Below are 72,089 nucleotides of genomic sequence, written 5' to 3'. Positions count from 1 at the left end.
CGTTTTCGATAAACTACCCTGAAATTGCAAAATAAGAGTACAGTATCGGACACGCTATGGCGGATTTAAGTCAGTTTCCCTCTTTCTTCATGGCAACTTAAGATACTATGGTATGAAGTAGATCCGTTGTTTATAGATGCTTGATTTTGATCTTACACAGGGAAGAAGTTTTGATAATTGTTGAATTAATAAAATATGCCTGTTCGTTTCTTCAATAAGTGATTTCAGTCTTGAATCAGCCTCATGAAAATATCCAGAAGCGCCCAGAAAGAGGCAACCTTTCAGGCAATGTTGCATTTCCATACGTGTATACTGATTTATATCAGAGGTGATTTCCTATGCAAAATCAACTGAATATAACTTTATTTCATTGACATTAAGTGCTACAGTTTACAATATAAAATCGGCAGTAATGAAAATGAACATCAAAAGAGAGAGAGAGAGAGAGAGAGAGAGAGAGAGAGAGAGAGAGAGAGAGAGAGAGAGAGAAATAAAGAGAGAGAGAGAGAGAGAGAGAGAGAGAGAGAGAGAGAGAGAGAGAGAGAGAGAGAGAGAGAGAGAGATGTGGTCAACAACAAGTAATCGATCATAAGATTTTCTGTTTTAATTTATTTTGTCCACTTTCTTTAAATATTTGTTTTAAAAAATCTACTGTTGAAGTTTCTCGTCACACATGTTTAGTCTTTGATCGATGACTGCACAAGCCAATTATCATCATGTCATTTTGCCTTGTGACGCAGTGATCCAAAAATGTACATTAGGTCCCATAGATTATGCTGCATGCTCGTATTAATACAAACTTTTTGATCCTGATTTTAAATGACAATAGATGTATCATAACTTTCAACAATGTAAGACTAATGATCAATATTTATGCAAGACATTTGAAAAAGAAATGTGAGTGATTTTCTTTAAATTTTCATATCATATCATTTGCAAGTGTTGAAGTTTACACGGATAAATCTTTAAATGATATATTTCATAAGTAACATGATACATAAACTACATCCACTTATATAATTATGCAAGCCACTATATATTATTGTGTAACGGTACTGCTTCCACTCAATTGACATGTGCAATCTAGATTGTTCTAGATCTCGATATTAACTTCTTTAATAGAAAGTTGACGTAATAATTGCATCATTATCTTTCAAGATTGTATTAGAAAATTCATTCTTTGTATAAATGCGCTGTGAATTTTTATGATGAAAAACTCTGGTTAGACAAGTACTTTGGGCATTTTTGGATTATTTCGATAAGTGGGAACTAACTATTTTGTGAGTGTAAATTGAATTCGACACGGATTTTGATGTATATTGTTCAACTTCCGCAAGTATTTCACAATTTTCTTTCAATCATTAATTGTAAATAAATATAATTAATTGTTTGATAGCCTTTGTTTATAAATTCTGCTGCTTTAAGAGCTAGTTCTGACCCATAACAGAATTTGGAGTCGTCGGTGATAAGAAACAAACTATATTGCATTTTTCAAGATTTGTATTTCATTTTTTCTGAATTATTGAATTTCACAGACAGCAGCAATGACCATGTTTTCCGTCACATATCTTCTTGACTCGCCGAATGTTCATGTACTCGATACCTTAAAAAATGCGTTGAATTAGTTTAGCTGTGCACTTCGGGTTAGAGATTAAATCTGCAATGCATAAACAAGATGTTAAAATAACGGTCGCTAAAATACTTGTAGAAAATATTTTTGAATGATATGATTTTCCAAAACAAACAGTTAAGATTAAACAAGCGAAAATGACGGAATTCAAATTTCAATTACAACTAGAAAAATTCATATTACAAAGAGAAAATGAGATAATGCAGATTGATAAAACGCAACTAAAAATGAAAGACAGGAAAATGAACAAGTTAATGCTGAGCGAGTAAATGAAAAGGAAGAAAATGGAAAGAGAGAAAGAAATGAAAAAACCCAATGAAACCGGAGAAAGAAAAAGAAAGTGAAATAGCTGAAAGAGAAATAGAAAGGAAATTTGAATTAGAGAAATTAAAATTACAGCACAGATCGACAATCTTACCTGTCAGAAATGAATTCGATGCTGCTAAAATATCAGGTTAGTTCCGTAATTAGAAATAATCTGTGTACATATATTTCTGGAATTTTGAGAAAGCTGCGGAGAACTTGAAATGATCGTGATATGCTTGGTCCACTTCGTCACTAAGTGTTTTGACTGGCAAAGCAGCCGATGTTTACTGGACGCTGGCCATAACTGAGAGTTCAGATTATTACAAGGCAGTGATCTTAAAAGCTTATGAATTATTACCTGAAGCGTACAGACAAAAAATTCAGAAAATAGAGAAAATTTGACAATCAAACATATGTTGAATTAGCTAGAGAAAAAGAAGATTTATTTGATCAACGTAGGTCATGAATTAAACAAATTTGTGGGAATGCTTGCACAGTAATTTAAGAAATTTCAGTCTTGTGTTACCCTGCATGAAGATGTTTCCTATATAAATTCAAACCATGACTCCACTTTGGACCAGGAAGTAAAGCTTTCAATTCACTTGAAAAAGAGTTTTATAAGTGTAAACAACTGCAGGTATTGATCGAGAAATTAGCAGTACAGTACAGTGTTATAATAACGCAGATGCATTGTTTAAAAATATATACATGTGTAACAACTCTATATTAAAATTTGACCATCTCATTTGACAAGTTATGATAAACGAAGATGATTTTAGGGGACAGTACTTTTGATTAACTTACAGACAAAATAACCATGCGTACAATCTATGGAAGGCAAAAACGATTCCCTTTCGTTGTTAGTTACACTATAGAACACGCACACATACTCACATATACACACATAAACACACAAACACATACTACAAGTCTTTTTCACAAACAGACACTGATGAATTTGAGCATGATAAGTCATTCCAGAGTCCGTTGAGTATTCCCATTATTTCCAAACAGTCTTCCTTTCCTTTTCTGTCATTGGGTTCGCCCTTGTTCCAGTTCTTAAAGCTCAGCGGTATTTCTGAAAAAAGTCCAGATCCATGTACCTTCCTCTGCCGTGTCTGCCCCACCTATCCAGGCCCGTGCTAAAAATGAAGCTTCGTTTATACATAAAACTTATAGATACTGTACACAGAATGTTAAATGCAATTTTTTAGATGCGAATAATCACCTGTTCCTGGGTTATTGTTAATGAGATTTTTTATAAAGTCGTTTTCATCCTTTGTGCCAATTTCAGCTAGTTTTCCTGACAAACGTCGGCACTATTGCTGAAACAAAATCATTTTTGAAAGAATCCATGAAATAACAAAACCCAATAACAATACATTATCCGTCTCCTATTACCATAAACAAATGCTTTCCTTGGAAAAAAATAAATGCTCTTGTACAGCAATAGCAAAACCAGCTACATAATTATGTCGTATGAATGTATCAAAGTTTGATTCAACCTAGTCGTTCCAAGTATGAATAGGTCTAGATAGTTTAATCCAAAGACTTATTTGACAATGCCTTCTTTTCATGTTGCGTATATCATGCTTTTTGTGTGTGAACATAATGCACATGTTTAGATCTATTGAAACACACGGTGCATGCATCAGACAATAATTTATGAGCGTTGAGACACCATTTCCTCTGCCTATTTTTCCGTCCGCATTTGATATCACTTTGTCAATATCCTTATTTTATTTGGGCGATACATAAGTGTATAAAATGCGAAACTTCACGCAGATTTACATTGTATTTCTGATCTCAACATTCTGCTTTTATATAATTGAATGGAAATAAATCGTTACAAAATTCAAAATCTTCCTGAACTACTCGTTTTGACGTCTGTTTTACTTACATCAGCAGTTTTCCATGTTGATTTTTGTGTGTTTAACTTATAACATGATCTGCCATGTTTGTTCCAGCCCCGAGGACAATCTGGGAAATTCAGTAAACATAATCATGAACATTGATATAGAATCCATGGCAATGCAATTACATTTATTTTCGAAAAATTATAAATCTGTCTTACTGTAAATTTACAAAATAAGAGAAAAAGATATGTTACTTCGATGTACTTACTTGTAAGTCGTTTTATCTGTGTTTCGAGATTTTGGATATTCTTTGAAAAATCTTCTTTCACGATTGTAAAGATAGTAAAATCAAAATATTTACAATTTCTTGAGAGCATACCTATGAATAGAATAATGATCTATCAAACAAGTTTTGAAAGACGGAACGGTACATATAGGAAAATATTTCAAAGACAATGCCATCTGTTAGATCGTTTGTTAGATACAGATTTACCTACGGGTTCATCCGTTTACCCGAGCAAGATATAGGGCTACATGTAACGGCGGATGTGACATGTCAATAGGATATACTTAATCTTCGCCCCGATCTCTGCTCTGGTCCATGAATTCGTGTTTGCCCTACTGTTAATTTTGAATTCTTCGTTGGATATCTGGGATTTATGACTTTTCGTTACCTTCACTTTTGTTTTGGTAAAGACTAGGCTTGTTCTACCCACAAGTACTTTGAAGCTGATATAAAAAAGATGACACATTTCCCAATTCATAATATTTATGTAGTCTTTGGTAATAAGGTCTTCTAACAGTATGTTTGAATTCTCATGGGCACAGATTGTTCTCCTATGTTTCATGACCTGTTTTTCTATTCATATGAAACAGAATTTGTTCAAATGCTTCTAAGAAAAAAAATCTTGATGTAGCATTTAATATATCGACGGCCTTTTATCTATTAACAATGTTCATTTTCATTCATGAAAAGTGACTATAGCGAACAGTGATCAATCGTGTAGCTCCCATAAGCAATACAAAATATATAGTTGGGCAAACACGGACCCCTGGACACATGAGAGGTGGGATCGGGTACCTAGCAGAAGTAAGCTTCTCCTGTCGACCGGTCACACCTGCCGTGAGCCCTATAAACGGAGTTACTGTAGTCACAATCAGTGTGTCAAGAACGGTCTAATAATCGGTGTGAAACACATCAGACAGTATTTGACCCAATGATAGGTAGGATCGATATGTCGACTCAAAATATCTCAAATAAATTCATTGCACAATTTCCCATGTCGTAACAATAATTTATATTAGAAATGCAAGTTATTACTGTGCTAAACGTTGCCTGGCCAAGATGTTACAGATTGTGCTGTCGTCGACTCAGTCTCTATCTTGAGATGTTTGGCACAAAGTCTCTTACAACAAAATTAGTAATTTTCTATCAAAAATCATAGGTGTCTCCAGATTTATATCCATCTAAACTAAAAAAAAAGGCATTACTATTCTCAGAATAATTGCAGAAAATTGCGTCTACGGCTATGCTTGAAATAACTAAAACGAGGGTCGTTGGGATGAATGTTTTATTGAATAGGAAGCTGGTAATGATAGCATGAAGGTCATGAAGAAAGAGACATTTACTTAGTGCATAGGGTGGCAGACATATTTGATGGGAAGATTAACATGTTTTGCATCAAATTGTGATGTCTATAAGAACTGTGAAATGTGAGAGTGTATGCCGGTCGCCTGCTCGGACATGTGGGTTTCCTCTGGGTACTCCGGTTTCTTCCCACATAAATAACCCCCTAGCGCAAACATCTGTGCATTAAAGGACCCCATTGGAAATAAGCTTTCGAGATTTCATGGGTTATCCTTGGTATGTATGTATGTATGTATATACCGAATAAACATTTACTTTTATTTATTTAACTGTTCCTGTAATTTCCAAGTGACATTTAGGGCCTGTATAAGTGTTTGTGATAATCAATTCACTTCACTGGGGACATTGTGTCAAGACACACGTAATACACGGTACACATTAATTCACTAACATAAATCCAAGTATGAATTACTAATCTAAACGTTAGTATGGGGTTTGCTGTCATTAAACGTGGGGACGGATAACTGTAATATGGTGACGTTGAAGACTGTTACTTAAGTCATACAAAAGGAATATGTTTTCTGATTAAATTTAGGGTTTATGGCGTTAATCTCAATTTTAATCAATTATTGAAATTTGTAATCAATGAACGACCCCTAGACATCCAATTAAAGTGTTGTTGGATGTTACGATCATACTGTTTATTTCCTTTGAAATACTTTAGCTGAATGAAGACATTTCGTGTAAACGATTACAGGGGATAGAAAGAACGAGGGAATACTGGGTATGTCAAAAGGAGATAAGAAGAAAGATGGAAGGGAAGGATGGGGAGAGAACTGGAAGGGAGGGATAATGGAGATAGGAGGGACAGGAAAACAGGAAGGTTGGCTGATCACGTCCATGCAAGGATATGGACTGGTACAAATACTACATTTCACAAGTATTCATTTTTCGTCAATATACTAATAAGGCATAGACAGCACACACAAATAAAATGGGTGTAGAGATTTAAGTATGAGTACCAGATGTTATGAGTTTTTTAATAGTATTCTGAGAGAAATATTTAAAGGCTAACGTACGTCTTTTTTTCCAAATCGCTTAATTGATCTTTCAAATACGATTTTAGATTGAGCGTGTAACCCTCCGCTATGCATCGCTCATCGTCACGATTGATACCAAGGGGTTGGGAACATCCAATCTGTGCTTGTAGACAGAAAACGAAAATTGCAAAGCCCAATATTTCAGTCGTCATCTGAAAAATAAATGAAGAATTAGTTGAGTTGCCTGCAAATTAACATGTATAGGAACAATACAGCACGGGGAATACAAATTGTGATAAAATGTTTGAATAAAATGTCCTTAAAAAATTGTCATTGCCTGTAAAAATCTATTAATAATGTTAATTTACGATTCGCCTACATTTAGGCTAATGTCGCAAACCTTAATTCAATTTCATTACGATTGTATAGATAGAAAACTGAGAATAGAATATGTTCATGAAAAGAATAAATCAATTACCAAAATTATATTGTCTAGATATTTTTGTTACTGATGTTTTATTTAAATATCACAAGATCATACCTGTAGTTCCTACAATGTGATTTGACGGATTTATAGCAGCGGTACAGATCAGTTTCCTATAATAAATCTACACACTGTCAACTATGAAACACTTGTGGACTTTAATGTGACAAACCAGGCAGGTAAATCAAAATATCATTACAAACCGGATGTATATATTTTCTTCTTGCTAGTTTTCAATATCCGAGTCACCTGGTTTATATCGAAAACGAATGGAAGTTTTTAATTTTACATTTACTAATCAAGAATATTGTATCTTACTTCGTTACTAGCTTAAAAATACGGATGTATGTTTAATGTTTGTGCTGTGATAAACTTTAGAAATTCATTTCAAAATTAAGGTTTATCTCCCTCATGCATAGCTCTGATCCTTAAACGAATTTGACCCCAGTCCTTGGCACAAGTTTATTGTTATTTCGGATTTCCAACTTTCAGCTTGATCATCACTGAAAATACATTATTTGTCGAAATGCACATCTGGTGCTTCAAAATTGGTACCGTATAAGTTTAACATTACGACCCCTGAGTCGAGGCCTCTGCTAGTGGACTGTTAGTCTCCGAGGGTCTCTACAGCCCAGTAGCTAAGTTCTTCATTACTAGCTTGAAAATACGGATGGATATTTAATTGCTGTGATAAAATTTAAAAATTCATTTCAAAATTAAAGATTATCACCCTCATGCATAGCTGTGATCCTTAGACGAATTTGACTCCAGTCTTTGACACTCTTGTTTTTTTTTTTCTTTCTTTCTAGTTCTTACAAGTTTATTGTTATTTCGGATTTCCAATATTTCAACTTAAGCATCTGGTGCATCAAAATTGGTACCATATAAGTCCTACCTTACGGACTTCACGTCAAATATGAAGCAATTTTAACTCTTTGCCTATCACGCCGCCTATGACGTAACAGTAGCATTTTGCTTTCGCCGCTGAATGATAACGTTGTCCTTTTCCCCACAGCGCTTTGGAGTTGATTTGTGAAAGTTCGAAATTTTTAACACATTTCTTCACAACGTTTTCCATTGTTATATATTCTGTTAGTTTATCGCGGATAATTCTGTTAAAAAGCTGATGCTTTAAGACTGTCGAATCGGGAGTGGAAGCAAGTGAAAAATTACGATAAATAAGAGGTAAAATATTTTCTTTTGAGAAGATTTATAATCCAAAATTCGCCTTTTTCTGATTTTTAAAAAAATTATTTTTTATGAATTCTTGTACATGTATATTTGTATACCCCCCCCCCCCCGAATGAATCCTTCCTTATCTTTTAATTCAAATAATCTTATCATAAAATTTGATTTTGATTTAAAAAAACGTAATCAATTTAATTTTAGACAAGGTTTAACATATTTATTGATACTAACGACTGATTCAAACTTTTTAAAATAAAAATAAATGAATATCTACATCATATTTTGTATATAAGAATTTTCCTATGCAGTTGAACAAAAAATTGACTCACGCATAAATTCTCTTCAATGTTCAAAACAAGATGTGAAAAAGCAAAACACTGCTTTCCACGTTAATGTACATTACACAGTCCACATCAAAACAAAACATGAATATTTCCTCTACAATACTGCGTTAGATTTTTCCCGTCGGTGAACAATGGATCTGCGTTGCAGTTGTGTATCCCCTAATCTACGTCTTCGCTACTGTTGGAACTATCAAAGAAATCTGGCAAATCGCTCCTTTTTATCACTATTTTGTCTTACAACCCAAAAATAACACTTTTCGCTGTGTCAACGATAAAACGTAGTAAAAAGAAATGCGCATTAAAAGTACGTTAAAGTGCGTGATTGTTGGGCAAAGATATAGGCGTTAAAGTGCGTGATTGTGAGGCAAAGGTATATGCGTTAAAGTGTTTGACTGTGGGGAAGGGGTAAAAGGTGCAAGCAGTAACTCTGTAGCGAGTGTTTCGGAGTTTATTGGCAAATTTTATATAAATTGATATTTATAAGTATGGATATTGTAGTACTGCCAAAACAGTAAGATGTATAACTGCGAAATAAGACCCGTTACATGTACACAATATCACAATGTAAAAGAAAAAGAATTAACGTTTTGCATTGTAGACTCATGCTAAGTATATTTCAAAGTTTACAACTTTATTCCTTTCTCTTCTTTACGTTCGCAACCTAAAATGAGAATAACGAATGACATGAAATCATAATTGGATGGTTTTACGGTTAAACGATTGCTGATTTTGTATGCTCAGTTGTTAAAACATTATCATTACCGAAGTCCTTTGATTTCACATGAAAGTCCCGAATATTCATATTGAGAGCCGACAGAACTTTTTCAATAACATCGTTTAAGTTACGTGGATCCTTCTGGCGAGTAATGATATGGTGGCCATCAGTAAGGTGCGTTTTCTGATGTTCAAGTAGGAATCCCTCAGTAGGGTGAGGATCATAGTACCGAATTTCACACCTTCCCAAGGTCTCTTGAAAAGTCCAAATTTATTAAAGGATCGTACTTTCAAAGAATATATTCTAAATCATATACATTGTTCAAGTGATTTTCTACAGTAGGTCCTCCTGGATGTTATTACAGTATAATTACTATGTTTTTACAAAGATAATCATATGAATTTGGTTGAAAGAAGTTAAATATATTATTCTGAATGTTATTGGGAGCACAAGCTCAATACTACGGCATTCTATTTTCTAGAGGATTTTACAAACATAAACAGATATAAACAGCTGAGAGAAGTTTTGATACGTGATACCTCAAAAGTAGATACAAACCATTTGTGGACATCCGGATGACTGCTGCTCCAGGTGAATGGGCCGTATCGGGTTGAAATCTTACCGCTGTGGTTCGACACTCTTCCAGAGACCTACATGTAAAATAATACAAAAGGTTTGCAGTCAGCTGAAATACGGAAGTTGCGCAAATTATATTGTCATTATAACAATCTAGTTTGCCAATACAACCTATCATTGGACCCAATGCTTTCTGATGTGTTTCATACCAATTGTTAGGCCGTTTTTAGGACACTGATTTTGCTTACGGATAACTTTGTTTACCTGACCAAGATATAGGGATTATAGCCGGTGTGACTGGTCGACATTGGATGCTTACTCCTCCTATGCATCTGATCACACCTCTGGTGTGTTCAGGGATCAGTGTTTGCTCAATTATCTATTTTGTATTGCTTATAGGAGTTGTGAGATGTATCACCGTTCGTTATTTTCACCTTTCATACTCTGAAGTTAATGAAAGGTGAAGATAACGAACAGTGGTCAATTGCATAACTCCTATAAGCAATACAAAATAGATAGTTGGGCAAACACGGACACCTGGACACACCACATGTGGGATCAGGTGCCTAGGAGGAGTAAGCATCCCTTGTCGATATCAGAAATGTATTGGACTTCTTCATTGATAATATGCACATAAAATTTGGAGCTCAAGTTTTTGAACATTATGTTAGAATTAGCAGGCTCTTCAATTATATAGTATTTCTTTCCATTCTTGAAGCTCAGAATTACTTAAAAATGTACATTTGAAACGAAAAAAAATATCTTACTTTGGCCCTTAAGTCGACAATTAGATACATCGACTTTTTTATTATAATTTCGGGTCCATGCATCACACGGAACTTGAAATAAGACACCACGAAATTTTCCACGGTTGCTTCATGGTTGGATATTTTACTGAGTATGAATGGTAATGAACGCAATTTAATGACAAAGTGGATTACTCTATTTTCAACGCCCTATGCCGATACAACAATATTCCATCATCACATACATATGATTTTTATGCGTCCCAACCAATTCAATTCCCGGGAGCTTGTTCCGCGTATGATCAATAATCTATAAGACAACAGAGGCTACTGAATAATTAATTCATGGTTTGAGGGGTTTCGATGTTCTTATTTAAGGTAGGCATTTTGGCAAATCCCTGACCGTTATAATGAACATTTCTATATACTACATGACATTTGATCGGATGCTGTTTAAAGAGTGTTATTCTAACTGGTTGATTCGGGTTTTGATCACAAATTTGCTTCGTTTACCTGATCAAGATTTAGTTCTGACGACAGATTTGACAGGTTAACAAGGAACAATTACTTGTTTTGAGCACCCTAACACTTCGATGTGTCCTTGGCCATTGTTTGTCCTGTTTTTGATTTTATTTTTGAGAGTATTATGAGATAGAATACTGTTTGGTATATTCACTTTTGTCATAAAGACAGTTCAGAAACATATGCTTTGAATCGCAAAAAGGTTTTCATTGAACGCAAGGAAATGATTCATTGAAATAAACAGAGCCTGATAATTTACAATCTATGTTCATTTCTAAATTATGAAGATGTCTATATCTTTATCTTTATCCTTTGCATTAGAAAAAAAGATCTTACGGAATCCAACGGTAAATGACCTCCACTAGACTTATTGTTTCATCACATAAAACCACCACGTCTCCAAAAGAATTGTCACTGATGGTGTTATTCACTGTGTTCAAATGTTCATACCACCGTCCAGATAGCTTCAATATACATATTTGTATAAGTTACTTACGTAAGACATAAATTGAAATATTATTTGATATAGTCTATACTTTTTGACATCATAGATAACTGCCTCTTCAAGAAAAATAGACAACGGAAATTTGTATATGTAGTGATCCAAAAATTACTTTGTTAAACACCACTCTTATTCCACGCACAAGTAATCTGAATTTGAAATTAAAAACTTGCTTGTAGGAGTTATGAGATTGATCGCTGTTCGTTGTCTTCGGCTTTCATATGTACTATATTACAGTTATTTTTGATGTTTTTCTTTGAAGAGATTTCTTTCTTTTTTGTATTTGCTCAGCGCTATTTAAAAAAAGTACTTTGCCTTTTAAAATATTTCTACATTAAAACGTGTTTAGCTTGAAACCTAGTTGTCCTTCCTCGTGATGGTTTCAATTTGATACTAATTTTTTCACACAATAACATTAGGAAAATGCCTTAGTTATTTCAGTCAGGAAGCTTACACGGTTTATACGTTTGCGATATACGATGGGTGATTAACAAATATATCTAAAACGATAATCTGTTACAAACCGTTTTGTGATCCACAGTCTTTGGATCCATATAGTCTTCATTGAAGATTCCGGGATTTGAAGATGATGAAGATTCGGAACATCCAATAAAAAATACGAATAGAAATACTACAGAAGTATACATCCCTAAGACTATTTGCAATATGATGTGAAAAGTTCAACTCTCCTTTTTGACAAAATGGATCAGCAGGTTTGAGCTATCTCTTATACACATGTATTATCGATCTTACAACGCATCAATACGCGCATGAAATCATTTCGTTAAGAAATATAGGGCATTGCACACATCAGTATCGCAGGAAATAAAGAAGTGGAGATTGTCCATCAGCATGTACATGATTAGAAATCATTTCGAGTTGATCATCATTCTAGACTTGTAAAAGGGTGATCAAACGAGTAGTATTCACCGTTCGTTATCTTCACCTGTCATACAAAACTTGAGTTTATGATACATGTGTTGAAAGGTATGTAACTATACAAGAATGGTATACAGCTGTACAAGAAAGGTATAGAACTGTTCCAGATGCAATTTGTAAATCTCGGTTGCCTTCTTTATATTTCATATGCAAAACTAACAATGCAAATATTGAACACAACCCAATATGTACCGAAAGTCATTGATCAATGATTGTACATGAAAAAATCCGTTTGAAATATACGTTGAATATCGAGATTTTTTTAAAACAAGAAATACCACAATTATAGCTGATTGGTAACGTATGCTGACGAATGCAAATAGATGTCGTTCAAAACTTTCGTTAGATATTGAAATAGTTCCTACAAGAAACAGTACACTTCTAGTGGAATGGTCATGTATAATGACGTAATTCCTTATGTCTGTATGCAAGGTGAGAATAACGAACAGTGATCAATCTCATAACTCCTATAAGCAATACAAAATAGATAGTTGGGCAAACACGGACCCCTGGACACACCAAAGATGGGATCAGGTGCCTAGGAGGAGTAAGCATCCCCTGTTGACCGGTCACACCCGCCGTGAGACCAATATCCTGATCAGGTAAACGGAGTTATCCGCAGTCAAATCAGTGTGCCAAGAACGGCTTAACAATCGATATGAAACACGTCAGACAGCATTTGACCCAATGATAGGTTGTATTGACGAACTAGATCGTTATAACGACCATAGAATTTGCGAAATGCTGACTTCAATCGAGACTGTTGAAATCCCTGCACCATCAACTTGTTTGTCAGTAGCTTACCTCGATTTAAAAACTGACTATACCCAGAACAAGCTCTTTCATATCGAATCAGTTGAGATATATAAACACCATATGCAGGTGATAATGGAATATTGCTACATAAATGTGGGAAGTTGACGATGGAGAAGATGAAATCATCCCGTTTGTCATACAGTTGAGTTGTCAGTTTGCCGTTAATGTCTACTTTCAATAAAATATCTAAGTATGAAGCAGAAGTGGACGACTCTGTGGTGTCCTTTATTTCGAGCTCACAGGGATATATCAAATCGACATATGAATGAAAGCTATCATTGGTAATAGACAAAACGTCATCGATATACCTAAAAGTCGAATTGAAGGTCACAGCGAGATATTTTTTTCTTCTCACGCAGAAGTGTTTGAATAAATTCTGCTTCATATGAATATAAAAACAGGTCAGCTAACAAAGGAGCACAATTCGTGCCCATGGGAATTCCAACAGACTATTGGAAGACCTGATCACCAAAGACCACGAAGATATTGTCAATGAGGAACTCTAGCATATTTTTTATTTCAACTTCAGAGTACTTGTGCTTGGAATCAGAGTGGTGTTTAACAAAGTAAGTTTTTGAATAACTGATCACTAGATATGAATATTTCTGTATTTCTGTCTGTATACATCTGCATCTAAACCCATAGTAGATTTAATGTTTAGATTGCTGTTGTAATTTATAGGTTTGTGATACGTAGTTACAAAACGTTTTACTGCAAATTCCTAATATGTCTTGTCAGTTGAATGTCCATGATCTCTTTATTTTACTGAAAATTAGATTAGATTGATGGAAATGCAGGCACTCTGATTAAAGTTGGGTTAAATATTTTTCTCGTGTTTAAATATAAGACTACGCTTGGTCATGTAAGTGATTTTGCAATGTCATGTTTAACGTAAAACTACGGATGCATATTTAGTCTTCTACACTTTCACAAAATCCTGAATTCTTTTTACATTACGATATCCATGCTGGAAAAGGTATTGAATCTGACATGCACTTAATTACTATGCAAATGCTGATGCATCTATGAAAAATCCGATAATGATATGAGATTGTAAACAACACACTCGGTCTTACATTATTAAGTTTTTGTCATCCCAAAGAGGAGATGTAAACATGTGGTGAGGCTAACATATTGCTATCTTTTAACGTATCTCAGCTTTAATGTATTTTGTGTGTATTAAACGTCTGAAAGTTGGCGCAGCAATTTCGTCTCCAGTGATAAAATGATCATTTCGTAAGGATTTATTGAGAGCTGAACACAATAGGTTGTACATATGATTCATATTTATGCGAGGTTTTAAAACTTGTGAATACATGTGAATAATTTTATGACTTCATCGTAATTATAAAACGCCTGAAGAAACGCATAAAACATATCCCTAGCTATGTCTAAGAATTCATGTGTGCCCCCTTTAATCATACAGGGACATTATGTATAACATTCTTCTATACAAAGTGTGTATTTCTAACACTTTTGTATATATATCCAATGTGATAAGTTGATCTCTTTGAGTTTCACCCATCATTGACATTAGGAACAATATTTCATTGCCAAAAGTGAACGTTACCATTCTTTTGGTTGCTTTAAGTTGATTTAACTATCGTTTTCTAGAATGTTCATTACTTAAATGATTTGGAACTTATATTTCATCAATTGAAACATTTATTCATTAAAGAGTTGACGCGCTACTAGGATTTGAAAACAAAAATATCTAGAAAATATGACAGGAAAACGCCATGCTATGTGCGAGCAACACTTTTTTGGTCTGAAAATGTAAAGACAACGAACACTAATGAACGTCAGCTTTTTAACACCTTACGAAAAATCAAAGAGTAAGGATAAAAATGGAGAAAACTTGTCATTTTTTCAAATCTATACGGTTTTGTTTGGTTGTTTTGATGTGGTAATCGAGAAATTATTATACTAACATCGAAATATTACCAGTTGAAGATAAAGACCCACTAACCTGGACCTACAGTATGAGGATCAGTGCTGGTCGTCTACAGTACCAGATAATTCTGTGATACAGAACCTCAGTTCTTGAAAGACCGCAACTGAAAAACCCACAATAGTCCACTTGATATAGTGATATTATCGTAAATATTATGTTTTATGCATTTATATGTAACAATGCACCGGTACATTACTTTTGCTGGCTTTGTGACGTAACAATGCATTAGTACATATTTGACGTTAGATTATCTCTTGACGTAATAAATTACTGTATGACGTTATCAGTATATTGTTATTATCGTTAGACGTTTCACTTATTTTAAGCGACTCATAAGAAAAGATCCCCACCGCCAACCCTACAACCATCCTGCTGTATATATTTTACACGTTGTCATTTGGCTATAGTTGTGGCCTATTGTTTGTTGCCACCTTATTTTTCATCATAGTTATTATAATTTTCATACTATATCTTAACATGTAACTTTGGGAGATTCAAAACCAGGTTTATGTACAATTTGATAAGAAAGTAGGATCTCCCTAATTGTTAAGTTTGGTATCTTCTTGTCATTAATAAATGGCAGTTTTACAACTACAAAAATTCCTTGTTTGTTGAGATGAAAAATAACTAGCTGCGTAAAACATGTTTTAACTTCTAGATTTATCATATAGAAGGCATTAACAAAATGACCTCAAAGTAATTGTTACAAAAGTTGTTATTGCAGTAAGTTATACTATGATAAAGTTTTAACAACATGTATGAAATATACAGGTATATAGTTTGCGAATAAAGAGTACCTTAGATAGTAAAATAAAACAATATATTATCGATACGATTCGTCCTCTATATGCATTAAAGATGATCGTAAAGACAAATGGAAGTAAATAAAAATAATTAAACAACGTAAAAGATCAGGGGAAAAGTAACGTTCGATAGATACTACATAGTAAATAGGCTAGGGTCTCTCAATGTTAAAACATTGAAGTACAATTTAATGCTGATTATTTTATCCTCGTATCAAAATAATTTATATTAATTTACGATATAGCATTTGTATTTTTTGTCATACCGGCCGTCATCAATTCATGATATTAAGTGGAATAAGCTAAGGTACAACTTAAGGCTAGCACAGCCAATCCCTTAATGAGTTGTCTAACCTCATTTGCCCTCCGCTTCCTTTTCCGGCATCATCGACAAACATCAGCAGCCAAACACCCACCCACCCTCTTACCATTTTAATGCTTTACATACTATTTTGCACGTGTATTGCAGTAATCTGCGCCTAGCATTTTTATCTTTACAGATTCATCGCCTCCGGTATTTCAGCAATATACACAAACCAGGGAAGAAAATGCCCTTGGCATTCCTTTACCGCCTTCTTGGTCGCCTTGTCGGTGTGCTGTGGACTAGGGGAGATAAAAAGGAATATTTGGACCTAATCTGGTCTGTTGTTCCTCCCTAATTTGTCTGTTACGACGGGGGGCTGTCAGTGAGCGAATCTGGTCGTCATTCTAAGTCAGTGAATTTGTCTACGGTACAAAGTAAAATATGGATTGGAGAATCACTAGCCTCAGCATGGCTTGGTTTCTCTCTCCACCTCTTTTAAACGGAGGGGAGACTGTGTCTGGAGTGCCTTGTGTGGTACGAGGAAGTACCGGCAATATTACCCAGCAGCAATCCCTCGGAGGAACAGGGACATCAAGTAGGTCCAAAACCATTCCAAGTCCATTATGTCATACACGCATTTGGACTTCCGGTGCATGTGTGTACCAAGGGGCCACCGGTTTGCCCGTTCTACATTGTTATGTCGGTATCCGGTTATCTCCCCTAGTTTGGATTTCCAATGCGGCCATACCATCCACTCTCCCAATTAGACACTCAGACTGCTGTGTGTGCTTGTTATGACATTGTGTGAAATGTGACGCGTCAGCTGACTTGTTACAACTGTATTATGTAAATATGGGAATTCTTTGCTAATGTTATCTATAGTTAAAACCTCAATACAATTCTGTCCACCATATACATCTTGTGTTTCTTGGGGCAGTTTCGGGAAACTAGTGGTCATTTGTTCCTATTATACATACGAGGAGCAAGCCAGTTTCTGTTAAATTAATGTACATGTATTTAAAAAAAAAAAAAATAAAATCCCTTGTCAACATGCATATACGATAATCTCAATATCAAACATTACCTAATCCCAGATTGATCAGCAGAACTATAGGTTATTTAATTAGCTCCATAGACCTAAAGAGGAATATCATCAGGATTGACAAGTTCAATGAGTATGTTAGATGTACCTTCGGCACTTATAAAAACTATGATGCACCGTATATGGCATTTCTGTGCAATATATACAATAGTTTGATTTAATTGAGTTACTAAATGTATGGTTCTGCATATTAATTTCGAAATTCGAATCTCGTATTTTAAATGTCAAATTTACCTTCTGGGCTATCGTAGACTCTATACATGTTGTGAGTCTGAGACTTGTTTACGAAGCCTTCTTTAAAAGTTGTTTATTATGTCTTGTTTGGTATCAAGCTAATCGTATGACAACATCGTGCATATTGAGATATTCTAATACCCACAGTGTAATATTTCAATCAGTAATTTACGGACACCTAAAATACTTCCTGTTTATCTTTCCGTTCCTATAGGATGACACTATGTCAACTTACATACCCGTATTTTAGAGGGATAGTTTATGATATCTTTGTAGTATAGATTTAACGTAAATAAAATTGTATTACTTATAAGTACTTCGTTCCTAGCTTGAAAATACGGATGTATATTTAATTGTTGTTATAACATTTAGAAATTCGTTTAAAAATTAAGGATTATCTCCCTCACCCATAGCTCTTATCCTTAAAGGAATTTGACTCCACTTTTTAGCACACTGTTTTCCCCTATAATAGCTCTAAAACTTCATTGTTATTTCGGATTTCAAACATTTCGGTTGAGCATCACTGAAGATACATTACTTGTCGAAATGCGCATCTGGTGCATCAAAATTGGTACCGTATAATAAGTTTTACATTATATCAGCAGTTGTTTATGTCAATTTCCGTGTGTTTAACTCATTACAAGATATGTGATGTTTGTTCCAGCCCTGAGGACAATCTGTGAAATTCAATATAGAAACACAATCGTGTTCATGAAAATTTGATGTAGTATAGATTATGTTTTGAAATTAACGGAATTAATTTTCGTACAGTATATGTCTCGAGGTTTTGGATCATCTGTGAAAACTGTTCATGCATTAATGTAATGATACAGAATTAAATTATTTGCCATTTCGCAGAAAATGCACAGAAATGGAACAGTGATTTATCAAGCAAGGTTTGCAAGAGCAATGTCACATATTGCAACATATTAAATATATATATGCGAGTTAATGCATGTCCATTTATTTTCGTTCCATTTTATGATACCAATGGGATTAACACTTTCTTATAAAAGACTGCAATCAAATGAAATTTAGATTCTTTATATATGATATGAATGTCCATTGAATAATTTATATAAAAAATACGCAATCAATTCCATGTGTACAAGAACATACGTGCAGTATATCATTGAAAATCTAAAGTGAAATAATTGTCTATAACAATTTCATTATTCGATGAAAAGCGTTGCAAATTAGGTGGTATAGATCTATCTAGGATTCTTTACCGGTCTGTCTGGTCAAAATCAATCATTAACAACTACAAGTAGGTGCTTTAAATTTTTGTTAGATAATAAATGATCTACTTAAATGCGAATAACTGAATTGTTTTATAATGAAATGGACTGAACTTGAAATTATACATCTAAGTACATATTGAGACGCTTAGTTTATTGGTATGGTAAAAACACGTTATATCAATGCACATGCACGCCCCTCAATTTTGATTGGATAATGCTTAAACGTCTACTAGTTTGAAAATTATACTGTAAATATCTATTGAGGTGCTTAACAGATTGCCATGAATACAACGAGTGACCAGCAAGTGCATGCACGTTCAGCTGATTTTTTTTTTGCTTTAACTTATCTCTCTCGCTCTCTCGCTCTCTCTCTCTCTCTCTCTCTCTCTCTCTCTCTCTCTCTCTCTCTCCATCTGTCATAAATGAAACAGGTGAAAGGTAAAATGTTTATTAAAGGGTAAATTGATCAATTGAATAGAACTTAATCAAACAAAATAACACCACCTTGGAGATTATTCGCAAGGGTCCCCGTGATAATTATAACTGGTATTGCCTATTATAAAGCTTAATCTCTATGTCCAGTGATGAAAAGTGAAGATAACGAACAGTGATCTGCTAATGTCCTACGGGTTCAGAATATAGAATGTTCCATCGTGAAAGTGATAATGGATTACGGACTCGATTTAAATACAAAATGCGTCCCATCTACCAGCATTGTATTAAAATAAAATTGGACTCAGTGCATTCGATGTATCCTTATGAACTAGACATAACAGACACTTCAAAGTCGTCCACTTCTGCTTCATACTTAGAAAGTAGTCTAGATATTAACGGCAAACTGACAACTTAACTTTATGACAAACGGGATTAGTTCAGCATCTCATTCGCCAACTTCCCATAATTATGTAGCAATATCCAATGATCACCTGCACATGGTGTTTATATCACTCTACTGATTCGATACGCAAAATCTTATTCTGTCTATGGTCAGTTTTTTTTTAAATCGAGGCAGGTTACTGACAAACAAGTTGATGGTGCAGGGGTTTCAACAATCTCGTTTAAAGTCTGCATCTCGCAATTCTATGGTTGTCATAACGATCTAGATTGCCAATACACCCTATCGTTGGTTTCAACGGTTTCGATTGAAGTCAGCATTTCGCAAATTGTATGGTCGTTATGACGATCTAGTTCGTCAATATAACCTATCATTGGGTCAAATGCTGTCTGACGTGTTTCATACCGATTGTTAGGAGTTCTTGGCACACTGATTTTGACTATGGGTACCTCTGTTTACCTGCTCAAGATGTAGGGTTCATAGCGGGTGTGACCGGTCGACAGGGGATGCTTACTCCTCCTAGTCACCTGATCCCACATCTGGTTTATCCAGGGGTCCGTGTTTGCCCAACTCTATTTTGTATTGTTTCTAGGAGTTATGGGAATAATCATTGTTTGCTATCTTCACCTTTCACTAAAACTACATGTTCCCCTTCTGGGAAAGAGAGACATAACTATACTGGAAACTTTTGAAAGAGGCATTTCATATAAAAACATCAACTGAAATTCCACCTATTCAAAGTGGATCGTTATCTTCACCTTTCATATCCGAGGACAATGATAGCAAATTTATATTTAGCGATTTAGAAAAAATTAATGTATTTAACGAGTATATCTGTTCTATTTCAAATATGAATGTCACATGTGTGAAATTACCTGATAAGTACTTGTGCAATGATACGCATGGTCATATTATTGTCAATGAACAAGATATCTTAGACGTTCTCTGTAATATTTCAATAAATAAAACAATGAGTACTGGTTGTATATAAATGCTGAAGCATACAGCGAAATATGTAACTAAAACACTAGGTATATCATTCAACATATCTCATTCCGAAATTATTTTCCAAAATCGTTGGAAAGTGGCTCATGTATTACCAGTCTTTAAAAAAATCCATCTATAGCGTCCAACTACAGATCAGCCCCACTTTTAAACTGCGTTAGAAAATTTATTGAACGAGTTATCTTTAAGCATACCTATAATTATTTTCATAAAATTAATTAGTTCTATAAGTACCAAGCAGGTTTTTTTACCTGCCCATTCCACTGAATACCAATTAACAGATACTTACCATAGTATCGTTAAAAGTATTTATATAAAATAAGAGTTGGGCAAACACAGACTTCTGGATATATAAGAGCTGGGATCGGGTGCCTAGGAGGAGTAAGCATCCACTGTCGACCGGTCACATCTACCATGAACATTAAGTCTTGATCAGGTAAACGGAGGAATCCATTGTCAAAATCAACAACGGCCTTAAAATTGGTACAAACATGTCAGGGAGGATTTGACCTAATCAAAAGTTGTATCGGCAAACTAGATTGTTATAACGATCGGAAAATTTGCGAAAAGCAGACTTTAAACGATACTGTTGAAATCATGGCATATAACTAACAATTCCTGCATAAAAAATATGAAGCACATTTTCTTGTTTGGGGCACTGTATACTATAGCTGTTACAAATATCCTCCATTACCTCATAATCCAAAATTTAACAGGAGTAATGATTATTCTATCCACCAAGTGCCCTCTCCTCTCGATTTTCAAGTAATGTATTTTTGTCATATTAAAGCAAAGCCTCAATTAATATCTCATAGTTGATATAGAACAAAGTGAAGTCAAGGACAGTGATAGACGGACCTTTCCTTTCTGCATTTTAAGGAAAGGAATTTGAAAATATAGCAGGTGATACAGGTTTTAACCATATTCCCTATCAGACACACACACGACATGAACATGTACCCCTGTACAACACTACAAATCTTTTTCGCAGACAGACTCTATTTAATTTAAGCATACATTGTCATTCCAGCGTCCATATTTTGTTCCCAATATTTCTAAACAGTCTTCGTTTCCATCGCCATCATTGGATTCACCCTGGTCCCAGTTTTGAAATGTCAGTGGTATCTCCGAGAAACTCCATATCCATGTGCCTTCTTTTCCCATATCTACACCGCCTAACCAAGCTCGGTCTGAAAATCATTTATTCCTTTAAATACTGCATAAAAAGGAATACTGCGTGTTAATAGCAATTATTAATTTAACACATTAGATATTTCTATTTACCTGTGCCGGAGTTATTTGTGATAATATTGTTTATAAAGTCGTTTTCACTCTTCGTGCCAATTTCAGCTAATCTCGCAGACAGGTTTCTGCAGAATTGCTGAAACAAAAATATTCTTGTAGCAATAAATTACGTCACAATACAGATGATAAAGATATTATCTCTTACAAGTTTATTGTTATTTCGGATTTCAAAAATTTCGGTTGAGCATCATTGAAGAGATAATATTTGTCGAAATGCGCATCTGCTGCATCAAAAATGGTACCGTATAAGTTTTACCTTGCCATGCAGAAATCCATTACCAAATAATAAGAAATTGACTTGTACATAAATAACAAAAGCCAGCTGCATAATTATGAAGTATGAAAGTATCAAAGTTGGATTCAGTTCAATTGCTAGATGTATGGCTCTAAATATTTTGTGTCTAAAACTTGTTTTAAAAAGCCTTCTTTGCAACTTGCTTATGAAAGGTGACTATAACGAACAGTGATCAATCTTCTAACTCCTATAAGTAATACGAAATAGGGAGTTGAGCAAACATGGACCCCTGGATATACCAGAGGTGGGGTCATTTATTGTGTCGTATGACAACGTTTGGTATTAAAATCTTATAATGCACACTGTGCAATACTTTAATTAGAACTTAACGGATCTCTACAAATACTTCATTCACAGTATTTTTCCGTTTGCACAGGATGCCACTATTTGAAATTGCACATTTTAGAGGGACAGTTGATAGTATTTTTGTAGTATCCATTTTAATGTCTACAAAATCCCATTATGATCTGCCTGTACAGTATTACTTACATTTGCAACTGTCCGTGTTAATTTCCGTTTGTTTAACTTATAACATGATTTGTCATGCTTATTCCAGCCTTGAGGACAATCTGAAAATTGAATTCAAAGAGACATAATCATATTCATAAACGTTGATATAGAATAGATAATTGACAGAATTGAATTTCATACAGCAAACCCTTTAAGAACATAAAAAGGGTTGCTTTGATGTACGTACTTGTAAGTCGTTTTATCTGTGTCTCGAGGTTTTGGATTTTCTGTGAGAATTTTTCTTCCACTAATGTAAAGAAAACAAAATAAAATCATTTACCATTTCTCAGAAAAATACACACAATTGGGTATTGATATATCAAACAAAGTTTGCAAGAGGCATGGTACATGCTGAAAAAAATTGCCTAGGAAATGAAGAAACGTATCCATCTGATGCATCAGAGAGTGAGGAATCGGAAGAAGAGCATGAGAAGATGATTTGTTGGAGACGAGTTTGGAACTTGGAATTCTAGTGGACAATTTGGAAAAAGGTTGTGCTGCGTGTGGTAGACCACTAGATTTAACATTGTGAGGACGAAAAACGGTATGGACTTGGATTATTACTATATATAAGATATCAGCAGGAAGCATTCAGTTATCTTTCTTCTGTTTCTACTGGGAAACGTGACATAATGCAGAAATAAATGTAAAATGGCACATCAAAGAGATCCTGTATTAGGCATTTCTTTATTTTTTTCAGAGATGAATAGCAAAGGAAAACCAAGAGTGACAAAAAAAAAACCAACCCCAAAAAACAAACAGTAAAATCATAAATGTCATTGTAAATTATTTTCAGAAGTTGTAAAATTTTACTCTTATATTATGGGAGATAACTCTTGTTTGTCTTGAGAAAATCAGCCAATGTGATATTTACAATTTTGCTTTTACTCAGAAAATTCACCCCGTATGGTATATGATTTTTAAGTTTATATTAAACTTTAAACATTAAGTCAACAAGAATCACGGGTCTTTCAGATATGACTATAAAAACGGAGGTCCCGTGTCGCCGCGTGCGTTGGCACGTTAACAAACTCTCACTGTTATGACATAGATCTAAGTTGATGGTTCTTCACCTACAATTGGTGGCATCTCAATATGAGTGAAAATTCTCGACGGGACGTAAACCAAACAAACAACCAACACATACACACATGAAAGTACATGCATTCCATATACTAAGAAATATAATTCTGTGTTCTTAAAGCTGTATGGTCTGAATTACAGTATTTTTTTTCATATTGTAAAAACGCTATTAAATCATCGCACGTATGCAATTATGAGGTTGTATGACATATCATACATTATTTCACCTTTCACCTGTTTTAACCAAAATTATTTAATTTTAAATCGATGTTTACAAAGAACCGCGTCACTCTGCCATTTCAAGTGACAGTCACGTGACCAGTTCAAACTTTCAGATCATCGGTGGTCTTATCTGTGTAAAGCTGTGTATTTTGTTACAACAGTACCGTGTCATAAGTTTAATAGAAATAAAAAATATCAAATACTTCTTAGTAATTCGTTGTTTTACCCTCTTTCAGCCTTAAAACTATCAGTTGCGTATGAGTTGATACATCATGTTGGGATTTCCCTGACGCACGTGGGTTTATTTATAGACGTCTAACACTGGGATGATTTAATATATGTACCACACTATATTTACTTTATAAATAATATTCTCACTATTTTCTTTTACATGCAGATGTTTTCCAGCATGTAATGAAGCGAAAGTTAATAACTTTATAAAGTAATCAATCTGCTTTAAAGTAATTATGTACAAAACTAATACATGAACATCGGGTCATACAGCTTTAAATGTATTTGGTTTTGTGCTATGTTGGAAATATGCATTGTCGTATGTATTTATCTTGACATCAGTTTTATTCGTTTACGGATTAGTCGACTATTTATTAATCGGATAGAAAAGTGTGTCCAGGTTTCAACGATCACGACAATTAATTATAATATGATCACTACACATATTACAGGGACTTTTACATTGAATAATATATATATATATATATATATATATATATATATATATATATATATATATATATATATATATAATCCAAATAGAAAGAGTTGATATCACACAGTCAAAATAATTCAATAAAAAAGCAGGAAAATCTACAGTTCCAAAATATATTTAAATCATTAGCGCTTTCTGGATTTTAACATCCATCCTCAGGTGAATACAAATTTTAAATAATGAATACAAAGTTGTTTATCTTAGAGACGTCTATTGTGACGTCATGACTAGTAATATTTACACATATGCCACGCTTGATAACGATCTGGTAAGGAAATGAGCATTGTTAAATACCTTTACTTTAGATAAAGTACTTATCCTTGTTTAATTTTGGAGTTTTGGTAATATTATATATATATATATATATATATATATATATATATATATATATATATAACTGACGTTGCTATGAAAGATAAACACGACTGAAGAAGACCTGTAACACGGTCGAAATCTCTCTATAAAGTGTTTAGAGTTTATATATATATATATATATATATATATATATATATATATATATATATATATATATAGTTCCGTGGGGATCCGGGTTAGAATAGGTCCTCAGTACCCCCTTGCTTGTCGTAAGAGGCGACTAAATGGGGCGGTCCTTCAGATGAGGCCGCAAAAACCGAGGTCCCGTGTCCCAGCAGGTGTGACACGATAAAGATCCCTCCCTGCTTAAAGGCCGTAAGCGCCGAGCATAGGCCTAAATTTTGCGGCCCTTCACCGGCAATGGTGACGTCTCCATATGAGTGAAAAATTCTCGAGAGGGACGTTAAACAACATTCATTCAATCAATCAATCAATCTGTTTTACATGTATATGAACACTACTTTACACTCTGCTAATAGTTATAATAGTCTTGAAAGATTCGGATGTTTTCAATTATAAAGAATATATGCAATCTTGAAAAGGTCAACTTTTGTTATGTGTGTTTTCAGGTACACAACTTTTTAATACTGTAACATTTGTTGATAGCTCTGACGTAAAATCAATGCTCAGTTTGATTGTGAATGTTCTAGGAAGTGAGCCGTGTCCATCAACATCGTTCCAGGTAACCGCCTCAGAGACATCCTTTACATTTGCTTCGAAGTCTCCTAGAATAGGTATATCCGATATATTGAGCTCTCAATACATCCATGTCTAGCGGTTTTTTTTTTAGTTTCTTATAATTTCACTATCTTCTGTTTGATGGTACATTGGTTCAATGACTCAACACTGGTGGTGGTTTTTGTAAATATATGAATCCTTCTATTCATCTCCTGGATCAGCAGTTTCCATTTCCGTAAAATTTATATTTATGTGTAAGTATACACAACCCGTATAAAGATTTTGTGGCATATTTCGTTCCTCTGCTAAACGTTTTATGATCAAATTCAGGACTGTTCTCCAACAAGTCACCATATTCATCAAGCTATCTCAAAGACGTTTTTATGTCGTACGGTCATCTTTATTTTTAGCTTAATTGTTTGGTTGATTACGATATTGGTCTATGCATAATGAGTTAATAAGAATCCAAAGTTTCTATATGAAAAGAAAAACAATCCCTTGCTGTTGCCTTTAAGTCGACATTTGAATATATCGACAACGTTTTATATATTAACAATGATCATTTTTATTCGAATCACGGTTCTTTCGGAAATGACCTTCAAAACAGAAATTCTATATCGTTACAGTCGTTGAGGTATTTCACTTACAGCTGGTGACATCTCAATATGAGTGAAATATTCTCGGCGGGACGAAAAAAGCAAATAATCAATCAATCCATCAATCGATATATTCTTTTTATCACTGATTATCTAAGGATTTTTATCCTATTCTAGCTACAGAGTATTTCATTTTTATCGTGATATCACCAGATGTAAGTAAATATCACAGATGTTAACCTAGATATGGCACTTGGGGCCGTTGGGGTGTGATTTGTGAGTTTTCGTTAATTGTGTCGCCGACTACCTTGACAGAGAACCAGATTATTGAGGCGTCACCCGATAAACTTACTGTTAGTTGTAATATCGGACACTTCTCATAATCACTATACTATTTGTATCGAACCAAACATGCTTACTTTACTTAGACACCTAATCCCATCTCTGGTATTTGTTTTTCCAGGAGTCTCTGTTTGCCCAACTCTTTATTTTGCATTCGTTCTGCACACATTTGGTGTGTCCAGTGGTCCGTGTTTGCCCAACTATCTATTTTGTATTGCTTATGTGAGTTATGAGATTGATCACTGTTATCTTCATATTTTCATGTCGGCACTACTCGAGCAGTGAGCTTGATGATAATGAAAATTTGGCATGTTTCAAGATTAAAAAAAAAAAGTTTTAAAACATATTTTGAAATATTAAGTAACTGTTAGAAAATGTGCCTATGGTCGAGTTTTAAAGGAAAACTTGTTTATAAAAACTAACCTCCTTATCTTTTGCAGATGTTGAACACAATAGATGTTTTTTTCTCGATGTATTTTATTGCTGTTCTATAGAACAATGATCTCTTATTACATACTGTATACGTTGTACTGTGCATTGTGGTAAATAAATCAAAATACACAAAATCAAAACTATTCACAATGCAAGGTGAAGATAACGAACAATGATCAATCTTATAACTCCTATAAGCAATGCAAATAAATAGTTTGGCAAACAATGACCCCTGGACACACCAGAGGTGGAATCGGTGCCTAGGAAGAGTAAGCATCCCCTGTCGACCGGTCACGCCCGCCATGAGCCCTATATCCTGATCAGGTATACGGAGTTATCTGCAGTCAAAATCAATGTGCCAACAACGGCTTAACAATCGGTATGAAACACGTCAGACAGCATTTGACCCAATGATAGGTTGTATCGACGAGCTAGATTGTTATAACGACCATAGAATTTGTGAAATGCTGACTTCAATCAAGACTGTTGAATCCCGGTACAATCAACTTGTTTTTCAGTAGCTTACCTGGATTTAAAAACTGACTATACGCAGAACGAGCTCTTGCATATCGAATAAGTTGAGATATGTAAACACCATAATTATGCAGGTTGCTACATAAATATGGGAAGTTGACGATGGAGAAGCTGAAATCATCCCGTTCGTCATACAGTTGAGTTGTCAGTTTGCCGTTAATGTCTACTTTCAATAAAATATCTAAATATGAAGCAGAAGTGGGGTATATGTGCAATATTAGTGATACAAAGGCACTCCAATTTAAAAATAACATGAATGTTGGATCGACAATGATAAAATTAAATTGAATAATCAAAATATTCTAGATATAATCCGTGAGTTGCTTTTATATAGGACATCTTAAGTATTATAAACTTGGGTTGAAAATCTGGTAAACAATGTACAGGAAAGGTGATTTTACTGACATAGAACACATATTTAGCCTTGCGCATAGTAAACCACTTTATACCAAAATATGAGTTATATATTGCTAAAAGACTTCATGCCTTATACTATCATGGAAAAATGTTTGCTGAGAAAAAAAATGCAACTAGTCTTACACATGATGCAGGAAGGCATCAATTCATAAGTTTGTTAAATGTGCTTGGGGCAAGCAAATCTCGAGTGCGGGAACTACGAACTATAAATTACAGAACCAATAACGGTCAAACGGAGACGGATCGCCTCGATTACTAACATGGTCTAAGAGAGATAACTATAAATCCTATGTGAATACATAAGACTGGATATTCTATACAATTTCTCGGTAATGCATTATATGTTGCAATAAGGAAGTGCTGAAACAATATTTGATCTTGGGCATGAAACATGAGGAACACACTAGGTAGGCCAAGTATTTCTTAAACAATATCTTATGTAGAGTTCTAATTAATTTTTCTGATCAAATGAAGATTGCATAAGGTATGATTTGGTGAATGAAAAGACTATTTGAAGTTTTTTCTCACTGTTTTGTAATTCATCCTGAATAAGATTATTCTTCCATTGCACTGTATAGATATATACTCTGATAGCAGAAGTTATTGTTAACGCTATCAATTTGGTTTTGGATACTTGTACAGATTCTCAAAATTGTGTTGATAGAAGAGGTGAAGATAACGTACGGTGATCAATGTCACAAATCCTATAAAGAATAGAAAAGTAAGAATAGAGCGGACACGGACCTTTTGACACCCGATATTGTACCTATTTTAACAGAAATATATCCTTTCGTTAAGGGTATACTAAGTTATGTTGGTATAAAGTAAATATACAATCTATTTTGACCTCTTATACATTCATTTCACAGATTGATTTTAAAGTTCCAACTTAACTTTTATACGAGTCCACTTCATTATTAAAATACGTGTTCGTAATCGTGTATCCTGTTTTAAAGGAAGGAAAACAAAGGAAAGGTTTATTATTGTCGAGATCTTTTTCTAACTCCACATATACATCTAGTTGTGATGCATATAGATATGCATATGGCAACTGTTTTGCCATCAGGAATACACCACCATATGTTACTAATTCAGATAATTTTGCATATTCAGAAACTATTTAGAAGACAGCAGAGAATTAGCAATTGGAAGGCATGATAGCAGTTGATGTAAACCTTCATTTATAACATATCTATTTATTTCATAGGAGGGAAGGGAGTGGTCAGGGGCGCGTTCATCTACCTCCACCAACTCTTTCCTACCCAGTCTCTTTTCTCTCTACTTCATACCGACTTAAATTCATTAGATTTCGTGGAGATGGATTTTTGTAGAATATATGGGTACCCATATTTCACGAATTTCAAACCAAAATGAAATGCACAGTTTTATATGATAATTCAATGTTGGAAAACCATGCGTGTATATACGAATTTGTTAATATCCACAATCAACGAAAATGGGTCCCGCAGTCCTCTCTTATCCCCCTTACTCTTTACTCATTCTCCTCGATCGTCCTTTAAGTGACCATTAAATTCAGGACATCAAAAAACAAAAGGTTATGGCAGTAGTTGATGTGAAGAATTATGAATTATATTCTTATTGGTATTATGAGGTGGGTAGGGCCTCCTCAAGCTTGTCATTTCCTCCTTCTCTCGCCCTTTCCTTCCTTCTCTCACTCATTGCTCGCCTTTTCCTACCCCAAGAAAGTAATGATTTAATAAGAGCACAGAAAATTGAAGATCAAAAGTCATTATAGTAGTTGCTGTGACATTTTATGAATTACATATTCGTTATTATAGGACATGGGGAAAGAGGTCCTTACCTCACTGCCCGCGCTCTTTCTGTCGCTTTTCCCTTACTTTCCACCTCTAAGTCCCTCCTCCTTATCTCCATCTCCTCTCCGCTTTCTTCACTCCCGTTATCCGTGTCTTTTCTTACTCCTATACACATGTTTTTATTAAGTCAATTTAAAAAAAATGGGGAATTGGACGTTTGTGTATTGCATGATTTTGACTTCCAATCATATAACTTTTCTGACGTCACAGCGCTGATGAAATAAACATATGAGATTGTGAGATTGATCACCGTTCGCTGTCTTCCACCTTTCACTGTAAGCTATTTTATAACAAATTGTATCACGACTTTATGATTTTTAAGAGTACCTTTTTTTTATTGGATATAGAAAGTTCTTTCGGGTCTTCTTTTTTCAGATTTCTTCAGCTATAGTTATTCTAAAAAAGTTTTAAGGTTTCCAATCTCATGTGACGTCACAGGTTTATAGGTCCTTAATTAATCAAACTTTATACAAAATAGAATTATATCTTGTGTGGGTCTTTCATTCACTGGGAACATTAAACAATTGGTAGACTATTTGATGCTGAAAGTTTGTATTTTCTATAAATAAATATTTATGTATATTGAAACATGGTGTCAAGGACAATGGTTCCTTTGCTTGTTATTTTCTCTATAACATAATTTCCTTGATATCCACAATTAAATCATATATATTTATATTGAAGTATTTATTTGAAATTTTCAAAACGAATACGATCAATTCTGCGTAACAAAGGAAAAGACCTATAGAGGAGAGAACAATTTTCCAGAAAAAAGTCAAATTGTTATGAAAGGCAAAGATAACGAATATGATCAATGAAAGGTGAAGATAACGAACAATGATCAATCTCATAGCTCTAACAAGCAATACAAAATATATAGCTGGGCAAACACGGACCCCTGGATATACCAGAGGTGGGATCAAGTTTCTTTAGTTATTTTCTGTCGTACATATATTTGAAATTTTCATTTTGAACCTATGATTCATTATCTACAATATTGAAATTAATCTTCAAAGTGAAAATTAACCTACAGGGCATTTGTCTCATATAAGCAAATATTTTGACAGGAATTTTGGCTTTTAAGGCTTTCAAGGCAGGTCTGCCTATAAGATTTGTTTAGATAATTTGATACGTTACAATCCTTATAGTATTTTAAGGGGCATCCCTTCCTTGGGGGTAAAATGCACAAAAAAGACCAAACAAAAACAAACCGACCTAAACTTAGGGGAAATGTTTTTCAAAACCTGGTTCATATTTACACGGGTATTACATGTGCTAAGAATAGCTCATTCAACTACATCGCTTTCTATCATGGTCCACATCACCTCAGGCAATAGTTTTACATCTTTCGTTTAATTTCACCTTTTCAACTCGTTATTAAAGCAAAACAAACTGTAACTGGTGGTAAATGAATATAATCGCATCGTATCAGGGTGGATTTGAGGCAATAAACCGGTGAAATCAGCAGAAAAAACTAGATTGATGGATTGTTGTCTTTTGAAAAGTAATCTCCAATGTACTCTGACCTCAGAGGTCACCAATTAGGATAAATACAAAAGAGAGGTTCTGCGTGAATGTCTGATTGGTAAACAATTTAACACGCAAATTTTATAGCAAATTCATTATCAAAATGTCCGAGCATACGACGATTGCGTCCGAGGGTATACGAAACGCTCAGTGTAGGTGCATGTATGCTCTCAAACAATATTCTCTTGTTTGTTTTGCTGAAGTTTTCGTCAGATCTATGGAATTATATTATTCATACCGCGTTAATTGATGCATACATAGATAGTTGATAAATACCGTTAGTTACAGCCTGTGTTTACTTTAATTTTGCATAAAACTGTGTATATTTTTCTTCAGTAATCTAATCAACAAACATGTTCATTCTTTATATAAAAAGCATTTATGTGAAATCAAGTTCCCTGCACACAAAAACAATCAAGTGGAGCTATGTCTCGAGGTGGAAGGCTTTGTTCAGGGACATTGATAATTCGTTCTGTTTTCTTAAGTACATTGTACACGTACCATGTATAAAAAAAAAATATAAGTTTCGGTAAAGTTTCTAAACTGCTGGATTACACAACAGTAACACCACTCCCTTTGATTCTTAATCAATGACTTGTTTTACTGTTGGGCGAAAAATATTTACTATTAAGTAATTTGCCCCCAGATTGTCGCAAACAATGCATATATCATTCACCACGTGCATTGTAGTGTAAGGTATTTATTAAAAGTCTTCTATATATTAGTTAGTAACACTACGATGTATGAAAAACAACTTATTGCATTCATTTGACCTAAGTCATAAATGGATACTCTTTTTGTAAAGACTAAAACCAAATCCGGCCCAATATGTTTTGTCTTTGCAACTCCGAATTGGTCCTTTATCAAATGCATTTTAACCTGTTTTATGCATTTTTATTATGCTGTTTAACGAAAAGTGCGGCTCTCAGATGCTGACACATACTTTTGTTTATATATGTTTGAAATCTTTTTTAAAAAGTAACAGCATGTACATTATCCCGTGTTATTGATTAAATCAAAATATTGACATCACCGCAGTTTTTCTGCTCTGAACACACATGAAGTTAAAGGAAGATGGAGTTATTTAAAGTGAATCATACTGATAATGTAGAAATCTACTATTACTGAAACATAATATACGATCATTCTCTTTATGTAATAACCAAAAGAAATGAAACTATCTGGTGTAATTTTGAATCAAAATTTAAATTTGACCACTGTGAATTTTTGAAAACTGTTGAAGTACAATGATTATCATTACGGCAAGTAGGAGAGGTTGAGTAATGATGAAATATTTCATGTTAGATAATCTTTAGCAAAATATAATCCATGATAACCAGGATCTCGTTGAAGACTTTATCGATAATCTGTGAATACAAAGAGCAATGTATGCATACAACTGTGAATACAAAGAGCAATGCATGCATAAATGTTATCGAACAAATATTTAATATGATATCGAGACTTAGTGGCTAATTATGCAAATTGAGCCATGTCAACTTTTTTAAAGGCAAGGTACATGTTTAGGATTTTCAATGAAAATAAGAATTTACGAAATTCTGAACCAATGGCTTTGATTTCAAAATCAACAATTCACAATGAAAACTCTCAGGAAGTAAATCAAAGACGGCCTAATTTCGTTTATAAAACGCAATTGTGGTGGCTGAGCAATATTTTATTTTTCAATGCGACACCTTGATGCTACTATATTTATATATATCTACTCGCTGATAAAATCCATGCCCTTTTCTTTATAGTGATTTTCTGCTTCATATATGGAGAATTTACTTTGTTGAGCATGACGTATACAGATATTTGTTCTGGTAAGAAACTCAATGTTATAAGCATCTTTTTGTGTTTCAGTTGTACTTGTAAGCCTTATACGAAGAAACGAAGTTCAGATAACTTTTTAATGACTTGAATTCTACTTTTGAGAACGTCAATGTATTGAATATTGTATCACTGTAAATAACTCCTGTAATGTTAATGTACTGAATACTGTATACCTGTAAATAACTCCTGTGCCTTAATAGTTTGTGTGACCAATGACGATGATTATTACCATGGTGATGATGATTATAGTGGTGACTATACATGTGAAACGTGTGACAAAATACACAGAGTGAAAGGTAAGAAGCAAAAAAGTTCATGCTTCGAATGTATTCAAGTACGAAAAAGACGTCCATTGTGCAATATTTCTCAATCTGATACTGATGCATTTAAGTGTTGAAATCACGAGAACAAAAAGAATATGAGATATTGATTTTATGAAGTGTTTTTTTTTAACATAGGCGACATAGAACCCTTTTAAAACAATTTAACTGTAAGGTATTGGTTATAATGTAAACATTTAAAGAAATTTATTGCAAGATAAACACCATATAACCACTTTTTAAGAGTACTAGTAGAACATTCGCTACGTAGCTGGGAGCTCCTGTGGGGATCCGGGTAAGAGTAGGTCTTCAGTACCCCTTGTTTATCGTAAGAAGCGACGAAATGGAGCGGTCTTTCGGATGAATCCGCAAATATTGAGATCCCGTTTCACAGCAAGTGTGGCACAATAAAGATCTCTCAATGCTCAAAGGTCGTAAGTGCCGAGCACAGGCCTAAGTTTTGCAGCACTTCACCGGCAATGTGACATCTCCATATGAGTGAAATATTCTCGAAAGGGACGTTAAACAATATACAATAAATCAATCATTCTTAGGTGTTATGAGTCAGAATTCCCTATATAATACAACAGCAGAATTTACTAAGATTTATTTACAATTTATAGTTGAAAAGATAATTGTAACAACAGCAAAATACTAACTTACAGTCGTTAAATATCAAAATCCGTGCTGAACTGAATTTATGCACACGAAATAGTTAATTCCAGAATCCTACTTCCCAGTTATGTTCCAAAAAGCGCTTGTCTAACCTAATTTTTTTATCATAAAAATTAACAGCTATATTTAGCTCTAAAACTTCATAGTTATTTCGGATTTCAAACATTTCGGTTGAGCATCACTGAAGTGACATTATTTGTCGAAATGCACATCTGGTGCATCAAAATTGGTACCGTATAAGTTTTACATATTAAGAAGGAATTTTTTAGTACAATCTTGAATGACATAGATGCAACCATTCTAAAGAAGTAAAGATGATCTCTAGAACAATATATGCCACAGGTGTCAAGTGAGTGCAAGTAGTACACAACATAGACGGGAGGTGATGAGTTCAAGCCCCGCTTGATCCTTCGCCAAACACTTTGTTCTTGCAAATGAAAATCATAGGTCTTTCGGATATGAGCTTAAAAGCGGAAGTCTCGTCTTACGACGGGTGTTGGAACGTTAAAGAACTCTCACTACTACGACTCTGAACATGGGTCTAAATTTGCGGCACTTTACTTACATATGGTGACATCTCACTATGAGTGAAAAATTCTCCACAGGACGTAAAACAAATAGCCAACCAAACCCTATAATCTCCTATTGTCGAGTAACTGCGAAATTGCATTTCAAATTCTCCTCACCAGGCGATTGGCCAAAGAATGCGGAACCACGGGAATGGTATGTACAAAGTTATATTGTTCTGGATGATATTGAAGACGTCGAAAAGGAATCGAATGCCCTCTGCAAAACCGACACACCCACTTTTTCCAATGAGTTTTAAGAATTGTTTCTTCCTTTCACCTATGTAAAATTCATTACATTCTGACATTTTATGACGTAAGAGACGTCCTTTGTTTCACGTGACACATTTGCGTTCATTTAAATCTATTCATATTATGTCCAGTTTCTTTCGTCAAATGTCGGAATGCAATCCAGAGAACATAGAACAATTTGAGTATGAGATCATGCATACCCACAAAAGTTTTATAGCTCTGAATCTGAATATTAAATACACATTTGTTATCCGTATAGGCAGAAATCATTAGAGGACACGCATGCACAGAAATACTGTATACTCACACAAATCTTCCCAAAACTAGTCACCTTCATCCGTCCGATAATGTTTGAAATATATATATTGTGTTGACTTAAGTATAACTTATGAATATAGTTTGATACATACTTCTAGGTCGTCAAACCGCTGATAATTTGGAGAGGGTGATTTGTTTGTGCGTGGGTTTTTTTCCTAACAGATGTCATGGATTTAGAGGTACAAATGTGTAGAAAAAAGAAGCAATATTGACACAATATTTTTAACATTAATTACTATTTTTCAGATCGGTTTTGTCGTAGATGGTGTACTACACCTTCTTGTCCCGATCCATCTACAAACATTGCTACTACGTCAGGTATGTATATCATTAAACAATAGAAGTGATTTGTTTAATCTATAATAATTTTCATGCATATATTTATATTTCAGAGGTGCCTGTTCTTCATTCATAAAGCAATTTGTCGAGCTTACCATGTAATTTATATCAAATCCTTGTTGGCGGGGGATAGGAAAATATTATAAATTGCAATATTTGCTGAATCCTGTTAATGTTTTCAAGTCAAAGCCAAATTATGATTAATGTTTTGAGGCAATTACTATATATTTTGTTTGAGTATGTCGCAGTAAAATAAATGCACGAGGTTACATACATCTGTCTTTGGCTACCTCTACCTTTATTAAATCAGTAAAAAGGGTAGTTGAAAGGTTATCATAATGACGATAGTTTGGTAGTATTGTCATAAATTTGGGGGAATTATTTTCTTAATTACTACATGGAAGGAGATTTTGAAACTAAAAAGAAAAACAGGTGTCATGGTCCTTATCATTGAACTTTATTGTATCAAAATTGACGGGTTTTTTTACACTTCAAATCCTTTGCTAGTTTTACCATTCAAACACATTTACTGCATGTAGCTGTGTCTGTTTATGTCAATACAGCATAAGCAATGAATAACAATATATACTCATGTCTTCTTAAAAGAAGTTCAACGTTAGCAGATTTTAAATAAATGATGCCATTTTTGCACTTAAAATATGAAAAAAATATATATTATCGAATTTAAGACTTCAAAAGAACATTGGAGAAGTATTGTCAGTTTTTAAAATTGTACAAGTTATATAATCTTGCCTCAAAAATTAAAAAAAGGAATTTAAAAACGAAGGCCAAAGACTGAAGTATATGCAAAAATGCTCAATCGAATTTTCGGGTAATTCATACAAATATTTCAAGAATCGGTGTTCAGTTGGGGAGAAAATGTATCACCCAAAAGTAATGAATTTACAACATTTGAATCAGTTCCAAGTCTCGACTACATACACTTAGGGAAAGAACAGTTGACGATACTTTGGATAACACAGAAAATTCGTGCTGATTTAGAGTTTTTTTTATTAAACAATCTTTCCTCCACGACATATAGTTCTTTCCTAACCCTTTTAAAATTTGAATTGTCATTCAAATTTTCAACTGCACAGGTTTGCATGATAAATGTAGAATATGTTTATACCAATGAAAAGGTGAAGCTAGCAAACAATGATAAATTTCATAACTCTTATAAGGAATACACAATTAAGAGTTGGGGAAACATAGATATATGAAAGAATGAAATAAACATTGAAACGGTAAGTAGACAGTTATAACAAATTACTGATGTTTATTATGTTTTTGTCATCGACTGATATGTAGCGCAAGAAATGACACAGAATAAAATAAGAATTTGTTCGGTGAATGCCGATCACGCCTTGTGTGACTGGTCGAGAGGGGGATTGTTACTCTTCCTAGGCTCTTGATCCCACCTCTGATTTATCGAGGGGCCCGTGTTACCCCAACTATCTATATTGTATTGCTTATACCAGTTGGGATTGATCACTGTTCGTTATCTTCACCTTTTCATGATGGAAATCTATTTTCGTTGTGACAATTTTCAAATGTAGGAATGATTTACATTTTTGTATGTTCTAGTTTTGATGGATTATACATATAGATAGCAAAGCCCCCCCCCCCCCCCCCCCCCCAAAGTCAACAAACCCGAAACAAACATTGTGCGGAACTTATATTAAATCATTCAAAGACCATGTCGAAGTTCTTCAAATGTTTCTATTATAGCTTGAATTGACAGCTATATTCTCGGTTTTAAGGGCAAAACGAATTAATATCAAGGACATGACACACACGGAGCACTGTAGACATTAGACGTTGGGGTAGGTGCCGTATGAGAAATCAGTATCTCCTATTGACTGCCGTAAGGCCTCTGTCTTAATGAATTGTTGTCCAATACCTATAATTTTTGCTATTTCAAACTATTAATGAATGCTTATATAGATTTTTTTCTTCAGTCAGGTGGACGTAAGCAAATCATTTCGGGCGCACGGCGGGTGTGACCGGTCAACAAGGGATGCTTACTCCTCCTAGGCACCTGATCCCACCTCTAGTGTTTGCCCAACTATCTATTTTGTATTGCTTATAGGAGTTATGAAATTGATCACTGTTCGTTATCTTCACCTTGCATTTTGCACTGAATCTCAGTAGTAGAGCGTTCGCATCATGAAGTCGGGAGTTTGTTTGATTGATTGATTGATTGAATATTGTTTAACGTCCCTCTAGAGAATATTTCACTCATATGGAGACGTCACCATTGCAGGAGTTTGACCCATGCTAGTTTTATGACAGCGTCAAACCTAAGGCAAAGACATAAGTACTGATTGCTCCTTCGCTAAAATAATCCACATTTAGAAATGAGAGTCACATAACACGTGTTACGGTTATGGCCTTAAACAGAGGATCTGTTTTGCGGCAGGCGTTGTCACGCTAACAAACCATCACTACTACGGCCCAAAGCGCTAAGAATAGGCTTAAATTTGGGGTACTTCACCTACAGCTAGTGTCATCTCAATATAAGTGAAAAAGTCTCGACGGGACGTGACACAAATGAAGAAACACATGTGAAGCGACAAATTAAAAACAATTGTGTTTCAGAATCAGTGTCATGTAATGTGACACCACAGTTTGGTTCAGAGGAGTATCTATTAGACACGTTAAGTGGTGGATACAATCTTTCTCAATCTGAAACTGTGTTTATTCAAGAAACGATGTTTTAGTGCACACATACTCATTATCAAATGGTAGATAAGTTATACCACTACAAAGTGCATTAATCAAATCCTGTTGAATGTATTTCTAAATCATGTACCGTGTCCAACACCGACTCCGACAAATGAAATTTCTGATGAAGGGACTGCAGTGTTAACCTGCTCTTCCAATAAAGGTATGCCATCTTCTGCAATGAAATGACAACGTTTTATATTTGCTTATTTCCCCATTTTTGTTTTTGAACCTTGATTTTCGTCATTTGTTTTCTTTAATGAATGTCACATTTCATTCAGACACTGTATTTCTGTCACATTAAATAAAAACAAGCTTCGGTGAGCTGTTTTTGTTGTAAGATGAACAAAATGAGACATAAAGGTTTATCCGATAATTGAAAACTACACTGAAGCATTGCATGTGGGAACAGTTTTCTTTAAGGATTAGTACTTTGTACTAAAATACTTGATGCTGATTTCAGACCTTAACATTGATCTACGCGTTTTCGCAACAGCACTGTCATAGCGTTTCCGTTCATATTTGTTATCTTACAATCTTTAAATTTGCAAACATAATTGAAAGAGTGCTGTGTTACATGGAAGTAATAGATGGTCGGTGAAATCGATGTTCAATAACTCTGTATCATTGTGAGTGATACAACCAATTTGTTTACGCTAGGAATTTGAATTCCGTCACCCCAGTTACAACGTAACTTGATTGCGTTGTGTATATGTTAGTCGTAGTGTGGGCCGTTCATGTGATATAATCATTTGAACTGAAAATGAATCATTCAAGTAGTTTTATGATATCATGGTTGATTTTATAGAAAATCAATTAAACAATAATTTACTGTTCCCATTTACTCAGATACTCTGCAATAGATATATATCATGTTTTCATTTCTTTCAACTTGAACTGTGAAAGAAAGAAAAAACATGAATGTGAACGTGACAGTACACTTTACTCTTACTATGTATGACGTGTCTCTGCTCAAGTTGTGACGAAGAAAAATTATAATCTGCTCTATGTTGACAGTTTTAATTTTTCCTTATTTATATGTGTAAAAATTATTGATGAGGGTTTGGCAAATGTTCTACACAGAGCACTCCGTGGGATCTATCGTGGGAGCGGGTATAGGAGGAGCTGTATTCGGAGCTGCTGTTACTGTCTTGGTTTTCGTTTGTGGTTGTCAGAGAAAAGAGCGATTACAGAAGAGGTATATAGTTTTAGTATGTTTTAACTCACCTGAGCCACAGTCTTAAGAGAGCATTTCCCAAGTAAGTTTTTATTCAATCGGAAAAATGTAATTGAGGCAATTATAAAAGCAGGAAATTACTGTTTGTCCTTTTATAATTCAATATTTATTAGATTCAGGGGCGGATGCAGGAATTGCGGTTACGGGGGACGCCACTTTATGAGACAGTGGGTCTTGGGGCCGCCTTGAGGAAGCTCCTGGAATTTACAGATTTTATAGGGCTTGAAATATGACTTCTATTTAAGTCATTTGTCCTATTTTCTATCATCTTTAATAAGATGAAATTAGTAAAATGACGCAAATTTTAAGGGTTTTCTTGAAACCATTAAGTTCTCCAAATAAAGTAATTCAAGAAATCAAAATATTTTTGTCATTTATTTCTCCAATAGTGGAAGAAATGATTGCTTCTTTTATCGTTTAGTACATTTTTCTAAACAAGATATCACGATTTTCCTTAAATTTGAAAATATAAATCCGCCACTGAGATTGATTATATGTGTAGTAGATAAAGGCGTTAGATGACTTCTTTTCTAATGATAACAAACTAAAATTGCTATTCTTTGCTATATTAGTGCAAATCTAATAAATGCTGTCAAAAAAGTAAGACCCGCAGGCAAGTGTTTCCCTTTAGATATACTAATATTCGTTGTATATGTGTAACTAGGTTGGTTGGCTGGTTGGTTGATTATATATTGTTTTATGTCCGGTTCGACAATATTTCACTCATATTGTAGTGCCCCGCAGCCAAGAGTTTTATTTTCGGTCGGTTTGGTTTTTATATTAGTGTGTCCTTGTTTGCTTTCCACACTTTCCCGGTGGAAGTTTTAACAACATATTTGCTACTCTGTCCCCTCCTATGGAGTTAGTAAATTGTTGTTTACTTATACATGTGTAATTTACACCTTTAAGCACTGTGTATTGTTGATGATATTTTATTGCATCGTGTTATCGCACAATATGGCGCGCAGCACAGAACATACTTTTTCTTACTTAGTTTGTAACTGTGTTTCTTTTTGTTTGTAGTTTTTTACCCTCTTCCAAAAGGAGTGTTTTTCTTCATTAAAGACTGTAACTGAATGCATATAGAGAAACCACCATTGCTGGTGAAAGGCAAAATTTAGGCCTATGATCGGCGCAAGTCGCTTACTGTCTTTAAGCAGGAAGGGATCTTTATCGTGGCACACCTGCTGTCACACGAGGCCTCAGTTTTGCCCCGTTTTATCTGAAGGACCGCCTCATTTAGTATCCTCTTTCGAAAAACAAGGGGTACTGGGTATTTATTCTAACCCAGATCCCCAATAATTACCATATGACATATCCTGTGCCATATAATTATATTCTTGCTGCAAATATCAAGATGCATTGAGTATTTTGTTGGTCATGTGTCATGGGAGTCATCCTAAACCCCATTTCGTAATGGTTGAAATATATTTAAAACAATTGAGGTCCCGGTACCTAAACCATATGATCACATTCCTGCTGCATATATCACGATGCATTGATTATTCTGATGGGAGAGTGCCTCGGGGTCATCCCAACTCCTATCATTTTTTGATAGTTCAAATATTTTTATTAAAATGGTTGACACTCTAACTGCCATAATTTTTTTTGATAGTTCAAATCAGGGTAGAGATAACTCCTTTGACCAATGGAAGGGGGGTTGATTTCATTTTTATTCAGTACGACTGCATACTGTAAACGAAATCCTCATCTCCCACGATGTTGAAATAGCATTTTTCTCGAGCGCTTGCGCACATCCACCATAAATGTCACTCTCTCATGAATATGCATTAAAAATCACCGTTTCCCTTACACTGAATAGACCAGTACTCCCTTAATACCAGTGCATGATTTGTCGAAATTGTCAATTATTTTTATTTTTCATAGTTTATCATACTACATGTACAAGTAACAAAATCCACGGTCTGGTTTTTAACATCGACGAAAATACTCTAATGCACCATTACGCATAATAATGCGAACGTTTCTTAAAATAATCCGCAAGTATCCTCGCGATTTTGTTGATACCTATAAACCCCGGGATCGGGACCGGAATGTACTTTTCGTTTTACACTGGACTATATTGGACAATTCTATTACACAAACTCAAGAACCTGAATTCTACAATTTGTCATTCTAAGATTTTTTTTATAACTGTACCCTGTTTGAAGTAAGTTAGATTCAAGTTTGTTCATGCCATAATTCTTGGTGTCAGAGAGGGTGGGGATGGGGTGGGGTGGGGTGGGGTGGGGGTGGTTACAAAGCGAGTTATTAGTATAACATTCTATGTGTGAGCAAGGTGACTTGGGTGAGCGTTGTGAACTACTGGACTTAATCTTATTACGAGTAATTGTGTTTCTAATGGAGAGAGTGTTAGTGAAGAAGAGTTTTAGTTGATGTTATAAACTTACTCTAACTTATGACAGAAACTCTCGACTTCAATTTGAAACTTCCTCTTCTCATTTGAATTTGTATACATACTTAGACAGGCGCTGTCACAAGCTGTGGAAAATCCCACCTACCACACTAAGGATGGTAAGGAGAAACAATTAATTCAAGATAAGGGCGACAGGAAAAGCGCAGTGTATAACGAAATCATCGACGAAATGGTAATGTGTAATTCAAATCATTTCTTGTTAGTTTAGCAATGAAAGAAACTATCAGGGTTCACACTATTTGATTTAGAATGAAATATATGAAGAGAATGGTCTTAAACCGACAGACAAGATTCAGAAATTCGCATGCGTTCTGTAATAAGTAACGCAGTGAGATACCGTTTTAAAGCTCCTTTCACACATTCACGGATGGGATACCGGATCATCCCGGACTGTCAATCCATGACACCGTGTACAAACCGTAGGGAAACCGGCGTTTTCCGTGTTTGCATGGTGATAAGACCGTGTTGACAACGGTATTGCGACGTCACAGAACCCAAAGGCGCCGGATCACCCCGGGTGACTAGTATTTTGCATTCGGCGTCGACCGGCTCCTGATCCATGAATGCGTGAAAGGCACTTAGGTTGCAGTTTGTACACGAGAATCCTGATTTTAAACCCCTCAGGGAATGACCTCTTTGGAAAGTCTCATCCATGTAATCACATATGCTAAAACTTCATTGTTTTAATATATCAAAATTCAATAGATATTCCAACATATAAAGTTAGACTCACTATCTACGGCAAATTTCTTTGTTTTAGCCAACGCATTCACAGGACACATTCACACAAAAACAAGGGAGAGCACTTGAACCTGGTGTGTACGATCTGTTGAAAGAAACTGATATTTCAGACAGGAGCGAATACTATGACCATCCAAAACCAGTTCCTTCTCAAACCACACAGTCTGATGGATACGAAAGTGTACAGATAGGAATCGGAGGTATCTCTGATCACCAAGGAGAAAATACTGAGGGAAAAAGACAACCGCTGGGCAGTGATGAATACTTCGTCCTAGAGGAGAAGGGAACGTAATAGCTGATACCTTCTATCGCCGTCTCCGTGGAATATCAGCAGATGTTTAATTCATAATACATATTATATTGACAAATGATGCATCAAACATTTTGAAAAAAAATGGTTGATCAAGATATAAGACCCACAGTAGATGTGAGCCGTCAACGAGGAATGCTAACTCCTCCTATCCACCTAATCCCACCTCTGGTGTGTCCAGGGGTCCTTGTTTGTACTTCTCTTAATTTTGTATTCTTAATTTGTGAGATTGACCACTGTTCGTCATCTTCACGTTTTCATAAAACATATTGAGATATCGACTATAATTATTAGTAATAGACTTGCATAAACTGTATCTACGTATAATCTATGTCTGAACATTGTTAAAAAGTACATCTGATCCAAGTACATGTATCTTATACTGATAAACAAATGTTGCCTATACACTCCAAAAACGCTTGCTCCAAAGTTACTGTTTACACCCTTAGTATTGTTTCATGTGTGAGGTGAATTCCATGAGTTATAAAGGAATCTTATTTGATAAGTATGTATCGTAAAATCATTTTCGTTTTCGATAAACTACCCTGAAATAGCAAAATGAGAGTACAGTATCGGACATGCTATGGCGGATCTAAGTCAGTTTCCCTCTTTCTTCATGGCAACTTAAGATACTATGATATGAAGTAGATCCGTTGTTTATAGATGCTTGATTTTGATCTTACACAGGGAAGAAGTTTTGATAATTGTTGAATTAATAAAATATGCCTGTTCGTTTCTTCAATACGTGATTTCAGTCTTGAATCAGCCTCATGAAAATATCCAGAAGCGCCCAGAAAGAGGCAACCTTTCAGACAATTTTGCATTTCCATACGTGTATAGTGATTTATATCAGAGGTGATTTCCTATGCAAAATCAACTGAATATAACTTTATTTCATTGACATTAAGTGCTACAGTTTACAATATAAAATCGACAGTAATGAAAATGAACATCAAAAGAGAGAGAGAGAGAGAGAGAGAGAGAGAGAGAGAGAGAGAGAGAGAGAGAGGGGGAGAGAGAGATAGAGAGAGATGTGGTCAACAACAAGTAATCGATCATAAGATTTTCTCTTTTTTAATTTATTTTGTCCACTTTCTTTAAATATTTGTTTTAAAAAATATACTGTTGAAGTTTCTCGTCACACATGTTTAGTCTTTGATCGATGACTGCGCAAGCCAATTATCATCATGTCATTTTGCCTTGTGACGCAGTGATCCAAAAATGTACATTAGGTCCCATAGATTATGCTGCATGCTCGTATTAATACAAACTTTTTGATCCTGATTTTAAATGACAATAGATGTATCATAACTTTCAACAATGTAAGACTAATGATCAATATTTATGCAAGACATTTGAAAAAGAAATGTGAGTGATTTTCTTTAAATTTTCATATCATATCATTTGCAAGTGTTGAAGTTTACACGGATAAATCTTTAAATGATATATTTCATAAGTAACATGATACATAAACTACATCCACATATATAATTATGCAAGCCACTATATATTATTGTGTAACGGTACTGCTTCCACTCAATTGACATGTGCAATCTAGATTGTTCTAGATCTCGATATTAACTTCTTTAATAGAAAGTTGACGTAATAATTGCATCATTATCTTTCAAGATTGTATTAGAAAATTCATTCTTTGTATAAATGCGCTGTGAATTTTTATGATGAAAAACTCTGGTTAGACAAGTACTTTGGGCATTTTTGGATTATTTCGATAAGTGGGAACTAACTATTTTGTGAGTGTAAATTGAATTCGACACGGATTTTGATGTCTATTGTTCAACTTCCGCAAGTATTTCACAATTTTCTTTCAATCATTAATTGTAAATAAATCTAATTAATTGTTTGATAGCCTTTGTTTATAAATTCTGCTGCTTTAAGAGCTAGTTGTGACCCATAACAGAATTTGGAGTTGTCGGTGATAAGAAACAAACTATATTGCATTTTTCAAGATTTGTATTTCATTTTTTCTGAATTATTGAATTTCACAGACAGCAGCAATGACCATGTTTTCCGTCACATATCTTCTTGATTCGCCGAATGTTCATGTACTCGATACCTTAAAGAATGCGTTGAATTAGTTTATCTGTGCACTTCGGGTTAGAGATTAAATCTGCAATGCATAAACAAGATGTTAAAATAACGGTCGCTAAAATACTTGTAGAAAATATTTTTGAGTGATATGATTTTCCAAAACAAACAGTTAAGATTAAACAAGCGAAAATGACGGAATTCAAATTTCAATTACAACTAGAAAAATTCATATTACAAAGAGAAAATGAGATAATGCAGATTGATAAAATGCAATTAAAAATGAAAGACAGGAAAATGAAAAAGTTAATGCTGAGCGAGTAAATGAAAATGAAGAAAATGGAAAGAGAGAAAGAAATGAAAAAACCCAATGAAACCGGAGAAAAAAAAAAGAAAGTGAAATAGCTGAAAGAGAAATAGAAAGGAAATTTGAATTAGAGAAATTAAAATTACAGCACAGATCGACAATCTTACCTGTCAGAAATGAATTCGATGCTGCTAAAATATCAGGTTAGTTCCGTAATTAGAAATAATCTGTGTACAAATATTTCTGGAATTTTGAGAAAGCTCCGGATATCTTGAAATGATCGTGATATGCTTGGTCCACTTCGTCACTAAGTGTCTTGACTGGCAAAGCAGCCGATATTTACTGGACGCTGGCCATAACTGAGAGTTCATATTATTACAAGGCAGTGATCTTAAAAGCTTATGAATTATTACCTGAAGCGTACAGATAAAAATTCAGAAAATAGAGAAAATTTTACAATCAAACATATGTTGAATTAGCTAGAGAAAAAGAAGATTTATTTGATCAACGTAGGTCATGAATTAAACAAATTTGTGGGAATGCTTGCACAGTAATTTAAGAAATTTCAGTCTTGTGTTACCCTGCATGAAGATGTGCCCTATATAAATTCAAACCATGAATCCACTTTGGACCAGGAAGTAAAGCTTTCAATTCACTTGAAAAAGAGTTTTATAAGTGTAAACAACTGCAGGTATTGATCGAGAAATTAGCAGTACAGTACAGTGTTATAATAACGCAGATGCATTGTTTAAAAATATATACATGTGTAACAACTCTATATTAAAATTTGACCATCTCATTTGACAAGTTATGATAAACGAAGATGATTTTAGGGGACAGTACTTTTGATTAAGTTACAGACAAAATAACCATGCGTACAATCTATGGAAGGCAAAAACGATTCCCTTTCGTTGTTAGTTACACTATAGAACACGCACATATACTCACATATAGACACATAAACACACAAACACATACTACAAGTCTTTTTCACAAACAGACACTGATGAATTTGAGCATGATAAGTCATTCCAGAGTCCGTTGAGTATTCCCAGTATTTCCAAACAGTCTTCCTTTCCTTTTCTGTCATTGGGTTCGCCCTTGTTCCAGTTCTTAAAGCTCAGCGGTATTTCTGAAAAAAGTCCAGATCCATGTACCTTCCTCTACCGTGTCTGCCCCACCTATCCAGGCCCGTGCTAAAAATGAAGCTTCGTTTATACATAAAACTTATAGATACTGTACACAGAATGTCAAATGCAATTTGTTAGATGCGAATAATCACCTGTTCCTGGGTTATTGTTAATGAGATTTTTTATAAAGTCGTTTTCATCCTTTGTGCCAATTTCAGCTAGTTTTCCTGACAAACGTCGGCAGAATTGCTGAAACAAAATCATTTTTGAAAGAATCCATGAAATAACAAAACCCAATAACAATACATTATCCGTCTCCTATTACCATAAACAAATGCTTTCCTTGGAAAAAAAGAAATGCTCTTGTACAGCAATAGCAAAACCAGCTACATAATTATGTCGTATGAATGTATCAAAGTTTGATTCAACCTAGTCGTTCCAAGTATGAATAGGTCTAGATAGTTTCATCCAAAGACTTATTTGACAATGCCTTCTTTTCATGTTGCGTATATCATGCTTTTTGTGTGTGAACATAATGCACATGTTTAGATCTATTGAAACACACGGTGCATGCATCAGACAATAATTTATGAGCGTTGAGACACCATTTCCTCTGCCTATTTTTCCGTCCGCATTTGATATCACTTTGTCAATATCCTTATTTTATTTGGGCGATACATAAGTGTATAAAATGCGAAACTTCACGCAGATTTACATTGTATTTCTGATCTCAACATTCTGCTTTTATATAATTGAATGGAAATAAATCGTTACAAAATTCAAAATCTTCCTGAACTACTCGTTTTGACGTCTGTTTTACTTACATCAGCAGTTTTCCATGTTGATTTTTGTGTGTTTAACTTATAACATGATCTGCCATGTTTGTTCCAGCCCCGAGGACAATCTGGGAAATTCAGTAAACATAATCATGAACATTGATATAGAATCCATGGCAATGCAATTACATTTATTTTCGAAAAATTATAAATCCGTCTTACTGTAAATTTACAAAATAAGAGAAAAAGATATGTTACTTCGATGTACTTACTTGTAAGTCGTTTTATCTGTGTTTCGAGATTTTGGATATTCTTTGAAAAATCTTCTTTCACTATTGTAAAGATAGTAAAATCAAAATATTTACAATTTCTTGAGAGCATACGTATGAATAGAATAATGATCTATCAAACAAGTTTCGAAAGGTTCCGGTACATATAGGAAAATATTTCAAAGACAATGCCATCTGTTAGATCGTTTGTTAGATACAGATTTACCTACGGGTTCATCCGTTTACCCGAGCAAGATATAGGGCTACATGTAACGGCGGATGTGACAGGTCAGTAGGATATACTTAATCTTCGCCCCGATCTCTGCTCTGGTCCATGAATTCGTGTTTGCCCTACTGTTAATTTTGAATTCTTCGTTGGATATCTGGGATTTATGACTTTTCGTTACCTTCACTTTTGTTTTGGTAAAGACTAGGCTCATTCTACTCACAAGTACTTTGAAGTTGATATAAAAAAGATGACACATTTCCCAATTAATAATACTTATGTAGTCTTTGGTAATAAGGTCTTCTAACAGTATGTTTGAATTCTCATGGGCACAGATTGTTCTCCTATGTTTCATGACCTGTTTTTCTATTCATATGAAACAGAATTTGTTCAAATGCTTCTAAGAAAAAAAATCTTGATATAGCATTTAATATATCGACGGCGTTTTATCTATTAACAATGCTCATTTTCATTCATGAAAAGTGACTATAGCGAACAGTGATCAATCGTGTAGCTCCCATAAGCAATACAAAATATATAGTTGGGCAAACACGGACCCCTGGACACATGAGAGGTGGGATCAGGTACCTAGCAGAAGTAAGCATCTCCTGTCGACCGGTCACACCTGCCGTGAGCCCTATAAACGGAGTTACTGTAGTCACAATCAGTGTGTCAAGAACGGTCTAATAATCGGTATGAAACACATCAGACAGTATTTGACCCAATGATAGGTAGGATCGATATGTCGACTCAAAATATCTCAAATAAATTCATTGCACAATTTCCCATGTCGTAACAATAATTTATATTAGAAATGTAAGTTATTACTGTGCTAAACGTTGCCTGGCCAAGATGTTACAGATTGTGCTGTCTTCGACTCAGTCTCTATCTTGAGATGTTTGACACAAAGTCTCTTACAACAAAATTAGTAATTTTCTATCAAAAATTATAGGTGTTTCCAGATTTATATCCATCTAAACTAAAAAAAAGTCATTACTATTCTCCGAATAATTGCAGAAAATTGCGTCTACGGCTGTGCTTGAAATAACTAAAACGAGGGTCGTTGGGATGAATGTTTTATTGAATAGGAAGCTGGTAATGATAGCATGAAGGTCATGAAGAAAGAGACATTTACTTAGTGCAAAGGGTGGCAGACATATTTGATGGGAAGATTAACATGTTTTGCATCAAATTGTGATGTCTATAAGAACTGTGAAATGTGAGAGTGTATGCCGGTCGCCTGCTCGGACATGTGGGTTTCCTCTGGGTACTCCGGTTTCCTCCCACATAAATGACCCCCTAGCGCAAACATATGTGCACTAAACAACCCCATTGGAAATAAGCTTTTGAGATTTCATGGGTTATCCTTTGTATGTATATATGTATGTATATACCGAATAAACATTTACTTTTATTTATTTAACTGTTCCTGTAATTTCCAAGTGACATTTAGAGCCTGTATAAGTGTTTGTGATAATCAATTCACTTCACTTCACTGGGGACACTGTGTCAAGATACACGTAATACACGGTAAACATTAATTCACTAACATAAATCCAAGTATGAATTACTAATCTAAACGTTAGTATGGGGTTTGCTGTCATTAAACGTGGGGACGGCTAACTGTAATATGGTGACGTTGAAGACTGTTACTTAAGTCATACAAAAGGAATATGTTTTCTGATTAAATGTAGGGTTTATGGCGTTAATCTCAATTTTAATCAATTATTGAAATTTGTTATCAATGAACGACCCCTAGACATCCAATTAAAGTGTTGTTGGATGTTACGATCATACTGTGTATTTCCTTTGAAATCCTTTAGCGGAATGAAGGCATTTCGAGTAAACAATTACAGGGGATAGAGAGAACGAGGGAATACTGGGTATGTCAAAAGGAGATAAGAAGAAAGATGGAAGGGAAGGATGGGGAGAGAGCTGGAAGGGAGGGGTAATGGAGATAGGAGGGACAGGAAAACAGGAAGGATTGGCTGACCACTTCCATGGAAGGATATAGTCTGGTACAAATACTACATTTCACAATTATTCATTTTTCGTCAATATACTAACAATGCATAGACAACACACACAAATAAAATGGGTGTAGAGATTTAAGAATGAGTACCAGATGTTATGAGTTTTTTTAATAGTATTCTGAGAGAAATATTTAAAGGCTAACGTACATTTTTTTTCCAAATCGCTTCATTGATCTTTCAAATACGATTCTAGATTGATCGTGTAATCCTCCGCTATGCATCGCTCATCGTTACGTTTGATACGAAGAGGTTGGGAAAACCCAATCTGTACTTGTAGACAGAAAACGAAAAATGCAAAACCCAATACTTCAGTCGTCATCTGAAAAATAAATGAAGAAAAAGTTGAGTTGCCTTCAAAGTAACATGCAAAGGTACTATACAGCACGGAGAATACAAATTGTGTTAAAATATTTGTATCAAATATCCATGAAAATTTGTCATTGCTTGTAAATATCAAGTAATAATATTAATTTATTATTCTTCTCCATTTATGCTAATGTCGCAAAGCTTAATTCAATTTCATTACGATTGAATAAATAGAAAACAGAATAGAATATGTTCATGAAAAGAATCAATGAATTACCAAAATGATATTGTCTAGATAGTTTTGTTACTGATGTTTTACAGAAATATCACAAGATCATACCTGTAGTTTCTACAATGTGATTTGACGGATTTATAGCAGAGGTATAGATCAGTTTCCAATAATAAATCTGCACACTGTCGAATATGAAACACTTGTGGACTTTATTGTGACAAACCAGGAAAGTAAATCAAAATATCACTACAAACCGGATGTATATATTTTCTTCTTGCTAGTCTGCAATATCCGAGACACCGGGTTTATATCGAAAACGAATGAAGGTTTTTAATTTTACATTTACTAATCTAGTATATTGTATCTTACTTCGTTACTAGCTTGAAAATACGGGTGTATATTTAATTGCTGTGCTGTGCTACAATTTGGAAATTCATTTCAAAATTAAGGATTATCTCCCCCATGCATAGCTCTGATCTTTAGACGAATTTGACCCCAGTCTTTGTCACTCTGTTTATTTAGTTCTTACAAGTTTATTATTATTTCGGATTTCCAACATTTCAGCTTGAGTATCACTGAAAATACATATTTGTCGAAATGCAAATCTGGTGCATCAAAATTGGTACCGTAGAAGTTTTACATTATAACCTCTGGGTCGAGGTATCTGCTGGTGGACTGTTAGTCCCCGAGGGTATCTAAAGCCCAGTAGCTAAGTACTTCATTACTAGCTTGAAAATAAGAATGTGTATTTAATTGCTGTGATAAAATTTAGAAATTCGTTTCAAATTTAAGGATTATCTCCCTCATGCATAGCTCTGATCCTTAGACGAATTTGGCTCCTGTCTTTGGCACTCTGTTTTTTTCCTAGTTCTTACAAGTTTCTTGTTATTTCGGATTTCCAATATTTCAGCTTGAGCATCTGGTAAATCAAAATTGGTACCGTATAAGTACTACCTTACGGACTTCACCTCAAATATGAAGCAATTTTAAAGGTGCAAGCAGTAACTCTGGAGTGAGTGTTTCGGAGTTTATTGGCAAATTTTGTATAAATTGTAGCACTGCCGAAACAGTCAGACGTATAGCTGCGAAATGAAACCTGTTATATGTACACAATACCACGATGTAAAAGAAAAAGAATTAACACTTTGCAATGTAGACTCATGCTAAGTATATTTCGTAATTTACAGCTTGATTCCTTTCTCTTCTTTACGTTCGCAACCTAAAATGAGAATAAGGAATGGCTTGGAATCATTATTGGATTGTATTTAAGGTTAAATGATTGAGGATTTGGTATGTTCAGTTGTTAAAATATAATCATTACCGAAATCCTTTGATTTCACATAAAAGTCCCGAATATTCATATTGAGAGCTGACATAACTTTTTCAATAACATCGTTTAAGTTACGTGGATCCTTCTGGCGAGTAATGATATGGTGGCCATCAGTAAGGTGCCTTTTCTTATGTACAAGCAGGAATCCCTCAGTTGGGTGAGGATCATAGTACCGAACTTCAAACCTCCCTATGGTCTCTTGAAAAGTCCAAATTTATTAAAGGATCGTACTTTCAAAGAATATAATCTAAATCATATATATTTGTCAAGTGATTTTCTAAAATATCTCTTCCTGGATGTTATTAGGATAACAGTTTAAGTACTATGTTTTTACAAAGATAATCATATGAGTTTGGTTGAAAGAAGTTTGAATATATTATTCTCAATGTTATTAGGAGCACAAGCTCAATACTACGGTATTCTATTTTCTAAAGGATTTTACAAACATAAACACATATGTGCAGTTGAGAGAAGTTTTGATAAGTGATGCCTCAAAAGTAGATACAAACCATTTGTGGACATCCGGATGACTGCTGCTTCAGGTGAATGGGCCGTATCGGGGTGAAATCTTACCGCTGTGGTTCGACACTCTTCCAGAGACCTACATGTAAAACAATACAAAGGCTTTGCGATACACTGGAATACAGAAGTTGCGCACATTATATTGTCATTATAACAATCTAGTTTGCCAATACAACCTATTATTGGACCCAATGCTTTCTAATGTGTTTCATACCGATTGTTAGGTCGTTCTTAACACACTGAATTTGTTTACAGATAACTCCGTTTACCTGACTAAGATATAGGGATTATAGCGGGTGTGACTGGTCGACAGGAGATGCTTACTCCTCCTAGGCATCTGATCACACCTCTGGTGTGTCCAGGGATCAGTGTTTGCTCAATTATCTATTTTGTATTGCTTATAGGAGTTATGAGATTGATCACTGTTCCTAATTTTCACCTTCCATACTCTGAAGTTGATGAAAGGTGAAGATAATGAACAGTGATCAATCTCATAACTCCTATAAGCAATACAAAATAGATAGTTGGGTAAACACGGACACCTGGACACACCAGAGGTGGGATCAGGTACCAAGGAGGAGTAAGCATCCCCTGTCGATATTAGAACTATATTGGAGTTCCTCATTGATAATATGCAAATAAATTTGGAGCTAAAGTTTTTGAACATCCTGTTAGAATTAGCAGGCGTGTTCGTCAAATATATAGTATTTCTTTGCATTCTTTAAACTCAGAATTACCTAAAAATGTACATTTGAAACGAAAAAATATCTTACGTTGGCCCTCAAGTCGGCAATTAGTTACATCGACTTTTTTATTATTGCTTTGGGTCCATACATCAAATGGAACTTGAAATAAGACACTAAGAAATATTCCACGGTTGCTTCATGGTTGGATGTTTTACTGAATATGAATGCTAATGAACGCAAGTCAATGACAAAGTGGATTACTCTATTTTCAACGCCCCATGCCGATACAACAATATTCCATCATCACATACATATGATTTTTATGCGTTCCAACCAATTCAATTCGCGAGAGCTTGTTCCGCGTATGATCAATAATTTTGAAGACAACAGAGGCTACTGACTAATTAATTCATGGTTTGAGGGGTTTCAATGTTCTTACTTAAGGTAGGCATTTTTGCAAATTCCCTGGCCGTTATAATGAACATTTCTATATACTACATGACATTTGATTGGATGCTGTTTGAAGAGTGTCATTCTAACTGGTTGATACAAGTATTGACCACAAATTTGCTTTGTTTACCTGATCAAGATTTATTTCTCACGGCAGATTTGACAAGTTAACAGGGAACACTTACTTGTGTTGAGCACCCTAACACTACGATGTGTCATTGACGCTTGTTTGTCCTGTTTTTGATTTTATTTTTTGATAGTATTATGAGATAGAATACTGTTTGGTATATTCACTTTTGTCATAAAGGCAGTTCAGAAACATCTGCTTTGAATCACAATGAGGTTTTCATTCAACGCAAGGAAATCATTCACTGAGATAAACACAGCCTGATAATTTACAATCTATGTTCATTTCTAAATTATGAAGATGTATATATCTTTATCTTTATCCTTTGCATTAGAAAAAAATGTCTTACGGAATCCAACGATGAATGACATCCACTAGACTTATTGATTCATCACATAAAACCACCACGTCTTCAAAAGAATTGTCCCAGATGGTGTTATTCACTGTGTCCAAATGTTCATACCACCGTCCAGATAGCTACATGTTTGTATAAGTTACTTACGTAAGACATAACTTGAAATACTATTTGACATAGGCTAGACTTTTTGAAATCATAGATAGCTGCCTCTTCAACAAAAATAAATAAGGGAAATATTTATATGTAGTGATCCAAAAATTACTTTGTTAAACACCACTCTTATTCCACGCACAAGTACTCTGAATTTGAATATAAAAACTTGCTTGTAGGAGTTATGAGATTGATCGCTGTTCGTTGTCTTCGGCTTTCATATGTACTATAGAACAGCTATTTTTGGTGTTTCTCTTTGAATAGATTTCTTTCTCTTTTGTATTTGCTCAGCGCTATTTAGAAAAAAAGACCTTGTCTTTTAAAATATTTCTACATTAAAATGTGTTTATTTTGACACCTAGTTGTCCTTCCTCGTGATGGTTTCAACTTGATACTGATTTTTTTCACACAATAACATTAGCAAAATGCTTTATTAGTTATTTCAGACAGGAAGCTTACACGGTTTATACGTTTGCGATATACGATGGGTGATAAACAAATATATCTAAAACGATGATCTGTTACAAACCGTTTTGTGATCCACAGTCTTTGGATCCATATAGTCTTCATTGAAGATTCCGGGATTTGAAGATAACGAAGATTCGGAACATCCAATAAAAAATACGAATAGAAATACTACAGAAGTATACATCCTTAAGACTATTTGCAATATGATGTAAACAGTTCAACTCTCCTTTTTGACAAAATGGATCAGCAGGTTTGATCTATCTGTTATATACATGTATTATCGATCTTACAACGCATCAATACGCGCATGAAATCTTTTCGCTAAGAAATATAGGGCATTGCGCATATCAGTATTGCAGGAAATAAAGAAGTGGATATTGTCCATCAGCATGTACATGATTAGAAATCATTTCGAGTTGATCATCATTCTAAACTTGTAAAAGGGTGATCAAACGAGTAGTATTCACTGTTCGTTATCTTCACCTGTCATACAAAACTTGAGTTTATGATACATGTGTTGAAAGGTACATAACTGTACAAGAATGGTATACAGCTGTACAAGAAAGGTATAGAACTGTACAAGAAAGGTATACAACTGTACAAGATGCAATTTCTTAATCTTGGTTGCCTTCTTTTTCTTTCATATGCAAAACTAACAATGCAAATATTGAATAAAACCCAATATGTACCGAAAGTCATTGATCAATGATTGTACATGAAAAATTCCGTTTGAAATATGTGTTCAATATTGAGATTTTTTAAAAACAAGAAATACCACAATTATAGCAGATTGGTAATGTATGCTTAGGAATGCAAATATATGTCGTTCAAAACGTTTGTTAGACATTGAAATATTTCCTACAAGAAACAGTACGATTCAAGCGGAATGGTCATGTATAATGACGTAATTCCTTACGTCTGTATACATCTGCATCTAAAGCCACAGTAGATTTAATGTTTAACGATTGCTGTTGTAATTTATAGGTTTGTGATAAGTAGTTACAAAACGTTTTGCTGCAAATGTCTAAAATGTCTTGTCAGTTGAGTGTCCATGATCTCTCTATTTTACTGAAAATGATATTAATGGAAATGCAGACACTCTGATTAAAGTTGGGTTAAATGTTTTTCTCGTGTTTAAATATAAGACTAAGCTTGGTCATGTAAGTGATTTTGCAATGTCATGTTTAACGTAAAACTACGGATGCATATTTAGTCTTCTACACTTTCAAAAAATCCTGAATTCTTTTTACATTATGATATTTATGCTGGAAAAGGCACTGCATCTGACATGCACTTAATTAATATGTAAATGCTGATGCATCTATGAAAAATCCGAGAATGATATGAGTTTGTAAACAACACACTTGATCTTACATTCTTAAGTTTTTGTCATCCCAAAGAGGAAATGTAAACATGTGGTGAGGTTAGCATATTGTTATCTTTTAAAGTATTTCAGCGTTAATGTATTTTGTGTATATTATACGTCTGAAAGTTGGCGCAGCAATTTCGTCTCCAGTGATAAAATGATCATTTCGTAAGAATTTATTGAGAGCTAAACACAATAAGTTGTACATATGATGCATATTTATGCGAGGTTTTAAAACTTGTGAATACATCGTGAATACTTTTATGACTTCATCGTAATTATAAAACGCCTGAGAAAACGCATAAAACATATCCCTAGCTATGTCTAAGAATGCATGTGTGCCCCATTTAATCATACAGGGACATTATGTATAAGTTTCTTCTGTACAAAGTGTGTCTTTCTACTACGTTTATATATATCCAATGTGATAAGTTGATATCTTTGAGTTTCACCCATCAATGACATTCGAAACAATATTTCATTGCCAAAAGTGAACGTTACCATTGGTTTGGTAGCTTTATGTTGATTTAACTATCGTTTTCTAGAATGTTCATTACTTAAATGATTTGGAACTTATATTTAATCAATTGTAACATTTATTCATTTAAGCGTTGACGCACTGCTAGGATTTGAAAGCAAAAATATCTAGAAAATATGACAGATAAATGCCATGATATGTGCAAGCAACACTTTTCTGGTCTGAAAATGTAAAGACAACGAACCCTAATGAACATAGCCTTTTTAACATTTTACGAAAAATCAAAGAGTAAGGATAAAAATGGCCTTCTCCATCGGAATATTGTATTCACATCCATTTGAAGAAAAAACCTGTCATTTTTCAAATTTATACGGTTGTATTTGGTTATTTTGATGTGGTAGTCGAGAAATTATATTTACTAACATCGAAATACAACTGAGGATCAGTGCTGGTAGTCTACAGTATCAGAGAATAATATGATACAGAGCCTCAGTTCTTGAAAGATCGCAACTGAAAGACCCACAATAGTACATTTGATATATTGATATTATTGTAAATAATATGTTTTATGCATTTATATGAGTTAAAAGCATAAGAGGGATATTAAAATCCCGCATTAGACACATGAAAATAAAAGTACGTACCATCTATCCTTCTGTGTTTAGTAAACCAGAATTGATAAAAGAATTAAATAGGTTACATGAGGAATATCTTTTGGTTCCAGCTGACAAAGCTAGTAACAACATTGTCTTTGTTTGTAAGGCTTATTATTACAACTGTATTTTATACGAACTTGGCATTAAATACACTTTTGGTAATCGTACTTATATTCCAACTGCCCTTTCAAAAGATGAAATTCTTCAAAACCATACTCCAGTTTTAGACACATTTAATATCCCAGTCAATGGTTCGAATGAATAAATATGAGTTGCCGTACCTATACTGGATTCCTAAACCACTTCTACTTCATACTTAGATATCTTATTGGAAGTAGACATTAACGGCATACTGACAACTCAACTGTATGACAAACAGGCTGATTTCAGTTTCTCCATCGTCAACTTCCCACATATATGTAGCAATATTTCATTATCACCTGCATATGGTGTTTATATATCTCAACTGATTCGACATGCAAGAGCTTGTTCTGGGTATAGTCAGTTTTTAAATCGAGGTAAGCTACTGACAAACAAGTTGATGGTACAGGGAATTCAACAGTCTCGATTCAAGTCAGCATTTCGCAAATTCTATGGTCGTTATAACGATCTAGTTCGTCAATACAACCTCGCATTGGGTCAAATGCTGTCTGACGTGTCTCATACCGATTGTTAAGCCGTTCTTGGCACACTGATTTTGACTGCGGATAACTCCGTTTACCTGATCAGGATATGGGGCTCACGGCGGGTGTGATCGGTCAACAGGGGATGCTTACTCCTCCTAGGCACCTGATCCCACCTCTAGTGTGTCCAGGGGTCCGTGTTTTCCCAACTATCTATTTTGTATTGCTTGTAGGAGTTATGAGATTGATCACTGTTCGTTATCTTCACCTTGCATAAAAACCTTACAAACAATGATACATTGCTGGATCCAGTAAGTGCTCTATCAAGCCCCTATCTTTGCTCCTCACAAAAATATTAACAGCTGTGAAGGAGTAACCTCAAACTTATTGTGCGACTACATATGCCAGAAGTGGTGTTAATCAAATGTGGATTCTAAAAAATTCTAAAAAACTTTTAGTAAACTTGAAATCGCAGAATTTTTCCCAAAATAATTACATCAAAACCTATGACTTTTCAACACTATACACGACCATTCCTCACGATAAAATAAAGACTAGACTTTTTGACATCTTAGACAGTTGCTTCTTCAACAAAAATGGAAAACGGAATTATTCATATCTAGTGATCAGTCATTCAAAAACTTACTTTGTTAAACACCACTCTGATTCCACGCACAAGTACTCTGAAGTTGAAATAAAAAATATACCAATGTTCCTCATTGACAATATCTTCGTGGCTTTTCGTGATCGGGTCTTTCAACAGTATGTTGGAATTCCCATGGACATGAATTGTGCTCCTTTGTTAGCTGACCGGTTTCTATTTTAATATGAAGCAGAATTTATTCAAACACTTCTACGCGAGAAGAAAAAAAATATCTCGTTGTGGCCTTCAATTCGACATTTAGATATATCGATGACGTTTTGTCTATTAACAATAATAGCTTTCATTCATATGTCGATTTGATATATCCCTGTGAGCTCGAAATAAAGGACACCACAGAGTCGTCCACTTTTGCTTCATACTTAGATATGTTATCGAAAGTAGACATTAACAGCAAACTGACAACTCAACTGTATGACAAACGGGATGATTTCAGCTTCTCCATCGTCAACTTTCCATATTGATGTAGCAATATTCCATTATCATCTGCATATGGTGTTTATATATCTCAGCGGATTCAATATGAAAGAGCTTGTTCTGGGTATAGTCAGTTTTTAAATCGAGATAAGCTACTGACAAACAAGTAGATGGTACAAGGGTTTCAACAATCTCAATTGATGTCACCATTTCGCAAATTCTATGGTCGCTATAACGATCTAGTTCGTCAATACAACCTCGCATTGGGTCAAATGCTGTCTGACGTGTTTCATACCGATTGTTAAGCCGTTCTTGGCACACTGATTTTAACTGCGGATGACTCCGTTTGCCTGATCAAGATGTGGGGCTCACGGCGGGTGTGACTGGTCGGCAGGGGATGCCTACTCCTCCTGGGCACCTGATCCCACCTCTGGTGTGTACAGGCGTCCGTGTTTGCCCAAATGTCTATTTTGTATTGCTTCTGGGAGTTATGGGAGTGGTCGCTGTTCATTGTCTTCACCTTGCATATGTAACAATGCACCGGTACATTATTTTTGCTGTCTTTGTGACGTAACAGTGCACTAATACATATTATGTGACGGTATATTATCTCTTGACGTAATAAATTACTGTATGACGTTATCAGTATGTTTTTATTATCGTTAGACGTTTCACTTGTTTTAAGCGAATAATAAAAAAAGATACCCACCGCCAACCCTATAACCATCCTGCTGTATATATTTTACACGTTGTCATTTGGCTATAATTGTGGCCTATTGTTTGTTGCCACCTTGTTTTTCATCATTGTGATTATATTTATCACACTATATCTTAACATGTAAGTTTTGGAGATTCAAAATCAAGTCTATGTACAATTTGATAAGAAAGTAGGATCGCACTAATTGTTTATTTTGGTATCTTCTTGTCATTAATATATGACAGTTTTACAACTACAATAATTACTTGTTGTTGAGATGAAAAATAACTAGCTACGGAAAACATGTTTTAGCTTCTAGATTTATCACATAGGAGGCATAAACAAAATGACCTCAAAGTAATTGTTACAAAAGTTGTTATTGCAGTAAGTTATACTATGATATAGTATTCACAACATGAATGAAATATACAGGTATATAGTTTGCGAATAAAGAGTATCTTACATAGTCAAATAAAACAATATATTATCGATACGATTCGTCCTCTATATGCATTAAAGATGATCGTAAAGACAAATGGAAGTAAATAAAAATAATCAAACAACGTAAAAATTCAGGGGAAAAGTAACGTTCGATAGATACTACATAGTAAATAGGCTAGGGCATATCAATGTAAAACTTATACGGTACCAATTTTGATACACCAGATGCGCATTTCGACAAATAATGTATCTTCAGTAATGCTCAACCGAAATGTTTGAAATCCGAAATAACAATGAAGTTTTAGAGCTATTATAGCCAAAAACAGCGTGCAAAAAAAAAATGTTAAGAAATGGAAGTACAATTGAATGTACATATATCTTTTTTTGGTTTTTCTAAATTAAATCCCTTGTCAACATGCATATACTAAAATCCCAAAATCACACATTACTTGATCTCAGATTGATCAACAGAACTATAGTTATTTAATTAGCTCCATAGACCTAAAGAGGAATATAATCAGGATTGACTATTTCAATGAGATGCTGGATGTACCTTCGGCACTTATAAAAACTATGATGCACCGTATATGACATTTCTATGCATTATATAAAATAGTTCGATTCAATTGAGTTACTAAATGTATGGTTCTGCATATTAATTTCGAAATTCGAATCTCGTATTTTAAATGTCAAATTTACCTTCTGGGCTATCGTAGACTCTATATACTGTCAGTCTAAAACTTGTTTACGAAGCCTTGTTTGGTATCAAACTAATCGTATGACAACATTGTACATATTGAGATATTTTAATACCCACAGTGAAATATTACACTGTGGGTATTAAAATATCTCAATATGTACAATGTTGTCATACGATTAGTTTGATACCAAAACAAGACATAATAAACAACTTTTAAACAATGCTTCGTAAACAAGTGTTTCATACCGATTGTTAAGCCGTTCTTCGCACACTGATTTGACTACGGATAACCCTGTTTACCTGATCAGGATATGGGGCTCACTTACTCCTCCTAGGCACCTGATCCCACCTCTGGGATTTCGAAATTTTATAACAACAATTAAATATGCATCCGTATTTTCAAGTTAGTAACGAAGTAATTATAAGTAATAAAATTTTATTTACGTTAAATCTATACTACAAAAATATTATCAACTATCCCTCTAAACTACGGGTATGTAAGTTGACATAGTATCATTCTATAGGAACGGAAAGATAAACAGGAAGTATTTTAGGTGTTTGTAAATTACTGATTGACCCCTGAGTCGAGGCCTCTGCTAGTGGACTGTTATTCCCCGAGGGTCTCTACAGCCCAGTAGCTAAGTACTTCGTTACTAGCTTGAAAATACGGATGTATATTTAATTGTTATTATAAAATTTGGAAATTCACTTCAAAATTAAGGGTTATTCCCTCACCCATAGCTCTTATCCTTAGACGAATCTGACTCCACTTTTTTGGCACACTGCTTTTCCCTATAATAGCTCTAAAACTTCATTGTTATTACGGATTTCAAACATTTCGGTTGAGCATCACTGAAGAGACATCATTTGTCGAAATGCGCATCTGGTGCATGGAAATTGGTACCGTATAAGTTTTATATTATATCAGCAGCTGTTCATGGTAATTCCCGTGTGTTTAACTTATAACATGATTTGACATGTTTGTTTCAGCCCTGAGGACAATCTGTGAAATTCAATATAGAAACACAACCATGTTCATAAAAATATGATGTAATATAGATTTTGAAATTAACGGAATTAATTTTCATACAGCAAATGTTTCGAGGTTTTGGATCATCTGTGGAAACTGTTCATGCATTAATGTAATAATACAGTATTATATTATTTGCCATTTTGCAGAAGTATGCACAGAGATGGAACAGTGATCTATCAAACAAGGTTTGCAAGAACAATGGTACATATTGCAAAATATTAAATATATATATGTGAGTGAATGTACGTGCATTTATTTCCGTTCAATTTTATGATACCAATAGGATTAACACTTTCTTATAAAAGATTGCAATCAAATGAATTTTGGATTCTTTACATATGATATGAATGTCCATTGAATAATTTATATAAAAATTACGCAATCAATTCCATGTGTACAATATACGTACAGTATATCATTAAAAATCTAAAGTGAAATAATTGTCTATTACAATTTCATTATTCGATGAAAAGTATTGCAAATTAGGTGGTATAGATGCAAGGTGAAGATAACGAACAGTGATCAATCTCATAACTCCTACAAGCAATACAAAATAGATAGTTGGGCAAACACGGACCCCTGGACACACCAGAGGTGGGATCAGGTGCCTAGGAGGTGTAAGTGAGCCCCATATCCTGATCAGGTAAACAGAGTTATCCGTAGTCAAATCAGTGTGCCAAGAACCGCTTAACAATCGGTATGAAACACGTCAGACAGCATTTGACCCAATGCGAGGTTCTATTGACGAACTAGATCGTTATAACGACCATAGCATTTGCGAAATGCTGACTTGAATCGAGACTGTTGAAATCCCTGTACCATCAACTTGTTTGTCAGTAGCTTACCTCGATTTAAAAACTGACTATACCCAGAACAAGCTCTTGCATATCGAATCAGTTGAGATATATAAACACCATATGCAGGTGATAATGGAATATTGCAACATAAATGTGGGAAGTTGACGATGGAGAAGTTGAAATCATCCCGTTTGTCATACAGTTGAGTTGTCAGTCTGCCGTTAATGTCTACTTTCATCTAGGATTCTTTATCGGTCTGTCTGGTCAAAGTCATTCATTAACAACCACAAGTAGGTGCGTTAAATTTTGATTAGATAATAAATGATCTACTTAAATGCGAATAACTGAATTGTTTTATAATGAAATGGACTGAACTTGAAATTATACATCTAGTACATATTGAGACGCTTAGTTTATTGGTATGGTAAAAACACGTTATATCAATGCACATGCACGCCCCTCAATTTTGATTGGATTATGCTTAAACGTCTACTAGTTTGAAAATTATGCTGTAAATATCTATTGGGATGCCATGAATAAAATGCGTTACCAGCAAGTGCATGCACGTTCGGCTGATTTTTTTTTTTTTTTTGCTTTAACTTATCTCTCTTGCTCTCTCTTGCTCCATCTGTCATAAATTAAAAAGGTGAAAGGTAAAATGTTAATCAAAGAGTAAATTGATCAATTGAATAGAACTTAATAAAATAAAACAGCACCACCCTGACGATTATTCACAAGGGTCCCCGTCATTATTATAACTCATATAACTTGTTATAAAGCTTAATGATGGAAATTGAAGATAACGAACAGTGATTTGCTAATATCCTACGGGCTCGGTTTATAGAATGTCCCGTCGTTGAAGTGTTACGTCTTACGGACCTGGTTTATACATGTGGAATGTTCTATCGTAAAAGTGATAATGGATTACGGACTCGATTTAAAGACAGATTGGGTCCCATCTACAAGCAATGTAGCAAAATAAAATTGCACTAAGCACATTCGATATTTACCTGTGAACTAGACAGAAAAGACAACACAGAATCGTCCATTTCTGCTTCATACTTAGAAAGTAGTTTAGGTATTAACGGCAAACCAACAACCTAACTATATGACAAACGGGATGATTTCAGCATCTCATTCGTCAACTTCCCATATTATGTAGCGATATCCAATTATCACCTGCATATGATGTTTATATCACTCTACTGATTCGATACGCAAAAGCTTACTCTGCTTATGGTCAATTTTGTTAATCGAGGCAGGCTACTGACAAACAAGTTGATGGTGCAGGGGTTTCAACAGTCTCGTTTAAAGGCAGCATCTCGCAAATTATATGGTCGTTATAATGATCTAGTTTGCCAATACACCCTACCGATGGGTTAAATGCTGTCTGATGTGTTTCATACCAATTGTTAGGGCGTTCTTGGCATACTGATTTTAACTACGGATAAATCTGTTTACCTGCTCAAGATGTAGGGCTCATAGCGGGTGTGACCGGTCGACAGGGGATGCTTTCTCCTTCTAGCCACCTGATCCAACATCTAGTTTATACATGGGTCTGTGTTTGTCCAACTCTATTTTGTATTGGTTCTAGGAGTTATGGGAATAATCATTGTTATCTTCACTTTTATTAATTAGTTCTATAAATACCTAGCAGGTTTTTTTTATCTGCTCATTCCACTGTGTACCAATTCATAGATACTTACCATAGTGTTGTTAAAGTATTGATATAAATTAAGAGTTGAGCAAACACAGACTTCTGGATATATAAGAGCTGGGATCGGGTGTCTAGGAGGAGTAAGCATCCCCTGGTCGACCGGTCACACCCACCATGAACACTAAGTCTTGATCAGGTAAACGGAACAAACCATAGTGAAAATCAGTGTATAAAGAACGGTCTTATAATTGGTACAAACACGTCAGGCAGGATTCGACCTAATGAGGAGTTGTATCGACAAACTAGATCGTTATAACGACCGGATGATTTAAAAGCAGACTTGAAACGAGACTGTTAAAATAATGGCATACAACTAAATATTCCTGCAAAAAATATGATGGATATTTTCTTGTTTGGGGCACTGTATACTATAGTTGTTACAAATATCCTCCATTCCCTCATAATACAAAATTTAACAGGGGTAATGGTTAGTCTATCCACGAAGTGTCCTCTCGTCTCGATTTTCAGGTAATGTATTTTGTCATAATATTAAGTGTTTGCAACGCCACACCAGAACAGTGCATTAGATATTTGCAGAGGTAACTACATGTGTCAATATCAGGCTTCAAGTTTGTATGAAAAATAAGGTGGCCCACAACATATGAAGACGAACGGATTTATATCTGTAAATTACTATTTAAACCATATATATTCATATATTTGCTAGTTGTTTGTCTTTGGAAACGAATATTCATTCAAACACCCCCGGATTATTTTATTTATGTGTTTTACCGTGATGTTTGCAGTTAATTCTGTATTTTTTTTTCAAACTTCTGAGTAACAGCGTCCTTTGGCAATGTTTATTGGCTGGTATTTAGGTTATCTTACTGTGGAGACGTTTTAACTTAGAATGTTTGTATAAATACATGTGTAGTGGTTTGAAATGCAGCTCACATGCCTGCGAACTTTGTTCACGAAGTCATGCCTCTATCTTAAACTGTATGGATTCACTACAATAGTTTCGTAAAATAATTTTCCAGGTATGAGATATAACATCAATTCTATAGAATTTATTGAATTCAATCTTCAAATAACGATATAGTCAAAAGTAGAACTTTGTTTAGTTGATCAACCCTATTTGGTGTATTACGCGTCTTAATCTATTCTAATCTTATTTTACATACACTGTATTAGTTCACCGACACACTGTAACACGATGATTCTGAAAACTGTTACTTACGTAATACAGAATGAATAATTGTTTGATAAGATCTGGAGTTTATGGCTTAGATCAAAACAAGCAAAAGTTGCAAATGACATTTACATTCTTTCAAAAGTAGGAAAGATATTTATAATATAGCCTCCAGTTTTATATGCTGAACCACTCCCTGCTGAACATTAATGCACTTTCTACTTTTAAAAGAATCAAATTGGTACCGTATAAGTTTTACATTATGACCCCTGGGTCGAGGCCTCTGCTGGTGGACTGTTAGTCCCCGAGGGTCTCTACAGCCCAGCAGCTAAGTACTTCGTTACTAGCTTGAAAATACGGATGTATATTTAATTGCTGTTATAAAATTTAGGAATTAATTTCAAAATTAAGGATTATCTCCCTCGTGCATAGCTCTTATCCTTGGACGAATTTGGCTCCACTTGTTTGGCACGCTGTTTTTGGCTATATTTAGATCCAAAACTTCATAGTTATTTCGGATTTCAAACATTTCGGTTGAGCATCACTGAAGAGACATTATTTGTCGAAATGCGCATCTGGTGCATCAAAATTGGTACCGTATAAGTTTTACATGTAACAGATCTTATAAATAGATGAACGATCCCAAACCGTACAGTTAAAGTTATGTTCAATCATACAATCATGTTATTTATTTCGAGAGAAATAAATGATTAAAATGCCGACAAAGTTAAAGATAGAGGGTACATGCGAAGGGCAATAATGCGGGGTGGGGAGTACGGAGTACGATAGGAAGATGAAAACAGAGAGAGAGACAGAGAGAGAGAGAGAGAGAGAGAGAGAGAGAAAGAGAGAGAGAGAGAGAGAGAGAGAGAGAGAGAAAAGAACGGTTGAGGAGAGGAAAGGGGGAAAATGAACAATACGAAGCATCACCCTTATACAACGATCTGGTCTTTTGTTTCACAAGATTTACTGTTGCATTCCATGTATCAATAAACGAAATCAATAAACAACAGACAGAATACAATTTTTGTAGCGAAGCAAGAAACCAAGAGTGCAGGCTTTTTCATGGTAATCTGAGAAAATAAGATGTTTAAATGCTAACGTACGTCTTTTTTCCAAACGGCTTAATTTGCTGTCCAAAAGCGATTTCAGAATGAAAACATAGTTCTCTGCTATACATCGCTCATCGTCAGTTTTGATATCCAGAGGTTGGGAAAATCCAATCTGTATTTGTAATAGGAAAGTCAGGGATACCAAATAAAATATTAGAGTCATCATCTGAAAATAAATGACAACAAATCTGTTGACTGGTACAATGTAAGTAAAAGGTATACATGTATGTACAGTGTGGGTATAACAAAATTGTCATTAAACGTTTTGTATCAAACGTTCTTGAAATTCGATAGTGGGTGATTGAGATTTATTTTAATATTTATTATTCTATAAATGTAGAATTCAATAATATATATATAACAAACTCAGAATGATACACATTTATGTACAGAATAAATCAATTAAATTTTCTAGTTTTCATTTTTTTCATTTAATTAAAAATATTTCATAATCATACCTGTAGTTACTCAACTGAGATTTGACAGATTCAAACCAATGATGTAGCTAAGTTCCCTAATTTGATCGGATGGGAAACATTTGTTCCCTATATAGTGACACACAGAAATTACACCAGGGACAAATCAGTGTTTTACACGGAATCTTTTAGGAACCACTCGTTTTTTGTAAGAGTTATGCCCCAATTTTCTACTCTTTGTTTACAAAGTTTTGCACTGAGTTCGTGCAAACACACCAGTTCCAACCTTGTATTAGCGTACACCTTACTAGTGATATAGTCCTACAACATAAAACTTATACAGTACCAATTTTGATGCACCAGATGCGCATTTTGACAAATGATGTATCTTCAGTGATGTTCAACCGAAACTTTTGAAATCCGAAATAACATTAAACTTTGTAAGAACTATTTTGGGGAAAACAGAGTGCCAAAAAGTGGAGTCAAATGGGCTGTAGAGACTCTCGGGGACTAATAGTCTACCACCAAAGACCTCATATATAAATACTATACAGTATGGGGAATGTAAATTGTGATTAAATATTTGTATCAAGTGTCCTTGAAAATTTGATATTGCTCATAAACATATATTGATGAGGTTAAATTACGATCCGTTTTCATTTATGATAATACCGGAAAACTGAATTCATTACGATTGTACAAAAAATGAGAATGAAATGTTTTCATGAAAAGAATCAATCAATTACGAAAGGTATATTGTCAAGATATTTGTGTTATTGATTTCTTATATAAATATCACAAAACCATACCTCTAGTTCCTAAAATGTGATTTAACGGATTTACACACTGTCGGATATGAAACACTTGTTGATGTTATAGTGACAACCCAGGAAAGTAAATCAAAATGTATTACAAAGCGGAAAGGGCCTCCGTGGCCGAGTGGTTAGAGCATTGAGCTCAAACTCACACGGCCTCTCACATCTGGTTGTCGCGGGTTCGGTAAGTGAGAAAGTTTCCCAGTGCATTTTCGGGAGGTATATATATATATATATATATATATATATATATATATATATATATATATATATACGAAAATCCCGCATAAAGTCAACACGAGGCCTGATATTCACCAGCAGAAAGTCGACACGGGATAAGGTCAACACATTCGTGTCGACTTTGTACGTTGCACTTTTTTAAATGGCTATAACTTTTAGATTACTCTATGAATGGCCATTTCATTATCATTCTATAAAAATTCAATGTTTCTAGGACTATTTAAACATAAATTTAGTGGATAAAGGTCTTGTTTTAACGAGTATCGATCATTTATAAAGAGGACCCTTTTTCAAAGTATATATATCCACCTGAGAATCTCAGATACAAAGTCGACACACCGGTTTTTTGGCTTTATCTTTTTAAAAGTAGGTATATATAGAAAAACGAAAGAGTGCATGAGGTTACGGATTGTTTCATTTAAAAGTTCTGATCTTATCTCCGGGATTTCTGCAGAAGATATTTAGTTATCGATGATTTTCTATCGCCGAGGCTACAAAAATCGGCAATCTGAACAATATATATACTTTGTGACGTCAGTCACTCATTTCGGAGAGAAAATAATGGCGGACAGTGTTCGCTTCGAATGAAATTATCTGTATTTCTTTGGTTTTGTGGAGCATTTAGGATTATTTAAACACAACAATATAATGGATGTACAGGCCATCGTAAGTATTTATCAAATATTTTTCAACAGTATCCCTTCTAACACCTACATTTCACCATTTCTCTGCAGCTACCTTCGTCTTTGTTTACACTTATTTTCTGTATGCAGATATTACTCTTTGATCAGATATTATAACTAATGAATTACTTATAAAAAGGACATATCTTTATTCAGTATTATCTATAATACATGTAGATGTGCGCTATGTAATTCCCAATCGGAATTGAAAAGATACTTCCGTGCTTCACCCTTGCTTAATTGGTATGCAGTCTGGCAGTGTTACATGAAGCACATATTTCCTATGTTACACTGAGGAGTCAGTAAGAGTACTAAATGATATTGCACATTAAGAATCAATACATATTACCAAACGATTTTTTTAAACGCATAGCCATGATATCTCAAGCGTTTTCTCTTTTGCTCATACACACACAACCATTTTTTTTAAAAACACTTGCTTATCTTGAAGAGCCACAGTCTTCTCTATTCATAATCAGTTTTCCAATTCTTTCTCTCTAGATTGATTTTTAAAGTTTTTAGAAAGATGTGAAAACTTTTATTTCACTAATTTAAGTGCCGCATGAGACGTACAAGTTATAAGATGATGAACGAGCACATGTAGTATATGGAGGAGAATCTCGGAAATAAAAATTAATGTTCAACATTTAATAACACAAGATCATTAAACAATTTTTTCTCATAATACAAAAAATAGAATTGATAATATTTTGAGAGAACAAAGAAAGGATTCCAATGAGTTGCTGTTCCTGGCTAAGGAATGTAAACATGTTGTCTAAAAATAAATTGTAAACAAAGGAAATTTTCTGAAGAGTTACTTTCCATACCCTATTGAGCAATCATTACTATGTTGCTATAAATTTGTATAAGCTTTTCATAAATCTTTATTTGGTCGTTTTAAATTTATCCTCTTGTCTTGATGTTTGCATAATATTCTAAAAATTAATTTTGAGCTCCTTTAACATTACATTTAGAATTAATTTGCTAAGTTAATGCTTAATTGCATTGAAACCCCAAAATTGAACCATTGAACTTCTTGGGAAAAGTATACTCTAGAAAATATGTTGTATGTATTTGAAAACATCAATATATCAGTAATGTTCTACCCACCCACACCCCTCTCCTTTACTGGTAAGAAGTATTTTGATCTGAATTATTTATACACTGTAAATTGATAAGTTAAATTCCAGCTCTGGCAACCATGGGTGCTAAAGGTTTACATGTAGCAGCATGTTTCCAAAGTAAAATATCAAAGGACATATCCTCAATCTACATGTTTTAACTTTTGGTAAATTGCATTTAGATTAATGGTTTATTGTGTTGTTTATTTTTCAGGTTGCAGTTCCCTTCCTTGAAGACTCTGTGGTGATTGATTGAAGTATATGATCAGTCTTGACAATCAAAACCATGCTGATCTTGTACTACTTTCTGTTGCTACTTTTAATCATCATCTTATCCACAAGAACGTTTTTTGTTAAACTGTTATTTTAATAAAAAATAAAAATCTGATGATCAATTTTAACATTGTATTCATTATATAGTTATCCGCTCAGAATTTCTTGAAGAGTGCTACCATTTTTTTTAAATCACAGAACCATGCATGGACCATTAATGCTCTCTTGGTGGTCATGATGACCCCGAACTTTACTTCTGAAAAAAGGCCGATTCTTCTCAAAATTCAATGAAATATGATTGTATGTTCCTGGAACAATAACATATTTCTCAAAAAATATTCAACTAAATATACTCTTTTTTCCGTTTTCTACGCTGGTGGCGATTGAAAAGCATATAAAGGTAGTTTAAGAAAATATTTAATTGTCTTCGTTTGTGTAAAGGGGAAAGCAAATACTCAAAATACATTTGTAAAATTTATTAAATGATAAAATGTAAGAAAACAACAAATTTGGAATAAGTTATCTCCCCCTAGACTGTTGTAATTTTTTCTCTCTACATAAATGGTGCATGCTGTTACGATATGTGGTATATGCTGTTATGGTAATTACAATTTTATAATTAAATACAAAATCAAACACCGGATGCATTGGACATACAAGTCACTCTAGATTAGAAAGGAATAGCACTCCAGTTTTTTGTACATCACAGTTGAACGTATAAATTTTGCAGTTCGTCTTTAAGCAATCTAATTAAAATTATAACTTCCATCCGCTCCCTAGTTTTCGATACAGTATCGAAAACTGGGGAGCGGATGGAAGATCTAATTTTAATTACATTCGTCTTTAAGAATTCGTTGGGGAAAAAAACGATACTATCAATCTTAGATATTATTTATGTGGGGTTACATCCAATGGTAGTGAACAATTTTCTTCGATTTGGGGAAACTCACTATTGCATGATGTATATAATTATATTATGGTGCAAAGACATAATACATGATCTATCGGCTAATGCCCGTCCGTTTCTATTGTAATTGATATTACACTACATCTGTGCAGGTGTAGATCTATCACACTTTGGAATATTCATATGTAATTCTCTGTATCAAAATTCGTTTTGATATCTTTACAAATGTCATTCAGTTAACTGTTTTATCTATCAGCTCTATTTCTTAATCTTATAAATGTACAAGCTGTAAATATATTAAGGATAAACACCAAATCTAATTAAACTCACTTTTCATTTGTTGTCATGGAAGGCTTTAAATGTCTTTTGACAGATATCGATATCATTAAAATTTTACAGGTTTACGGAGTTTAAATTTGAACATAATGCATGTATGCCGAATAATATTTTTTCTCATTCATCAATAAATTCATACATGGAGGTTCATTCCAACTTTACATCCAAACTTCTACATCTCTGTACCACCTCGCCAAAATTGCGATTTTAACACTGCAATATGTGATTTCTCAGGCATAAACTTACTGTTTCTTTATTTCGTGAACACTCATATCTATTGAAGAAATAATATTCGGGCATTGCAGGGGTGGATGTGATTAACCCATAAATGAAAGAAAACGTGCTTAACATGTTTTGATATATAAAGCTTGACAAAGATCGAGTAAATGATCAAAACGTTTAGAAATTTAGAAATAAATGGAAATAACGAAAATACGTTGGTATACAATACATGTATATGGAAAATCTGAAATATTTATAAATCGATTTGATGAAAATCTCTTATCTATATTTCTCACTACCCATGGTAATTAGTAAAACACAGATTTTTATTACGGATATAGGGTTCACGATGGATGTGACCTGTCGACAGGAGATGCTTACTCCTCTAAGGTACCTGATCCCACCTCTGGTATATCCAGGGGTCTGTGTTTGCCCAGCTCTCTATATGGTATTGCTTATAGGAGTTATGA

General features: G+C 34.4%; 2 protein-coding genes and 4 long non-coding RNA genes across 6 annotated transcripts; 2 read left to right on the top strand and 4 right to left on the bottom strand.

Annotated features, from left to right (window-relative positions):
* Positions 1-1,482: 1,482 nt before the first annotated feature.
* LOC130047870 (uncharacterized) lies at positions 1,483-5,254 on the bottom strand. The gene is made up of 4 exons (XR_008796686.1): positions 4,061-5,254; positions 3,837-3,916; positions 3,165-3,261; positions 1,483-3,078 (listed from the first exon to the last, which is right to left on the bottom strand). It is a non-coding gene; the product is annotated as an uncharacterized LOC130047870 (long non-coding RNA).
* Positions 5,255-9,715: 4,461 nt separating this feature from the next.
* Positions 9,716-12,186, bottom strand: LOC130047873 (uncharacterized). Its single transcript, XR_008796689.1, has 3 exons — positions 12,022-12,186; positions 11,332-11,459; positions 9,716-9,801 (listed from the first exon to the last, which is right to left on the bottom strand). It is a non-coding gene; the product is annotated as an uncharacterized LOC130047873 (long non-coding RNA).
* A 9,436-nt stretch (positions 12,187-21,622) lies between these two features.
* Positions 21,623-26,016, bottom strand: LOC130046486 (perlucin-like). Its single transcript, XM_056145584.1, has 5 exons — positions 25,956-26,016; positions 23,028-23,087; positions 22,820-22,899; positions 22,015-22,111; positions 21,623-21,920 (listed from the first exon to the last, which is right to left on the bottom strand). The coding sequence occupies exons 1-5, from the start codon at positions 26,014-26,016 to the stop codon at positions 21,733-21,735; spliced, it is 486 nt and encodes a 161-aa protein (XP_056001559.1). The 3' UTR covers positions 21,623-21,732.
* Positions 26,017-28,604: 2,588 nt separating this feature from the next.
* Positions 28,605-45,221, top strand: LOC130047866 (uncharacterized). Its single transcript, XM_056143507.1, has 7 exons — positions 28,605-28,653; positions 33,366-33,431; positions 33,642-33,737; positions 35,819-35,890; positions 39,719-39,833; positions 42,358-42,481; positions 43,070-45,221. The coding sequence occupies exons 1-7, from the start codon at positions 28,638-28,640 to the stop codon at positions 43,340-43,342; spliced, it is 762 nt and encodes a 253-aa protein (XP_055999482.1). The 5' UTR covers positions 28,605-28,637; the 3' UTR covers positions 43,343-45,221.
* A 95-nt stretch (positions 45,222-45,316) lies between these two features.
* LOC125655316 (uncharacterized) lies at positions 45,317-55,052 on the bottom strand. Its single transcript, XR_007362690.2, has 11 exons — positions 54,838-55,052; positions 54,150-54,277; positions 52,525-52,616; positions 52,007-52,213; positions 50,794-51,904; positions 50,295-50,466; positions 47,892-47,951; positions 47,668-47,747; positions 46,996-47,092; positions 45,881-46,909; positions 45,317-45,488 (listed from the first exon to the last, which is right to left on the bottom strand). It is a non-coding gene; the product is annotated as an uncharacterized LOC125655316 (long non-coding RNA).
* A 13,074-nt stretch (positions 55,053-68,126) lies between these two features.
* LOC130047871 (uncharacterized) lies at positions 68,127-70,276 on the top strand. Its single transcript, XR_008796687.1, has 2 exons — positions 68,127-68,743; positions 70,096-70,276. It is a non-coding gene; the product is annotated as an uncharacterized LOC130047871 (long non-coding RNA).
* Positions 70,277-72,089: the final 1,813 nt, after the last annotated feature.

This window comes from Ostrea edulis, chromosome 7 (assembly GCF_947568905.1).
Source record: "Ostrea edulis chromosome 7, xbOstEdul1.1, whole genome shotgun sequence".
Taxonomy (NCBI): domain Eukaryota; kingdom Metazoa; phylum Mollusca; class Bivalvia; order Ostreida; family Ostreidae; genus Ostrea; species Ostrea edulis.
The sequence above is the reverse complement of the archived record's forward strand: the minus strand, read 5'-3'. Positions and strand labels throughout refer to the sequence as shown.

Bases quoted from the DNA above. Each gene is read 5' to 3' on its own strand.
- LOC130047866 (XM_056143507.1), top strand. The intron at 33,738-35,818 runs GTAAGAAGCAAA...ACTATTTTTCAG, and splicing joins CAAAATACACAGAGTGAAAG to ATCGGTTTTGTCGTAGATGG. The intron at 39,834-42,357 runs GTATATAGTTTT...ATACATACTTAG, and splicing joins AAAGAGCGATTACAGAAGAG to ACAGGCGCTGTCACAAGCTG.
- LOC130046486 (XM_056145584.1), bottom strand. From the start codon at position 26,016: ATGGATGTATTGAGAGCTCAATATATCGGATATACCTATTCTAGGAGA. The intron at 22,900-23,027 runs GTACGTACATCA...TTCAATTTTCAG, and splicing joins ACAGATAAAACGACTTACAA to ATTGTCCTCAAGGCTGGAAT. The intron at 21,921-22,014 runs GTAAATAGAAAT...AATGATTTTCAG, and splicing joins CACAAATAACTCCGGCACAG to ACCGAGCTTGGTTAGGCGGT.